General features: G+C 51.8%; 2 protein-coding genes across 6 annotated transcripts; both read right to left on the bottom strand.

Annotated features, from left to right (window-relative positions):
• Positions 1-11,967: 11,967 nt before the first annotated feature.
• On the bottom strand, positions 11,968-20,725 carry SSTR3 (somatostatin receptor 3). Of its 4 annotated transcripts, none has more exons than XM_081059969.1 (3): positions 20,051-20,725; positions 19,686-19,850; positions 11,968-15,559 (listed from the first exon to the last, which is right to left on the bottom strand). In XM_081059969.1, the coding sequence occupies exon 3, from the start codon at positions 15,521-15,523 to the stop codon at positions 14,252-14,254; it is 1,272 nt and encodes a 423-aa protein (XP_080916095.1). In that variant the 5' UTR covers positions 15,524-15,559; positions 19,686-19,850; positions 20,051-20,725; the 3' UTR covers positions 11,968-14,251. The 4 variants fall into 4 exon arrangements, with proteins under 4 accessions (XP_080916095.1, XP_080916094.1, XP_080916096.1 ...); XM_081059968.1 differs by having other exon boundaries at positions 19,686-19,834; XM_081059970.1 differs by lacking the exon at positions 19,686-19,850.
• An 8,028-nt stretch (positions 20,726-28,753) lies between these two features.
• On the bottom strand, positions 28,754-65,256 carry RAC2 (Rac family small GTPase 2). 2 transcript variants are annotated; one of them, XM_081059295.1, is made up of 7 exons: positions 64,927-65,256; positions 41,661-41,732; positions 35,179-35,296; positions 34,337-34,399; positions 33,677-33,836; positions 30,079-30,210; positions 28,754-29,509 (listed from the first exon to the last, which is right to left on the bottom strand). In XM_081059295.1, the coding sequence occupies exons 1-6, from the start codon at positions 65,076-65,078 to the stop codon at positions 30,080-30,082; spliced, it is 696 nt and encodes a 231-aa protein (XP_080915421.1). In that variant the 5' UTR covers positions 65,079-65,256; the 3' UTR covers positions 28,754-29,509; position 30,079. The 2 variants fall into 2 exon arrangements, with proteins under 2 accessions (XP_080915421.1, XP_080915422.1); XM_081059296.1 differs by lacking the exon at positions 64,927-65,256 and adding an exon at positions 43,873-44,011.
• Positions 65,257-70,330: the final 5,074 nt, after the last annotated feature.

Here is a 70,330-nt window from a genome sequence, read left to right as displayed (position 1 = left end):
TCCAAGAACAATTAAGAAACTAAACAAAAGAACCCGTGAGCGCCACCTACTGGGCAGAGCGATCGCGCCCGGAGGCCTGTGATGCCCGCATCCTAGCCGGCACCCTCCCCATCCCACCCATGGATTGTGATGCCCCCACCCGTCCCATCCCCTTCTTAGGAAACTAGGGGGAAGGAGAAAGAAGGGCCCACTGAGACGCGCTAGCGGCACCAATTCCTTCACTTCTTTCTCCAAATCTCACTCTCCGCAAAGTGGGCAGAGGCTCCAACTCCACCCTCCCTCTTGTGAGCAGCTCGGTCTTTCGGGCTTCGAGGTTGCACTGGGCCTCTCCTTTGACTAGCAAGGGGGATTTTGCTCCCTGGACTCAGTTTCTCCATCCTGTGCTTTCCACAACCCATAACCCAAAGTGTTAATCTGAGTTGGGGGATTTATCCCACTTTAAGGAGAAACTGAAGCCCCAAGAGGCCCAGAGAAGGAAACAGCCAGTGTCGTCCCAGGCCCTCTAGACCCTCTTGTTACACAAGGGGAAACAAAGGCTCAGGGAAACAGGTGAAGCAACTGGCTCCCTCTCCACAGCCAACTAGTGGCAGAGCCAGGATGATGGAGTCGCCAAGGCACGTGGGAGGCCAAAGCCAACCTTTCCTCCTCCCAACTCAATCGGCAAAATTAAGGGGAGCGACTCCTCCACCTAGGCCCGGGGAGACCCTCCAGCCCCACCCGCTCCAGCCTGCCTCAACTACTGGGAAAAGACTGCCACCGGTGGTGGCCACGTTCGGCACCAACCAGGGGTCAGCAAAACCTGAGCCCCGCTGCGGGAACACCAGCAGGCGTGACGGCACAAAGGCCACCCAGCTTCTTGTCCCGACCTGCAGGATCCCCAACGGAAGACCTGGGGGGAGAAATAGGGGCTCGGGGGAACAGGGGTACGCGAGAAATGGAGACAAGACAGGAGTCTGATCAAGTCTCTCTTTATTGAAGGTAACAGCTTGTATATATACGTTTAAACACAGCAAGGAAACGCCAGATCTCCCGCTATGGAGACCGACCAATCAGAGGGTGCTTCCTCAGGTCGGCATAGCGGGCGGAGTACAGGGGGCTGCGTCATTTCGGGGAAATGGCGGGCTGGCTGAGAATTCGAAACGTAAACTTAAAACAGAAGCGAAACCTAAGATTGGCCCAGGGGCAACCAGGTGCAAACCTGTCCGGGCAGGCCAGCCCCGGACAGCTCCTCCTTTTTTATTTTGTTTTGAGGAGTAGAGAGATGGCCCCTCGGGGACTGCGTCTGTCTTAGGTTGTCAGGATGTGGGGTGAGCAGTGAGTCAACCATGAATCTTAGCATTTATGTGACCCTGTCACCAGACATCACCGTGAACCCGACTCCTGGTCTTACCCGTCGTTGACTGTCCAGTCCATCTCACAGGGGAAGGGGGTCTTATCATACATCATCTAATGACAAATATGAGCCACCCTTGTCTCTCATTTCCAAACGGTGGTAATGGACCTGTATGGGTCTGGCCTGGATGGCTTCGATCTGTTGTTTAATGAAGGCTGTAAGTTTGTTAAATAAGAAAGGCCCAAGCGAGGCAATCAGCAATAGGGATAGTAACGGGCCCAAAAAGGGGAGGAGATATGGCAAGAGTCCATTCAATCCCGTCCATAGTGGATTGGCAGCCAATTCTTTTCTTCTTCGCTCTAGGTCATCTTGCAGCTGTCTGATCTTGTCTCTGACGATCCCGGATTTATTCGAGTAGAAACAGCATTTCTCCTGTAATGCTAAACAGATGCCTCCCTGTTCGGCAGTTAATAGATCTAAACCCCTTCTATTTTGTAAGGTTACTTCTGCCAAGGAATCTACCTGGTCTTGAAGGTCCTGAATCGTACTAGATAAGGTCTGGATATCTGAGATAAGTTGTCTAGATATTTTGGTGTACTGGGTTAAGGAGACCCCCAGGCCAGCAGTCCCGGAGGCTACAGCTGTACTAACTCCCAGGCCCACAAGCAAAGGGATAATTTGCACAGCCCATTTGGATCTCCCAAACATGTGATCTATGGCTGGAATCGGGACTGGCTCTTCCCCAGGGATGACGTCTATGTCAGGTAGAAGGGAGGCTAATACACATAATCCTGTCCAGTTGTGAGGTAGCTGCGTATAAGCTCTATTATTTCCACAGACAAAAACTGAACCATTAGGGGCACACAAGGACATAGATATATTGATTGTTTTTATGCAGTTAGTGAAAGCTACGAACCCTACATCAAGTGTAAAGGAATCATTGGGGGGGGGGAGCTAAGGCAAGTGGAGTTATAGAACTGGACTGGTTGGACTAAAAGAGGGGCAGTGAGCGGGCAACTGCCGTTTATGGAATAGTTTCCAGGGAGGCTGGGTATGGCAAGGGGAACAGGGTACCCCATTTGCATACAAAGCCAGCACTCCTGTGCAAGGGCCGAATTAGAGGTGTTAAGCAGATTGTAAGTGGCCTCAAGAATGTCAAAAGTTTGAACATCAAGGCCTATTTTCTCTCTGGCCCTGGGCAAGGCGAGGGGATGGTAGTTTAAGGTGGGATATAGGGTTAGTTGGATTTTTTTCAATCTTTTTCTGGACCCCGAAGTTTTTGACCTGGTCTTGAGGGCCTCCCCCATCAGAGATATGGAGGGGGGCGACAACTTGCCAACAGATATCTTTTCCTACCGTACCAGTGCACGGAGCCTGTAAGTTTTTACTGGAATCACCCTCAGTTGAGCCAGGAGCAGTTTGAGTTAAAATGGCAGTAAAATATGTCTTGTTATCATGAGTACATTGTTGGTAGGAGGAATAGCAAGCTCTATGGACCGAGGTCTGAAAGGTACTACAGGGGCAGGGTCCAGGATTTCCATTAACAGGGGGAATCGGGGCTTGTTTTTTATAACATTGCCACCCCGATTTGGGTGCAACCAAAACAGCGGTGTGGCTAGTGCAGTCCACGGTGGACAGAATGTGAGAAGGGTTTATGTTTGTAGCTACGAATCCCATTTTGCAATCACAGGGTTTACCTTGTACCTTTTCCAGGGTAACCCGGGCTTTACGCGGATCGTCAAAGCCGGCGAGTGCCTTTTGATTGTAGAGGGCAAGGATCCACAGGAGTATCATTACAGGATTCATCTTCGGAAAGGATAAAAAAATGGGGATGTCTTCAGGGAGGCACTTCTTCCCTGGGCTGTAATTTATAATCAAGCTGTTTCACCAGTCTCTCTGGTAGCCACCGGGTGGCGTTGTATTCTTGGGAGTAAACACAAACGGAACCTCTCCCCCAGATTAGAACTGGGTCTGGCCCATGCCAGGAGTTATCCAGGGGATCTCTCCATTTAACCATGGCGAATTGTTTTTGGGTTTCAGCATGCCGGAAGCGATCGGCCGCGGATTTTTCATGAGTATCCAATTTCAAAAAATTTAAAATAAAAAGAGCATGGTTAAGGATATTTCAGGGGGTTCCCTTGGTAGGATACCACTCCCCCTTTTTTATCTTTTCAAGGGTGGTTTTTAGAGAGAGATGGGCTCTTTCTACTATGCCCTGTCCCTGTGGGTTATAGGGAATACCAGTGATGTGTTTCATTTGGAGGGTGTGACAGAAATTTTGAAAAGCGCGGGCTGTATAGCCAGGGCCATTGTCAGTCTTGATTTGTTTAGGGACACCTAAAATAGAAAAGCAGTGTAACAGATGAGCTATAACATGTTTGGTGGCTTCTCCAGTGTGAAGGGTAGCCAGTAGGAAACCACTGTAAGTATCAATGCAAAAGTGGATGAATTTTAACTTGCCAAATTCTGAGTAGTGGGTGACATCCATTTGCCAAATCATATTGGGAACAAGCCCCTTAGGATTGACCCCCAGATGAGGAACAGGGAGATGTGTAACACAATCAGTACATTGTTTAACAATCTGTCTCGCCTGTTCGCAGGTGATTTTAAACAGAATTCTTAGAGAGTGGGAATTTAAATGATGGAGATTATGGGCTGTTTGGGCTTGTTGTAAGTTATCAGCCAGGACAGTGGCTACTGTCTTTGTAGCTGTATCGGCTAGTTCATTACCCCGAGTTAGGGGTCCTGGTAAACCAGAATGGGCACGGATGTGACCTGAGAAAAAGGGGGCAGTCCTCCGCTGGAGGAGCTGTTGACAGTGTAAGAATAACTTTGCTGTCTCTGACACATGTCTGATTTGTGCCACAGTTTCCAAAAGAGGTATTGAAGGAGCTAAATAGGCACTGTCTGTATCTACATTGAGCGGGCGATTAGGGAAGGCTGACAGAACTGCAGTGACAGCCTGTAGTTCTACTAGTTGGGCTGAGGAATACTGAGTGTTAAACTTAACAACTTTATCAGCAAAGGTATATGCAGCTATTCCCGTTGATGACCCATCAGTGAACACCAATAGCGCGTCATCTAAGGGTTCTTTACTAACGACGCGGGGAAACACGAAGGCGTGTAATTTGCAAAACTGGACGAGTTTGTCTGGTGGATAGTGATTATCCAACTCACCTGCGTAGGAGGCACAGGCAATTAGCCAGGAAGCTGTGTTTTGTAATAACCAATTGATTTGAGGCCGCGAATAGGGTTGAATAATTTTTGAGGGATCTTTTCCAAAATATTTGCGGCTATGTTCTCTTCCTAGTATGATTAGATCAGCTATTGCATCCTAGTAGGGAAGCAGGACCTTTTTAGGCGAGGAGGGTAAGTGGATCCATAATATCGGCTTATTTTGCCAAAAAAGGCCAGTAGGTGTCACTGTAGTTCTGAACATTAATAAAACTAGAGGTTGGGAATAATCTATGCTAGTGACAAACTGGGCAGCAATAGCCTCTTCCACCTTTAGGAGTGCATGTCGTGCAGCTGGGGTCAAAACTCGGGGGGATTTTGGGTGGGCATCGCCCTTTAGGATGTCAAATAGGGGTTTTAATTCTCCAGTGGTAAGCTTTAAATATGGCCGAAGCCAATTTATATCTCCTAAGAGTTTTTGGAAATCATTAAGGGTTTTAAGTTGATCCTTGCGAATGACTGCTCTTTGATTGATTTTTGGCCCGCTGATCTGAAAACCCAAATAAGTATAAGGGTCCTGTAACTGTACCTTGTTGGGGGCTATCTGGAACCCTGTAGCCACTAGCTGTTGTTTGAGCTGAGCAAGGCATTGTAAGACCTGATCTCCTTTTTGACCTGCTATGAGGATGTCATCCATATAATGTATGATGTACATCTCCTTCCATAGATCCCTAATTGATTGGATGGCAGAAGCCACATATTTTTGACATAAGGTAGGGCTGTTAGCCATGCCCTGAGGCAACACCGTTCACTGGTATCGCTTCATAGGTTCCTTAAAATTGATGGAAGGTACACGGAAAGCGAATCTTTTTTGATCAGCAGGGTGTAAAGGGATGGTAAAGAAGCAATCTTTGAGGTCGATGACGGCCTTAAAGTAACCCTGTGGGATACAGGGGAGGGGAGTCCTGGTTGTAGGGAACCCATGAGGACCATAGTAGCATTGACGGCGTGCAGATCTTGAAGTCGCCAGCTGCCAGACCTTTTCTTTATGACAAATATGGGGGTGTTCCATGGAGAAGAACTGTCTATGATATGTCCTGCCTCTAGTTGTTCCTGCACTAACTGTTGGGCGGCAGACAATTTTTCGGAGGTTAAAGGCCATGGATCAACCCAAACAGGTTCCTCCGACTTCCATGTGATAGGATCAGCACATCTTTGGGGTGCAGGCATGTCAACGGCCGAAATTAAAAATTTCCAATGCCCTTTTTATCTATCTGTCCTAGGGCCGGAATAGGCTGACGGATCCCATTTTCTTTTTTACCCAGCCCCTTACCAGGGCTAAACCCCTGTGCTAGCATTTGTGCAGTAACAACCTCATTGGGGCTGCACATCGTAACTTTCATTTGGGAAAGCAAGTCTCTACCCCAGAGATTGACGGGCAGTTGAGGAATGATGAAGGGCTTTATGAGGCCTGAATTGCCTTCTCTATCCTTCCAAAGGAGGTATTTGGAGCTTTGTCGAGGATTGCTACTTTGTCCAGTTCCTCTCAAATTAGTTAATGTCTCCGAGGTGGGCCAATGGGAGGGCCAATCCTCTGATCTAATAATAGTTACATCAGCCCCTGTGTCTATTAGACCAGTGAAGGGTTTATCAGCTAGCCATAATATCAAAGAGGGCTTTTGACTTGTAATTGGTGGTATCCAATAGACATCAGATGACCCAAAACTACTTGTTTCTCTTTTGGGCCGTTGGCTTTTGTGGGCAGTCTTGACCAAAGGCAACAAGACTAGCTGGGCAATTCTTTCCCCACGTGGGATAGAGAGAATATTACTGTCAGCTTTAGCCATGATCTTAATTTTCCCGGTATAATCATTATCAATAACTCCTGGGTAAATTTGGAGGCCTCTCATGGTAACACTGCTCCTTCCTAGAATTAATCCAAATGTTTCAGGTGGTAAGGGGCCATATAGGCCTGTGTTTAAGGCTTGTGTTCCCATTTCGGGGGTTAATACTGTGTGGGAGGTGGAACAGAGGTCCAGTCCTGCGCTCCCTGGGGTTGCTCTAAGTCCTGAAAAGGATTGTTGGGTGTTGCTGGAACAAAGCTGACCGCCCCATAAGCTTGTTTGGGGCCTGAGGCTGGCCACTCCTCCATCGTCTACAGTCAATGGTGCCTTCTTGAGGAAACCAAGGGCATGTCTCCTTAACAAAGTCAAAAAACTTAAAACGGTCCTGACTCTTAACCTTTACTCCCCGCGTCCTGAGCGCATCTTTTCACTGCTTAACACAGACCTCATGCTGACTTAATTCCTGTCCCATTTCGGACGCTTATCCTCTTACCTCCTTCTGTCTCGGTGCGGCAGCAGGTTCCCGCGGCGGCAGAACGGTTTACGATCGATGCGCCGGCCTTGATGAGGCGTCCTCTCCCTCTAGGGATTTTCTCGTACCCAGGCCCCACGTTGGGCGCCACGATGTCCACCTGCAGGATCGACAACGGAAGACCTGGGGGAGAAACAGGGGCTCGGGGGAACAGGGGTACGCGAGAAATGGAGACAAGACAGGAGTCTGATCAAGTCTCTCTTTACTGAAGGTAACAGCTTGTATATATACATTTAAGCACAGCAAGGAAACCGCCGGATCTCCCCATATGGGGACCGACCAATCAGAGGTGCTTCCTCAGGTCGGCGTAGCGGGCGGGGTCCAGGGGGCTGCATCATTTCGGGGGACATGGCGGGTTGGCTGAGAATTCAAACTTAAACTTAAAACAGAAGCGAAACCTAAGATTGGCCCAGGGGCAACCAGGTGCAAACCTGTCCGGGCAGGCCAGCCCCGGACAGGTCCTGCTCCAGCCCCCCGTCCTCCCTCCGGGAAGCCCAAAGCGGGGGTGGGAGGGAGAAGCCGCTGTGCCGCGGGGCGGGGCCTCTGCGCGGCCAGAGCCGAGTAGCCGAGCCGAACCGGATAAGGCCGATCTTGGCCAAGCAGAGCCGAGTGCCGCCGAGGAAGCCGAGCAGAGCCGAGTCTGGCCGAGCCCAGCGCGCCCACACGGACATAGCCGAGTCTGCCCGAAAGGGGCCGAATAGCGCTGAGTGCCGCCGAGCGACGCAGCGAGACCCGCGCCACGCGGCGAGGGGGAGGTTCCGGCGCCCCCTGCCGGGCACAGAGCGCACGCTGGCCTGGGCCGCGGCCACTCGGTGGCCAATCCGCCGCCTCCTGGTCCTGCAATAGTCCTGTGACATGGGGGTATAGAGCCCATTTTATGGTTGAGGAAACAGGCTCCAAAAGGTTCCAAGGCTGGCCCAAAGGCATGCAGAGCTAGGAAGTGCTGGCGCTGGGGTTTGAACCTGACTGCATGGCTAAGAGCTCCTGCCGCTGTAGTGGGCATTGTGTATTTATTTTGTCCTCCTCCTAATTGCTGCCATTTATTATGGCCAGAGAGGAAAGACTCGCCCTGTCTGATAAACAGAAAGAAGGCCAGAGCACAGAGACAACCCCTCCTCTTACAGGGGGAGAAACCAAACAGGCTCTGGGCGTGTTGACCAAGTGTGGCAGGGACAGCCGTTCTCATGTGCAAATATTGACATATTTCCTGGTCATTAAAGCAGATAGCAGGTCAGAGAGGCCATGTCTGACCATAGGCCTAATTTTCCCCAGCTTTAACAAGATGGCTCTAGAGCAGGGGTGTCCAAACTGCGGCCCGCGGGCCAACTGCAGCCTGCGATCCACTTTTAATTGGCCCGCGGCAAATTCCAAAAATATATTTAGTTTACTTAAATAAACCAGGTGAGGCAATACGACTTCACCTCTGGTGAGTGGCCCGGCTGTTTGTGTATTTTACCGCATATGGCCCTTGGTGAAAAACGTTGAAAAAAGTTTGGACACCCCTGCTCTAGGGCATATGAGCTCCTGGCTGCCTACAGGCTGTGTCCCCAAGTGCCCGAGCTAGGTCCTGAGGTATCTGGGACCCTTGAACATGCCAAGTGTGGCCTGGGCACTTTCTTTGAGCCAGTGAAAAAGTGAAGGCTGACCTAACTCTCCAAGCACACACATGCGCATGAGTGTGTGCCCGTCATTCACCCCTGTGTGCACACTGCCCTGGCCTGCCAAGGCTGCTGGAGGGTGGCTGGGCCTCTAAGAGGCAACCAAGGTCCCCAATGGGGCCTGGGCTGCCCCTCATGCCTGTTGGGTGTTGCCTGAGGGCATTGTCTGCCACTCCCCAGTACCCACTAAGGAACTGGCACCAGTGGCCTCAGAGCTCGCTCTACCCAGCGTCACTACTCACAACTCGGCCCTCATTTTTGTGGTTCTGAAAAACTACAGACCCTCTACTGGGGGCTAGGAAACTAGGGTTCTTGGTCCTGCCTCTGGTGCTGTGACCCTGGGCAAGTCACATGACTACCCCAGGCCTCCCTGTCTTCAGCTGCAAAATGAATATCACAGCTATTCTCAGTATGTTGAAAGTTTCCCATGCCTCCTTCCCTGTGCACAAACTCCAGTTCCCTCTTTACACTCAGCTGGGCTATAACCCCTCCTGGGGAGACTTCCACCCACACCCGTGGATGGGTTCTTGATTGTTAAAGCACTTCTCACATTTATTTAACACATGGCACTTACAATGTACTGGGCACTGTTCTAAGCTGTTTATAAATATTAACTAATGTAAACCTCCTAACAATAGAGACATCTGCTCTTATCCTCATCTTAGAGAGGAGGCGACTGAGGCATCGAAAATTTAATTAACTGGCTCAAGATCAAACAGGCAGTGAATGAATGAGCGGAGATTCAAACCCAGGCAATTCCAGAATCCAAGGGCCTAATCGCTGCCTCATTATCTCCTATCTTGGTTCCTGAAAGACAGGCTGTGTGCTTCTCTGCCTTCAGTTTGGTGGTGTTGGCAGCTGACCGATAAATACTGGTTGAATGAAAGAATGAGGAGTTAGTCCATCGTTCTTCTGAAGACCAGGAGAGGAGGGACCATCGTCTCTGTTTTGCAGGAGGGAACTTGTATGAGTTTGCTCAGGCTGGCATAACAAAGCACCACAGACTGGGTGGCTTAACCAACAGAAACTTATTGTCAGTTCTGGAGGCTGGAGGTTCAAGATCAAGGTGTCAGGTAGGGTTGCTACCTTCTGAGAGTGGAGAGAGGGATCCGTTCCAGGCTTCTCTCCCAGCTTCTGGTAGTTTGCAGGCAATCTTTGGCATTCTTTGGCTTGTAGAAGCATCGCCCCAGCATTTTCCCTATGTGTGAACCTGTGTCCAAATCTTTTCTTAAGCACATCGGTCCTATCGGATTAGGGGCCCACCCTACTCCAGTATGATCTCATCTTAACTACTTACATCTGCCACGACCCTGTTTCCAAATAAAGTCACATCCTCCAAGGCACTGGAGGTAAGGACTTCAACATATGAACTGTGAAGAGGGGTGTAGAGACCCAAGTCAACCCACAACAGTAATTAATCTCCTAGGGGTCCTGTCTGACACAATCTCTATCCTGCATTGGGCTCCACCTCTGCCTTTCTCGTTTTCATTCACTGTATTCCTTCAGCCTCCAGACCTTAGCACGCACAGGTCTTTGTGCTGGCACACTCGTGTTCCACCCTCTGCTCCCAGTGCAGCCCCCCCACTGATCCTCCCCAATTATGCTCCCCCAGAACAAACTTCATTTCCCTCCCCACTGGATGGTGACACATTTACTTGTATGGCTACCTGTGACGCCAAGAACACAGGAACCATGTCTGTTTTCCTCCACTGTATTCCAGCTCAGGGACTTGTATACAGTGAGCGTTTAGGAAAATCTTTATTAACTTAATAAACTATGCCCAGAGAGGTAAGGTAAATGGCCCAAAGCCACACAGCAGGTTCGTGGCAGAGTGGGCCTAGGGTCCAGGCCTCCTGACTTTGGGTCCCATGACTTTTAGGAGATGCAGTTCCTCCACAGCCTTCCAGTGGACTCACCAAGAGTCTCACCAGGGCCTTGCAGTGACAGGGGAGCACCCTGAGAACTTGAAGGGACAGTGGTCTTGCATAACTCCGGGTAGAGCTCTTCACACCACAGCCTGCCATGCTCACCACCTTTAGAGTGTTTTCTTCTGTGTCTGGAGTCCTGTGGCGACCAGACTGTCACCTCCCCGTGGGACAGTGGCCTCCTTGTAGATGAGGAGGGCTTGAGGACCTGGAGCGTTGGCCACCCCTACGCCAGGCCCTGCGGACTCCTAACTCCTCTCTCTGATGCTGACACTGATGCACGTCCTGGTCCAGAGCCTAGTGGCCATAGGCTGTTGCCTAGCAACTGCCTCTGAGAGACAAGTTCAAGGGAAGGTCTTGGGTCTGAGCAACTTGGATGTCTGGAGAGGAGGAGTCAGGCAGACAGGGTCATCACCACCCCTTCCTGCATGCTCAGCCTCACAACCCCAGAGCCTCCGCTCGCCCTACAGCCCCTAAGGTTCCCATAACCCCCAGATTCCAGCCCCAAACCCCCATCCAATGCCCTTCCATCCCGCTTGCTCTTCCCCCTGTTTATGCAGTCACCACATTGTGCAAATCCAAAGGAAGCTAGAGTCACAGTGTGCAAATTGCCCCCTAGAATTGTGAAATGGAATTCTCCTCATTCATTCATTTATTCCAAATACTCACGTGAAGGTCCCGTAGTGCTGCCAGACCTTGGAAACACAGATGCATCAGACACAGGCCCTGCCTGGAGGGACAGGCTATCAGGACTCCCCCACACATGCATACACACACATGCATACACATGAGCATGCACAGGCGGTGACACACTGCCTGTGCAGTGTGGTGGGGAAGCTTGGGGGCTGGGGATCAGCGGGGCGAGGGCGGGGGGACCCTGGCCCAGGACACTCCCATGCAGCCCTTAGCCCTCAGCAGTCCTCCGTTCCCACCCCATTCACACCTGCCACATGCACAGCAGGCCCTTGGGGTTAACGCACCAACATACATTTGCTCATGGATATGGCTTGAGATGTCCTGAGCACCTACTACGCATCCTGCACTGTGCTCACAATCCACCCCACCCCAATTCCAGTTTGTCGTGGTTACTGCCTTTCTCACCTCCCTTTGCCATTGGCGTCTGTCCCCCTCCCACCTCCTACCCGACTGTCCATCACAGTGTCTCACCTTCTCTCTGGCTGGAAGGATGGTCACATGACTCACACCTGGCCAATCATGGCACTCTATCACCTTGTCTTTGGTGATTGGCCCAAGGGGCTACCATGTGACCTAGTTGGAGCCAATCAACTTTCTTCCATGAAATTTGATGTTTGGACACGGGAGGAGAGTGTCCATATCTACTCCTTTGGGATCAAGACCTATGATTGTAGGCTGAGGCTTGTCAGGGCATCTTCCATGTCACGTGGAGGACTGGGACTCGGGGAGGCCTGGGCACGCAGAGCTGAGGGATGGACAGAGGGCGCATCCTGAGAAAGGTAGACACGCATACACACGCCCACTCATGCGCGCCGATCCAGACGTACAGCGCCTGGCGAAGGAATTGCCCCGGGCCATTGCCATTGTCACGTGTCACCGGCTTTATTGACAGGAGCTGGGGGTAGAAGCAGCAAAGGATTTCCCTAGGGGCCTCCCAGCCCCCCTTGCAGAGCCAGTTCCGCTGCCCCAGGGATCAGGCAGGCAGGGCTGCCCGGGGAGTGCAGGAACGCCAGGGCGCCCTCTTCCCTCGACCGCAGGTCCTGCTCAGGGGAACCCCAGACAGGGCTGGGCCTCCGGCCTCCAGCCTCCACGCGCCATCTGGTTTTGTGCCTTTCTTCCCCCTGAGGGGGCCACACACTCTGCCTCTCTTATCCTTGGCTTCCGACACCCCAGCTCCCCCTTTGTCGTGTCCTGAAGTGTCCTCATCCCCAAGGGCCGGACACAAAGAGGTCCCTGGTGAAGGAGAAGGGGCTGTAGGTCAAGCCTGGCAGGAGGACCACCTCTACACCCTATCCCCGCCCATTGCAGTGTGCGTGGCCGTTTACCCAGCATGACCCATCTTCCTCCTCCAGTCCCAGGAGGCAGGCAAGCTGGGACAACCACCTCCATTTTACGAGGGAAACTGAGGCCCAGAGAGACCAAGGCTAGCTTGTAGATCAAGATCTAGAAGTGAGTTGAAGATGTAGATTTCCCAGGTGTGGTTCATGTGGTTTCCCTGAGGACCCTCTGCCCTTGGTGGGGAGGAGGGTTGGGGGATTTAGCCAGAGGTACCACTCTCCCCAGGGCCCGTCTCACTGTTGCTCTAAGAGCTCGTCTGTGGGATGGAGTCCAGGCTAGCCCAGGCCGAGCCTGTGGTCCCCCTCCAGCCTCCTTTTGTCTTGTTTTCCCGGGGCCTTCCCAACCTATAGCCCTGGAGAGCTTAGAAGACGGGAGGCCTGCTCTGGACCTGTCAGACCCTGTTTCTCAGCTCTACCCTGAGGCTGCCATCAAGGCCAGGCGCTTCTGACCAACACCGGCAGGCCCTCCAGGGGGCTGGCCCTGTACCTTTTAGAGCATCTGCTTTTCTACCCTGATGTCATCCTTTCCTTGACACTGATTGGGCCTGGCATTGGCAACTTAGTTTCATCGATTCAGCTACTGAGCTCAGCCCAGAGGGGCCAAGGACAGCTCAATGTCAAGGAATAGAACTGTCTTCCATCTTCCTTCTCCTCCCTCCTCCTACTCCATCTTCTACCTCTTCTTTCTCCTCTTCCCCCTTCTCCTCTCAGCACTGTTTAGATCCTCTGCCTTTCCATGCCAGTCTGCCTGGGCCAGGTCCCTGCCTTGGTCACTGCGAAGGGAGGAACAGGGATGATTTCTCCTCTGAGGAGGTTTCCAGAGCTCTCAAAGACCCAGAGACACACTCCCCTCCACTCCACCCTTCCACCCCTACTCCACTCCAGCCACAGGACACCAAGTGAGCTGCTTTGGGGTCTGGTCGGCTGGCCTCCAAAGGGGCTGAGCTAGGCTTGGGGTGGCCTAAGCTTATGCAGTTTGGGGTCCCTCGTTAAGAAAAGCAATACAAAATTACAAGTACAAAATTTGACTCAAGCCTTGGAAAGGGCAGTAAGGGAACCTGCAGCTGGACTTAATAAACTTCCTGGAAAACCCACCTCCTCACCTCGTGTCCAGGAGCACAGGGGTCCTGGCCTGACTGTGCCAAGAGGGCTTGGAGGATATTGGGTTGCTCAGCAGGTGAGGCCTGTGGCCCAGAGAGAAGAGCTGGCTCAAGGCCTTGTAGCAAGTAAGGGAGAGTTGATAGGGGTGTCAGAAATCTCACACCCCTCTTCCCCATGGGGTAAGTCTTTCTTCTATTTGGGGCCCTGGTCCAGGTCCCTGTGAACCGGGCCCCAGTCCCTTTCCTATGAACCTGACTCTGAGCCCAGGACACCCCGGCTCGGTTTATCGCTCTGAGGGCCAAGATCCAGATCAATCCATGAGGATGTCTGTCTCTGAAGAGGATGGCCAGTCTGCACCTGGGCCTTAACCTGGGCCTGCTCAGGAAGGGCAGCCCCGCCAGGAAGTTCCTCCAGTCTTTTCATCCAGCAGAGCTCGTCTAGGCCAATTATTTCCATCCCTGAGTCCCAGAGGAGAACACGAGGCTCAGAGAAGGGAAACGGCGAAGGGAAATGGCCTCTCCGAGGTCACGCGGTGAGTTTCGGTAGCAATGGGATCGGAACATCCCATCACGGGCCCCTGGCACCTGGGGCACCTAGGCTCATCCACAGCTTCTGCCCTGTCCTCGAGCTACCCTGGCCCTCCACAGACCCCTACAGACAGCTGATGTGCAGTGTGCCCGACTTTTCCCCAGCTGAGGGCTCTTGGGGTAGGAACTGCTGCTCCTTGCCAGCCATGCGGCTGGGCGGCCGCTCCTGCCCACTGGTGCCAGGCTGTGTGATCTGGCTGACCCAGCCATTCATCTCCTTCCCCTCCCCCTGCTTCCCCGCCCCCTTCTCCCCACCCTCCTCCCCATCTTCCTCCTCCTCCTCCTCCTCTGTCTTCTCTGGAGGCCCCACCGGGGGCTCCTGGCTGCGCACACGGCGGGAAGGCCGCAGCAGGACCCGGCGGAAGCCCTGCTTGAAGCGGTAGGAGAGGAAGCCATACAGGATGGGGTTGGCACAGCTGTTGGCATAGGGCAGCGCCACCACCAGGAAGTAGAGGCCGAAGAAGGCGGGCTCCTCGGGCAGCGGGCATACCACGTTGATGATGTTGAGCACATAGAAAGGCATCCAGCAGAGGACGAAGAGCGCCACCACGGCCACCACCATGCGCGTGACCCTGCGCTCGGAGCGCCGCCGCCGCTGGCACGACGGTGCCCACACCCGCCTTCCTGCCGAGCGCACCTTGACCACAATGAGCAGGTAGCAGAGACAGATGACCAGCAGTGGCCCAAAGAAACCCAGCGCAGCCGTGTAGATGATGAAACCCGCTCGCCAGGCCGCCGCCGGCTCAGGCCACTGCATGTGACAGGTACTCATGCCCCGGGGCACACCCGAGAAGACCACCACGGGCAGGACCACCACTGCGGAGGCCACCCAGACAGCCGCGCTCACGGCGCGGGCCACCGGGGCCGTGCGCCAGCGGGCCGAGCGGCTGGGATGTACCACCGCCAGGTAGCGATCCACACTCATGACCGTGAGACAGAAGATGCTGGTGAACTGGTTGATGCCGTCCACGGCCATGACCAGGCGGCACATGAGGGAGCCGAAGGGCCAGTAGGACAGGGCATTCTGGGCCGCCAGGAAGGGCAGCCCCAGCATGAAGAGCTCATCGGCCAGCGCCAGGTTGAGGATATAGACGTTGGTGACGGACAAGCTGGCTGTGTGTCGCAAGACCACGTAGATAACCAGTGAGTTGCCCAGCAGACCCACCACGCACACCACCAAGTAGACCAGTGGGATCAGGACACCGCGGACGGCCAGCCCCGCCGTGCTTGGGGCCACGGACATGTTTCCCAAGGGGGCATCCAGGGGCCAGGCGGAAGAGGCATTCCCAGTTTGCAAGGTCGTGGGCACCAATGAAGGATAGCCGGGTGTGTCCATGGCTGAAGGGAGGGCAGTCAGCAGCCAGCTGTTAGCCTGGAGGAGGGAGGAGACAACGGGGTCATAACAGAGGATGGCTTTTCCTCAGCTGCCCCTCCCCCATCACACTGAACTTGGTGACTTATTGTGCATCATCCGGACAGACTTTGACATGCACCAGCTCATTCACTGTGCACAGGCCGGCAAGGTAGCCCCATTTCTCAGATGAGGGAACTGAGTCTCAGAGAGGTGGAGTGACCGCCCTGTATCCCATAGCTAGGGTGTAGTGTGGGAAATAAGCTTGTCTGGCTCCAAAGGGCAGGGACCAGCACTGGCCTGTGCCCCACTCTGTCCCTTTACCTGTGCACCATGCGAGTACTCCACAAATGTCCAGTAAAGGAATGAGTTGATCATTCAGTCAGCCGATGACATCATAAGCCCTTGTCTGTACACCAGTGTTTTTCAAATATTTTTGAGGCCAGTGCGTTTTACATGGCAACCCAATGAAGTCATAAGGTTTCACAAAATCACACTTGCCCTTTTTATATATGATGGCCCCAGCTGGCAGAGGCCTAAGTGAATCACCCACTGCTATAGACTGAATGTGTCCCCCCACCAAATTCGTATGTTGAAATCCTAACCTCCAGTGTGATGGTATTAGGAGGTAGGACTTTGGGAGGTAATTAGATCATGAGGTGGAGCCCTTGTGAATGGGATTAGTGCCCTTTTAAAGGAGACCCCCGGGAGCTCCCTTGCCCCTTCTGCCCTGTAGGGACACAATGAGAATATGGCCGTCTATGAACCAGGAAGTAGGCCCTCACCAGACACCAAAGGTGCCAGCACCTTGATCTTGGACTTCCAGCCTCCAGAACTGTGAGAAATAAATTTCTGTTGTTTTTACACCCCCTGGTCTGTGGTAATCTGTTATAACAGCCGGAACAGACTAAGACACCCAGCAACAGGTCTCAGCCCTCACATTTAAAAATACTGCTGCAGATTACAGGTCCTTAACCTTGAACCCAGGTCTCTATATGAACTTTAGCGCATCCGTGACCCCCTAAAACTCTGATGAAAGTTAACGAGTTCGTGTCTTTTCTGGGCAGAATCCACAGCTTTCATCAGATTAAGAACCACAGGTTCAGGGGTATCCCCTCCCCTGGGGGTCCAAGCCCTTGGGGACCTTCTCAGTCTGGCCCATCCACTGTGTGCCCACAAAGGCCCTGCCCAGGATGATTGGCTATGATCTGCTGGGGGTTGAGTGGCTGGGACCCCTTCTCCCCACAGAGCGAGACTTGTGGTGGAGAAATTCACAATACACTGGAGGAAGGCACAAGAATAGCCTCTTGCCCCTGCACCAGCAGGCCAGGCTTCCCTGAGAAGAGGGCATTTCAGATGGGTCTTGAAGTGTAAGAGCTGCTCGATGGTGCAGTGGGAAGCTGCATCTCCACTTACTTTGTTAGCACCTTTCGTGTCTCCCATACATGATGAGGACTCCTGCCTTCCCTGCTAGACTCGACTGTCCTGCGGTGTGGAGACGCTCTTATTCAACTTTGAACCTTTTCCCCATCCCCTACCTGTCCCTTTCACACAAGAATAAGCTCCACATCAGTGTTGGAGGCGTGAAATGAACCAGAGGAACCAGAGTGGACAAATCTTAATCCAAAGGGGGGATGAACTGCTGACAGTGGAAATTCAGGCCCTGCTGGGAAAGGGCCTCTACCTCAGGATTTGCTACCCTCCCTCCACAGCACTCCTGGCTCTCAGGAGGCCCAGTGACAGGCTACGGCTGAAATCTGGAGTCTCCTTTGGGCCTGGACCTCCCACTTCTAATAGTCTCCCCCCATGCCCAGTATCTTCCTGCCATCTCAACACTGGGCTTGAAATGCCTCCAGAGGGAACTGGGGACCACATTGCCCCATAAGGACATCACCTTTGAGATGCAAAGCTCCTGGAAAGGGGAGGCACCCCAACTCAGAGCAAACACCTCTGGGTGGGCAGGGGTGCCTGGGTGCCCCTGCCTAATGACCTGGGGCTTCCAAGGGCTCTGAACACCTGGCAAGCGATGCCAAGAATGGCCAAGAAACCCTTGGCTGTGGCTCATCCTAATGATACCCCAGGCTGGGTTCAGAGCACCCCTATTTCCTGTTCCTCTAAGCTTGGGGGGAGACCCCCCAGACTGGCCTCAAGCCATTCATCACCCAGACCCTCATCAGCTCTCCTGAGCTGGGGACAGTGGCACTAACAGAGAGGCTATCTGAACAGTGGGCTCATGGGATTGTAACAGTGCTGCCAGCTCCCTGTCACTGATCCTGATTGCCAGGTTCCAGACTAAGCTGGTGACATGCTGCATCTTATGAGGTCTTATGAGGAAGACACTAGTGTCTGTCATCGCCACTGCATATACAGAGAACAAAGGTGAGGCCACATGCTCTGGTCACATTAGGAAGGAACAGCGCTGGGAGGACCCTTTCCCTATCCACCTCCAATTCACAGGCCGGCAGAATGAGGCTAGGCCTGGGAATGCACTTGCCTAAGCGTCACAGCTGCTCAGGGCACCCAGCTGGCATCCAGCTCTCCCACCAGCCTATTCAGAGCTCTCCTTGCTTGAACTATTAGAGTCATGGACCCAAATCCCTAGACACTTGGGGGCCTAAAAATAGAATTTTAGCTTCTTAGAACTGAGGTATAGAGTCATAGATCTTTAGACTCTGTGTCCTTGAATCAGAGACTATTAGAGTTCCAAAATGCTGGAATTAGCCCTTTTTAGACCTGGGATTGCAGACTCTGGGACCTTAGCGTCCTGGCTTCCTCGACCAGGGAGCCCTAAGTCACCCATCCATCCACCTGTCTCCCTCTGCACAGATCCTCTTTATAACATCCCGACAGGGTGGCCAAATTCAACCCAGCGCTGGAGGAGGAAGGAGAGTGCTCCATCCCAAGAGAGGAGCAGTGAGCAAGCAAACCTGATTGCCAGGCGGTAGAGACAGATACCCTCCCCCACGGAAGCCTGGACATGAGCTCTGAGGACGGCCCCCCTCCTACCGGAGCCCATACATGTGCACCCCACACACACAAGCACACATAGCCCTGGTGGGAACACAGCAGACCCACCAGGCCCTGGCTTTGTCCCAGCCCGTCCAGGAGGCCCGGCACTCCCCCACAGATGCCCTGCCCCCACCCTTACCTGGGCCCATCTTCCCTGTTGAAGTTCAAAGGGCCGGGTTGCGCGAAAAGCAGGGAAATAACATTTTTCTGTAGGCGACAGCCAGACCTGCAATGTTGGTGCCACCTTTTCTTTAAGGAGCTGGCATATTGTGTATGATCTAGTTCATCCTGGGGGAGGAAGAACTCTTCCTCCCTGTCTGGTTTATCTTTGGCACAAGCTTGCCTGAAAGCTGGGGGCGGACTCCTCAGAGAATGGCTACGGAGGGGATGAGGCCCAGAGAGGGTGAGTGGCTGCTCTGAGCCCCACAGCAATTTAGGATGGCACCTCAGGGACACCAGACACCCCAGTGGTTCTCCATGTGTCTGCCCCCAGCCCCTCTAGAGTGCTAGCCTTCAGGTGCAGGGATCCTGAACTATTTATTTTTTTAACCCAAGCATCTAGCTCAATACCCAGAACATTGAGAATCATGGACAGACCAAGAAGTTTAGCGAGTAGAGCTCCAAGTGAGCTGAGGTGTTGCTCCTGGGTAGAGGCTTCAAACTCACATCCTGAAATCCTTACAGAGCCCATGAGGGAGGGTTTTTCGAGAGGAGGAAGTTGAAGCTCAGAGAGGTTCAGTAAGTTGCACAAGGTCACCCAGCTGGTGAGTGGGAGGCCAGCATTCAAACCCAGTTGTGCCTCCTTCTAAACCATCAGTACCTCCTGACCCTGCTAAGAGGAATCAGGAACTGGAACAGCCCTGGATAGTGCAGGCTGCTGGCCGACTGCACTCTGCTTGCCCTCTGCTCCCCTGGGCCTCCCCCCAAGAGGCCCAGATTGTGCTAGTGAGTGTCAACGGACTCCCTCCCATCCCAGGCCTGGGATCTGACCTCAAGGGACACACCCACAAGCCCAAGGTTGGGGGCTTGGGCTCTGCCACACAGCGATGGTGCCAAATTGTGTGTGACCTTGGGCAAGTTACTTCTCTCCTCTGGACCTCAAGTTTCCTCCTATTAAAATGAAGACCAGCGTACCCACCTCCCAGGTTTGCTGTCAAGATTACGTGGGAATGTGCTGAGCACAGTGCCCAGCACAGACAGGGAGCTCAGTCAGGAAGGCCGGCAGATGAGCCGAGAGGGCCAAGTGACACGATGCATCTGGCTTCTTCCAGCTCTGACACTGCCGTGCTGTGAATCCAAGATTCTAGAATCATGGCACCAAATTCCAAGATTGATGTCCCCCCAACCCCTGCAGCCCACCAAGAGGTCCCAGGAGGGCCTTTTTCCCTGAGCCTTCCCACCCTCTCCCAGCCCCCAGCTCCAGCCTCCCAAGTTCTTTCTGGGCAGAGGGGGGACTCCAGGACCCCACCCTCCGGGACCCCACCCTGGCCCCAGCCTCCTTACCTGCCCGTGGGGTGAGGGCTCCCTTTCTTGCTGCCAAGCTGGTTATCATTCTGCTGCCCCGTCTCCCTGCCCAGTCCCCAGGTGCCCCCAGAGCACCCCGTAGCTGGGATCCCCACGCAATGCCCACTTCTATACCGCTTGCGGCCCGGGCCCCCTCCTAGGCCTGTGGTAGCCACGTCTGCCCACAGCGCCTCTCCCATCTGGTCTCCGGCCGTGACTTCCCACCAGCGCCTGGTGCGTCACCCCCCATCTCCAGGACTCTTCCTGAAGGGTAGGGGCACAGATGGGGGTTCTGCAAGCAGGAGCCCGGGGTCAGGCTGGAGGAAGAAACCTCTCAAGGAAAGAAGAGAAATGGGGACCAGAGGACTATAAGGAGCCAATAGAGATACAGGGAAAAGGGGTGTCAGTCGGAGGTGGGGAGAGAGAGAGAGAGAGAGAGAGAGAGAGAGAGAGAGAGAGAGAGAGAGAGAGAGAGAGAACAGTGAGTGGGTGGAAAGCCAGAATGAGGGGGAGTGATGCGAAATGCGTGACAGGGAGAAGAGAAGGAGGAGGAAAGAGAGCGAGAGAAGGGGCGAGAGGGAGAGATGCGGAGAGAGGCAGGAATAGAGAGCGAGGAAGGAGAAGGAGGGGGTGGCAGGGAGAGTGACAGAGAAGGATTGTGCCACAGATGGTGACATGGAGAGCCAGGGAACGAGGGAGCAGGAATGGGGGTGAGGGAGGGGCTGGGAGGAGGGGCTGAGGGGCCGGAGAGCAGGTGCTGGGGTGAGGGAGGAGGGACAGCAGGGTAGGGGAGGAGGTTGGGGGTGGGGGGCAGGCCCTGTTACCGGGGAGATTTCAGCCACCCACGCTGGCCTTGGCTCCCACAGGGGGTTGAGAGAAGTGTGGTGCTCAGGGGAGCTAGGGGCTGAGAGCCAGGGGCCAGACGCAACCCCCCAGACCACCAAGGCACACATCCCCCAGGGTGACAGCTGGGTCCAGAGGCCAGGTGGGTGTGGGGTTGAGCAGTGTCACCAAGAGGCCTGGGAGTATGGGGTGAGCACTGGACTGGGAGTCCAAAGTCCTATTCGCCAGCCACAAGCTAGACACTAGCCACAGAGGAAGGCCAGGTGGGGGTCGTTAGTTCTGAGACTGGTTGAGTCTGAAGGCACCGGGCAGGGTGAGGCATGGAATGACAAGGTAAAGAATAAACACGGCAGGCTCTGAAGTCTAGGAGGCAAACTCAAAGACGTGATACAGGAGAAAACAAATGTCTATCCTTTGTAAATTGACAAAATTCAAAATAGAATAATAGTAATTGACAACAAGCTTTTGTAATACACGTCTACTGCTGAGAAGAATAGAATCCTTTTGCAGGGGATAACATTTGGCTTTCTTGGAGTTCAGAGTTCGTTTTTCCCCTCATCAAATCAGTTGCAAATGGTCATCTGTAAAAGCCGTTCTTAGCTGGCAGGCTGCCTACAAGCGGGCAGTGGCAGGTTTGGCCCCTGGGTTTAAGATACTCTGCCTGGGGCCTGAGCACAGGCCTGGCTGCTCCTGACACTGCGCCCCGGCTTGTGCTGACTGGCCACGGCACCTTGGGCACGGTGTCCCCACTCTAGGTCTCAGTTTCCTCATCCGGGTCACGGGTGGTTAGACTAAATCAATCCTAAGATCCTCTCTCAAGGGGAGCATTACAAACCCCTAACGGTCAATCAGTAATGAAGGCTCTTGTTGTTAATACTGTAGCTGCCGCTTCACGCACATTCTCAGCCACACCCACCGTGGTAAGCAGAGTTAGCGCATCCAGTGTACAGATAAGGAAGCTGGGGTCAGAGAGGGAGAGCAGTTTACTCAGATCACACAGCCAGGGAGTGGAGAAACCCAACAGCCTGTGCCAAAGGTGTCCTCTCAAGCACCTTGCCACCAAGCGGCCTGACCCCTTCTCAGGAGGGCAAGCGGGTAGCCGTCAGGCAAGGGCAGGAGGAAGGAAATGAGTCTATATTGAGCATCGGCTGTGTGCCAGGCACCGTCCAGGCCCCATTCCTCAGGACCAGGGCTGCACCTGCTTGGTCCCTAGGTCTCTATGGAGTAGGTCTTCAAAGAACCAGGAATCCAGTTTTTCCAGAAGTGCCTGCCATCCGGGCTGCTGCAGCGCACAGTGGGTCCCAGGACACATGTGCTTGCACCTGGAGTCCCCAGCGCCTCGACGCTGTCCTTCCAAGGCCCTTCTTCCAGGCCTCAGTCTTCTGTCTGTATAAGCTCATGAGGAGTATGCGAGCTCTGAGGCAGCTCCTGGGAGCGAGGGAGGGGTTCTGTGGCACTGCCCAAGGCGTCCTGTGGCTTCTCTTCACCCACCAGGCTTTATACCATTCCAGCCTTGCCACCTGTCCCTGTCTCCTCCTCTGCTGATTTCCCTTGCCTACCTGTGCTCCAGGCACACCCAGCCTCATTCATTCATTCATTCATTCATTTGTTCGTTCAGTCAGTCTTTCATTCACCATTGGATGGGTGAGCTCAGAAGGCCTCTCTGAAGCAGTGAAAGAGAATGAGCAAATGCCTGGGGAAGAGCCCCCAGGCAGAGGAAAGGGGAGGTGAGGACAAGCTTGTGTGTTTGAAGGACAGGGAGGAGACTGGTATGGCTAGAAAGGAGGGAGGTGGGGAGGCCACCATGTCAGACCATGTAGGGCCTGTTGTCTGAGTCTGGTTGGGTTGGGAGCCTCACAGGGTGTGAGCACAGGAGTTGGTGACCTGATTCATGTTTTTCAAAGGCTCACCAGTCAGGACCCAGTGAGTGTGTGTTCTCTTCAGGGCCTTTGCACAGGCTGTTCACACCCCCCACCCCACTCCCACACACACACACTCTGTCTCACACCAGCTCATCCCCACATATAAGTCCTCTATCCAGTGCTTCCTCCTGAGCCATCCCTGCCCTGGGTTAACTAGGCCCCTCCCTGAGACTTCCCAGAGCTCCCACCCCCACATGGCCTCTAATCTGAGCTCATCAAGACTCAGCTCAGGGACCTGTGTTCTCTGTGCTGGTCTGTGAGCTCTGGAGGGGAAGACTGTGGTTCCTCATTCTGTCCCCAGGCCTGGCATCGGCCTGGCACAGTAGGCATTTGCTGCATGTTTAATGAAGAAAAGAAGAGAGATGGGCGGTTAGCAGGCAGGATGGTGGGAGGAGGGGAGACTGTGCCCTGCTGAGCATCTGCTGGACGCCGGAGGGGTTCTGAGTACCAGGCTGGGGGCAGGTGTGACCTGAGTTAGACACCAACACAACTCCCACCCAGGAGCCATCCAAGAGCAGAAGTGACCCTGATCAGCCCCTCCTTCTGGGAGTGGCAGGGCAGAAAGAGGAAGTGCAACTTTATACCTGTGAGCTTTGGGGATCAGGGGATGCTGGGTGTCTGGGAACCGTGGGGTGGCCCAGCCCTGCTGGGCATTGAGTTCCTGGAGTGTGAGTGCCTCTAACCTCAGGCCTGAACCCAGCATTTCAGTGTTGTCATGTCTGCCTTGTAACCTGGAGGGGCTGCCTGGCCTGACTCCCCAAGATAGGACAATGCTATGTCTCTCCCATCACACCTTGGCTTCCTCAAAACTAGGGCCATGTCTCCACCCTCAGACTGGAAGGCACCCCAAGGGCAGAAAGTGGGCCTCCACTATCAGACAGGTGGTTTTCCAGGAGCTGGGGCTCAGGCTCCTCCCGTCCCTGAAGCCAGGACAGAGCCTCCTCTCCCCTGCAATGCTTAGGCCAGAGCCAACCACAGTGCAGGATGGAGGCCTCCACTACAGATGCTGTGGTCTGTCCTCTCAAATAAGATGAGATGAGCCAAAATACTTTCCCAGCCCAGCTCCTGGGGCTTTGTCACTGGAGACCCCTTTCAGGGTGTCCTCTGCTTCATCAGTCCCTGCTGGGTCCTACTGGGGTTGAACCTCAGCTTTGTCATTTATTGCTGTGTGACCTTGGATCTGTGACTTAACCTCTCTGAGCCTTAGTTCCTCCATTTTAAATACCTACTACATAGGGTTGCTGCAAGAATGGAATTAGTTAATTTCCTTCTACAGCAGCAGTTCCCAGGGGTACTACTTTTATACTCTCTGAGCCAGCAGGCTTATCAGGGCATGTACTTTTGTCAGCACAAGAGAGCATGCCCAAGGGCACAGACACACTCGGGTCTCTCCTTGTGATACATATGCTAACAACCCACTGGCCAAAAGCAAGTCACATGACCAAGGCCAGCATCGTTGGAGAACTGAAGTACGCTCCTCCCCAGGTGTGTGTTTATCGGGAGGGAGTAATACCTGCTAAGCATCATCAAATCTGCGACACCCCCAATAATCAGTCTACAGCCTCGCCCCCGCCCGCTCAGTAGCCAGTGGCCTTGGGTCCAGAGCTCTCTGGCTGGATTTTTCCTGCCCGCGTTGGGAAGGAATGGTCCCACAGCTTCAAAGTGCAGAGTGGAAGACCTGGAATCTAACAGCTCCTTAAACAGACTTCCAAACAACCCCCCTGCTTTCAGCCTCCTGCCTTGGCACCTGTGGTGTCTGGGTCCCCAACCCGGGAGCCTCCCTGGGGTTCTGCAAGGCCAGTTGATTTGCATCTCTTCCATCTCCAAACCTCCCCGCCCACCTCGTCACGGAACAGCAGGCAGTTCCGTTTGCCTTTCGGAGGTTCTGTTTAATCATTTACCACACCTCCATCTGCTCTTCTGCTTGGGTGCTGTGGTTTGGGCTCACAGGTGTCTCCTGGTTTCTTTAAAGATGCGAGTTTGTGTTTCTGTTTCACGTTCTCCTTATCGTCATGGCTGCTTTTCAGCAAGGTGGAGGGAGCGGAAACCTCTCTACCTCGGCACCGGCACCATGAGGCCAGAGTCTCTTCCTTTCTATACTAAATACACCTTCCGTGGTATGTAGATCACACCACATGGCGGGTATTGACTTACACGTCTGTCTCTCCCACTGGCCTCTGAGCCCCTGGGGAGCAGAGGGCTGGGTCTCACTCCTCTCTTTACCTCCAGCTCCTGGCACAGTTTCGACACAGAGCATGGTTAATACATGGGAACTGAGTTGAACTTCAGATTATACAGATGACTGCTCATTGTGTCACCTCCCTTGAGGCTTTCAGAAGTCTTCTAGAACCATCCTAGATCTCTATCTCCCTCCACTGAGCCTACCGTGCCCTGCTTCCCACAACCAATGAAGCCTGGCTGAAGTCAAATGACCCCACTGGTGAACATTTCTTGGGCAGTGTGGGAATAAAGAGGATAGGAAGGAGAGGTGAAAGATCAAAGGAAAAGGCAGCAGGAACTTAGGCCTCCCAAAGTCAGAAAAAACTTGTTGGAAAATTGCTTCAGTATATCATTTTATCATCTCTCATGACGGTGGGAGGCTGGGCTCAGCTGGGTGGCTCTTCGGCTCCACATGATGTTGGCTGGGGCTACATTCATTCTCGGACTCGACTGGGCTAGCACATCCAAGATGGCTCATGCCCATGACTGGTGCCTTGGCAAGGATGGCGGGAAGGTTGGGCTCAGCGGGGTCACTGGAAGGGTTGGTTCTCTCTCCATTAAAGTCCATTCTTTCACCTGCTTATTCATTGACATTAACAACAAACATTTATACAGCATGTATCAGGTACTTGCTAGGGTCATGGTGAGCCATCCAAGCAGAAGGGACATTTGGACATTTTTCGGGGCTCTTTGAAGATGTGGCAGCTCCCCATTGGGCTGTGAACTCCTAAGAGCAGGCCTATGCTCAACCCACCCTCAAACCCTGTGTTTGGCACATAGTCTCAATACCTGCTTGCTGAATGATTACACGATGGAATGAATCGATGCCGTTTAAGCATTTTTGAAGGCAACAGGAGTCCATTGAGACATCTGAGTGGCAAATGTGTTTGTTAATGAGGAAGATCCCGCAGTTGCCTGGTGGAGGCTGGAGTGTCAGCGGAGGGAGTGGAGGCAGGAGGCCAGAAAGGAGGCTGTAACTACTGTCCAGAGACGAAATGCAAGGCCTAGAGCAGGCAGCAGCAGTGGGCCAGGTGAGGAGATGGGTTTCACAGATTTGTAGAGGCAGACTTGTCCAGGTTTGGCGACGAGTGAATGCGGGCTTGAAGGAATGGGAGGAGCCGGGGGGACCCCCAGACCTCTGCTTTGGAAGAAGAAACAAGGAGAAGCCAGGCTCCGTGATGGAGAGCCCTAAATGAAGTAGTCTTATCTGGCCAGTGCTTTCCTGCCCGCCACGTGATGATTGCATAGCAAGGGGCCACGTTGGACTGGGTGGGTGGGTCCTTGAATCACCCTGTTGTCAGCTCCTGCCCGCAACCAACAGTTCTTCCTGTTTCAAAACAGGTTACTCTTTCCTATCGAAAGGGCCTCTGGTCCTCAGCCAATTTGCAGAGCAGAAACAAGTGACTCACCCCCTAACTGGTAACTGCTGGGCACAGTGATACGTTGGAAAGAGCACAAGGCTAGGAGTCCTAAGACCTGTGACAAATGCCGTCAGCTGACAGTAACAGAAATCCTGACCAACAGCGAGTAAACAAATAGGTATTAATAGTTTCGTTTTCATTTTGTTCCCATAATAAGGCAGCCATTGGCTTTGGTTCAGCTGCCCACCAATGTTGTCAAAGATCCAGGCTCCTTTTATCTTTCTGTTCCTCTATTCTTAGCATGTTAGCTTGTATCTTCATGCTTGTGCTTCAAGTTTGCAAGATGGCTGCTACAGCTCCAGACATCTTATTAGTGTTCAAGACAGGGAAAGGGACAAGACAAAGGGCAGCGCAGCTGGGTCGATCATTTTTTATAGAAGAAAACAAAAACTTTCACGGATGCCACCTCTCCAGCTGACTTTCACTTATGTCTTGTTGGCCAGAACTGTGCGATCTTGGAACCCCCAGCTGCAAAGCAGGCTGGGAAAACAAGTATTTTTGTCTGGGGCTAGATGCATTGCTGCTTTGCATGAAGCTAGGAGTCTATTCGCAAGGAGGATGGGTGTAGTGGTAGAGGGTGGAAAAACGGAGCGTTGCCTTAGTGGGTTGAGCTCTCTAACTCCTGTGCCCTCCTGTGTCTCCATTTCCTTCTCTGCAAAAAAAGAGCTGTTTGTACCTACCTTGGAAGGCTAGTAGGGGGATTAAATGAGATAATATGTGCTAGGTGAGACCCCCACAATGGTGAGAGAATGTATTTACGGACGTTATTATTGAAATAAAGCAAGGACTGTGTCCACTGGGGTAGGTTCGGGGGAAGAAGCCCACCCTTGGCGTGCAGGGAAGTTCAAGGAGCAGAGGAAGTTTTTCTAGGAAAGGAGACCAGAACAGCTGTGCAAAATCCTCAGAGTGCAAGAAGGGTGAATGTGGCTTTGAGGAAATGAGAGTTCAGTCTGACAGTGGGGATATGAGTGCAGGAGGAGAGAAGGGGGCGGGGTGTGGCCAGGTGTCTCAGGCCATGGGTTACAGGACCCAGGAAGAGCAGGGCGCAAAAAGAGACTCCCCTTGGACTCTAGTTGACCAGAGGGGACGCCTCAGGGCTTTTAAACATTGAATGGATTCAGGTGTGGGCTCTGACCCACCACATCTGTGTTTATGTCGTGTATGTGTTGGTTTTCATGTGTTTTTTATTTGTTTCATAGAAGTAACCTTTAAAACATAACAGACTCATCTGAGCTAAAAGTAATCAAGGCCGTAGGGTTCCACCCTCACCCCCTGACCCGGGCCCTTTCAAGAAGGTGAGGCTCCTGGGAGCCAGTGAGCTGGAAGGTCCTGCCTCAGAACTTCAGGACTTTGGGGGCAGCGGGGGTGGCCGGGACACTGGGAGAGCAGAAAACAGAGACCCAAAGCATTTCACTGGCTGGGCATTGGGGCACTTCTGAGCTGTCAGCGACAAGGGACAAGGTCTTATGTCTCTTTTTTTATTCCTTTATTTTAGCCTCTCTAGAGTGTCAGCCCACTAGGTAATGAACTGAATCCCCACACCTGGGTGCCACGTGCCCCCCACCTAGAACAGTATCTGACACAGACTGGGTGCTCAATAATTGTGTGTTGAATAAATGGATGAAGTTTAGAAAGAGATGCGTAATCGTCCACTGGATTTGCAAGTCTGGCATTGGGAAATTGAGAAACGCTAAGGAGACCAACTCCATACCAGGAACCGCTGTGCTTTATGGATGAACTTTTTAAATCTTTACAACGGCCCCACCTTTCATCTAAAGAAACTGACCTTTAGTTAGTACCTGCTGGAACTGGCAATGCTTCCTTACACTTTTGGGACACTCTCCTGTGACCTTTAGGAGTAGAGGTGGGGATTTCTGGATGCCCCACATCCGTATTCTCAAATTCCAGCAAGGCTCTGGGTCTCCATTGGGGACCAAGGCCTTTACCCTGCTGTAGTGATTTGTCAGGGTTGTCCCCACTCCTTGCTCTAGCTAACAAGTAGTCCAGGCCTGGCCAATGAGAGCACAGCATCTAGCTGCCAAATATGATTGGTTGAAAGGGTCCAATCAGACCCTGAGCTGGTCCAATCAGAGCAAACTTTAATTAGAACTTTGCCTGGGCAAACACTTGCTCTTTTTTTTGTTGAACTTGAACCTGGAAGGGTGAAGTCCTGAGAGTCACCTTCCTAAGAATGAACCAGACAGCAGAAAACAGAACAAAGAGGTGCAGGAAACCGAGCCCTGCTGACGTCATTTGAGCCCCCTGATTATGCTGTACCTAAAGTCATGATATTTCCAAACGTGAATCAATAAATTTATTTTCTGCTTAAGCAGGTTGAATTGGGTTTTTCGTTTGCAGTAGCCAAAGTCCTGACTGGCAGGGTCTGAAAGTTTAAGACTCTCACAGGTAAATGCAGCTCAGGATCCTGTGAGTGGAGAAGAAAGACTTGAGAGACGCAGGAGTCAGCTGGACCCAGGCTTTTGTCTGGCTGGGCAGATGCCCACAGAGATTGAGAAAATCTGGTTTGTTTTGATCTTGTCTCAAAAGAAGAACTAAGACCAGAGGGACAAACTTCTGAGACCCTCATTTTAGCTCAGCAGAACTTCCAGACAAGCTGGGCCATCAGTATTGGAGTAGACTGTCTCAGTAGGAGTAAGAGACCCGTTTCTGAAGTTATACAAATGGTGGCCAACAATCATCTGGACCAAGGTTTCTGGAGGGGATTCAGGCGTCAGGTGAGATATGAGTAAATGGGTAGACGCTGCCATGTGGCACTGACCACAGCAATGCAGGGGTGGCTTATTGAGTCCTGGGGCTCCCCTCTTGCCCCTGGGAAGGCAGTAGCATGAGGGCATCGGCACGCAGCACCTACAAATTCACACCTTTGGGCCCAAGGGGGCGTCCAGCACAGAGAAGATGATCAACCAAGCTCTGCAACCATTTGCTAAGAAACGCCACAGGGAGGGGACAGCATGGCCAGCCAGGGCACCGTCAGGCTTTGAGTGGGGGCCTTGGAGGGTCAGAACCATCTGGCTGGGAGGACTGGTTGCAACCTGGAAAGCAGACAGGCAGAGGGTGAGAATTTGGGGAAAAGCAAGATCTACAGCCAGCTTTGCTGGCAGACGGCTCATTCTCACCTCCCGGTTTTTGCTCAAGGTTGTCCCTCCCCCCAGGACTGCCCCCCTGCTAGTCCCGCCACACCAAGTACTCTCCACCCTTCTGCTCCAACAGTCTCACAGCTCAGTCTTTCCTGCCTCTGCCCCTGTATGCAGGTGTCAGGTCTCCCTCGCTGGACTGAGCTCTCCTAGGAATGGAGACTGAGGCATCATTCCATCCCTTCTCCTCCCACCTTCCTGCAGGGCCAGCAGAGTGGGAGCTCAGTAACCTGGCGTTTTCTCAGACCTTGACCTTTCTTCCGGGAACCGGGCTCACTGAGCTGGACTGGCTCAGGCAAATGGGGAAACTGAGGCCACTTCCCTTCCCATTCCTGCCCTAACTGCCACTCCCAGTGAAACCCAGCGCCACTGAGCAGTGGCTGGATGACGCCTGCCGGCGGGAGCCTACTGTGTGGTGGTGGTGTGGAGTGGACGGGGTCTTGAGGCCATGGGGGAGGGACTCTTACCCTAGAGGATGTTGCAGGGGCGCTTCTGCGGCCGCGTGGGCTGGGGACACAGGACGGCCCGGATCGCCTCGTCAAAGACGGTTTTGAGGCCTCTCTGGGTGAGGGCCGAGCACTCCAGGTACTTCACTGAGTCTGGGATGAGGGAGCAAAGGGTGGAGGCCTAGGTCAGGGGAGGGTCCTGGGAAAAACCCCTTTCAAAGCCACACAACTGCATCAGGCTGTGGGGGCCACCTGGGCTCTGTCACTCAGAGCGGGGAATTTACCTCTCTGTGCCTCAGTTGACTCATATCTGAAACGGGGAGCTTGAATTCAGTGGGAGGAGTTAAGACCCACAAGAGCAAGTCTGTGTTGTTGTTTTTGGACACATAAGCCCTTAATTTGTGGAAGGCAGGCAGGCAGTTTTATACTTTCCTGGGAAGAAAAGAGCTCTAGCTAGAGACTGAATCTCTGCATACCTTAGTGTCTTCTAGAAAATCGCCACATACCTGCCTCCATGCTTCCTGAGGCACTCGCAGCCCCCTCGCCAGGACCTTCCAAATGTCATCTGACCGTTCCTTAGCATCACCCCATTTTAGAGATGAGGAAACTGAGATTCCTAGAGGGGAGGCCGCCTGTCCAAGGTCACACACTGGACCTTTGTCCTCCACCTCTGGGCAGCTGGGGGCCCTCGGCAAGAGGAATGGGACTTGGAGACCTCCTCTTTCCCTCATAAGGAGCCGTGCCTCCTCCCATGTGACCACGCAGAGCTGGAGCCTGGGGCATAGACAGCGACGAGGGCAGGCCGAGCCCCCCCTTCCAGGGCCAGCGTTCCATAAGCTCTGAAAGGAACCTGTGTGAGTTCCGTGTTCACTACAACCCAGGTGCCCTGAAGGGAGGAACCGCCAACCTTTTCTTCAGGAGGCCTGAGGTCAATTTCAGAAACAAGAGGAAGGCGAGGACCAGGAAGGGGGAACTTTGCCTCCTCACTGGGGGAGTCTGATTTTCTGGGGAGAGGGAAGAACACAGACACTGATGGGCACCTGCTCCCTGCCAGGCACCAAGCTGGGCGCTTCCTATGAAGACTTACTGTGATTCCCCACTTCCCAGGTGAGGAAACAGGCCCAGAGAGGGGAAGCCACAGGCCCAGAAACATATAGCAGTGGGGAGGGGAGCCAGGATTTCAGGAGGGGCAGCCCCTAGAAAGAGGAAGCCCGCCGATGCCCAAGGCTGGGGAGAACAAAAGGGTGGGGCAGGGATGAAGAAACTGAGGCTCAGGGAGAATACCACTTGCCCAGAGTCACACACTAGATTTCCCCCCCACGTGGGAGCACTCTCCCTCCAGGGAGCCTAGGCAGTGGTCCCAGGACCTGGCTGGCAGGAACGGAGCACCCTGAGATAGGTCCAGGAGTCTTGTTACCATAACCTTCTGTGCCTAGAAGGGTGTCACTGGGCATTTGGCTACTGTTTCTCTGCCAGGGACCATAGCCAGTGTCTACCTTGTCTACACCTATCTCCTTGGCACCCACCACCCTCTTGCTTTTCTTGGCTCAGTGGTATCCAAAGCAAGGCTCCTGAGCTGGAGGGTCTGGGCTTGCTTCAGCTCTGCCTCTGGTCTGGTCTAGGACTTTTTGCCAGTCCTCTCTGTGCCTCAGTCTCCCACCGGTCCAGGCCATGTGACATGTGGTAGCTTATCAAGCTGAGGTAAGGGGCAGGGGAGCTGCAGAGAGGGCATGGAGGCAGGCCAGGGGACAGCTGGCGACCCTAATCTTCATGATCGAGGGAGCCAGGCATCCGACGTTAGAATCTGGTCTCTGCCATGTCCTAGCTGGGTGACCTTGAGCCAGTGGTTTCACTCCCGGGGCCTCAGTTTCCTCCTCTGTAAGGTGAGGGCAATGAGTCCCTCCATCGTTGCTCTAAGAATGAAGAGGGAAAATGCCTGGGCCCAGCACCCAGGAGGTACTCAATCCGTCAGCTGTGATTACCAGCTGGGATCAGAGCTGCCTCCACAGCTGCTCACCCCAGGGCCAGGGAGAGGCCCAGGTGGGCAGCAGCAGCTGCTATCTTCATCAGCTCTGCAGGCCTAGGGCCACCAGGCCTCCTCCTCCTTGACCTGGGCTGGTCCAAGACAAGCTCAAAGCCCCTGCCCCTGCCCCCACTACCGCCTGAGATCAGCCTCAGAAGGAATTGGCTAGAGGCCAAGACAGTACCCCCCAAGTCACCTCCTTATAGAGGAGAAAGGATGGTAAGGGACTGTGCAGCCTGGCTCGTGTGGATATGGAGACCAAGACTCAGAGAGGAGCCACTGGCTCAAGGTCACACAGACAGTCACTATCGGAGCCAAGACCAGACTCCAGAGTTTCAGACCCCTTCTTATCCCAAAACATGTGCTTTAAAAGGGACAGGGTCAGCTGCAGGCAGGAGCGTCCATGTTGGGTGGAAGGCGTCCAGGGGGACAGGCTGAGGTCAGCAAGAAGGGAAAGCAGGGGTGCAATCCCCGATATTTGTGAGGATAGCCCAGTGGGCCTGGGAGCATGGGACTCTCAGCTTAAGCAGCAGCCTGAGGTCCCCTGGGGAAGATGGCCCTGTCACTAGGCTAGTCACGGGAAGGGGGAGGTGGTAGCTGCGGTTTCTCTTCCTGTGAAGAGTTGTGAGTCCCCAGGGCCCTCCCAGTTCCGGGGGAAGGAAGAGTGGTGGGGCTGAGGCAGGGACAGGCTGGGAGGTCTGACAGACTCGGGGGCCAAACTTTGGGCTTGCAGGACCCTGGGGTGAGGCAGAACACAATGGGCAGCTGGGTCACTGTTCATAGTGGCCAAACCTGCTGGTAGTCCCGGGCTCTTGGGCAAGTGCACCGTCCCTGGGCTGCAGGCAGGTCAGGGCCTGACCAGGGACAGCAGGTCCCAATGCCACGGGAGAGGCCAGATCCATCAGTCATCACCTCCCCAGTGCAGGCAGGCCTGATGCACCACGAGGAGGCCCCCCAGCCAGCAATTTGCTGTTCTGTGTTCAAATCCCAGTTCTGCCACCTACTAGCTGTGTGACCTTGAGAAGTCACTTTACTTCTCTGGTGCAGTGATCAGGAGGCAAACAGAAGTTGGGCTGAGAAGCCTTGGGGGTGAGGGGAAGGAGGTGAAAACAGAAGCGAAGGCCTCACCCTTCAAACTCCAGGCAGAAGCACCTCCTCTAGGAAGCCTTCCTGGAAAATCTAAACTTGACTAGGCTTCTCATCTTGCAAGCAGCCACAGCACACCCCACGCTATCCCTGCTTCTGTCTGCAAAACACTTTATTTCAAGATCTGATTATGGATTCTACTACTACTACTAATAACTAACACAGACTGCTTCCCGGGTGCAGGTGCTGCTCTAAGAGCTTCATGTGTGTTAATTCACTTAATTCTCCCAACTGCCCAGAACGGTTACTGTTGCCAGGTTTTACTGATGAGGAAACAGGCACAAAGAGGCTTAGTCCTTGGTCTAGGGTCACACAGCTAGTACACAACACAGTCAGGGTTTGAACTGCACAGCCTGGCCCTGGAGCTCGTGTTTGCAATCACCATGAGGCTGAGTCAGGGCTCCCCCACCCCCCGCACCCAGCTCCCCTCTCTGAGCCCGAGCCCCGTACCTATCTCCTTGGCCAGTGCCAGGCCCTGTGGGTAGGTAATAGGCGCCAGCTTCTTCTCCTTCAGCTTCTCGATGGTGTCCTTGTCATCCCGCAGGTCCAGCTTTGTCCCCACCAGGATGATGGGTGTGCTGGGGCAGTGGTGTCGCACCTCGGGGAACCACTGGGCAGGTAGGCGGTGGGGGGCAGAGAGGTTGTGCCGGGAGGAGAGAGGACACGAGGTTGTGTGGGGAGCAGAGGGAGCATGACAGCGGGGAAGAAGAGGGGCACCGAGTTGTGAGAAAATAGGTGTGGGCATGAAGGTGTGAGGAGGAGAGACGTGAGGTTGTGCAGCGAGGAGAAGGCACATGGTTGCAGGAAAAGAGGAGGCATGATTTTGTACAGAGATAAGAGGTGGCATGAGGTTGTGCGGGGAGTTGAGAGAACAAGGTTAGAGAGGGCACAGAGGAAAATTGACACTCCCAGGCCCCCCTGAGACTCCCTTGAGTCTCATCCCGAGTCCCCCCAGCCCGGGTTGGCACTGGGGACCCTCTCTGCTCATACCCTCTGCTGCCCCCAGAGATAGGCTTCAAATTACGGGTCCTTCCTTCCCTCCCTACGTTTCTCAGGGTCACCTGCGCCCAGACTCCCCAGGCCCCTCAGGCCTGCCTCTGCCCAGCTCACCTTGGCACGGACGTTCTCATAGGAGGCTGGGCTGACAAGGGAGAAGCAGATGAGGAAGACATCCTGGGGAGAGAGCAGGCAAGTGCTACCCATGAGGGGAAGCCCAAGGGTGTCCCACCTGGGCCCCTCCCACACCAAGCAGCACTGAGCAGTGGGGCAGCCCAGGGTACACTGAGTTTAGGGTCTGTCAGAGCAGGGAGGCCCGCCTTCCCCTTCCACCAGACTGCTGTTAGTTTATCCAGCACTTCCCAGAGGCCAGGGTCTGTCCTTAGTGGTTCGTCCTCACACAGCACCCTACAACAGTGCTGCTGTCACCCCCATTCCACAGATGGGGAGACTGAGGCTACAAAGATAAAGGTTTGCCATCTGGAGCTCCAGAATCCATACACCTACCCAGGCACTCAATTGCTCCAATGTCTGGTTACCAGCCCCAGCCCTGGAGGGTGAGCCAAGGACCCGGGGGTGCCCAACAGCCCCAGTGCCACCTTGCAGGCTTACCCCATCTCTTCTCCCCTGACCCAGCACACCCAGGGCTCACTGGCCTAGGCTCCCTATTGAGGCTTCAGGTCTCCTTGCCCCACCCCCAGGGAGCCAGGTGGTGCCAGAGCCCATGAGGCGGGGGCCTGGGAAGACAGGCAGAGATAACTGGGGCCTGAGGGAGGGCTGCGGGCACGGGAGGAGTCCCTGGCTGTGCCCAGGGAGGAAGGACAAGGCAGAGTCCTCATGCTGGACCGGAAGGGGAGGGTCAGGGGGCACCAGGCCAAGCTGGCCCAAGGGCACCCGATGCAGAGGGAACAGGGCGAGCAGAGGCCAGGTCCACAAGGCAGGCGGGGGCTGCACACCGTCTGCGGGTAGGAGAGCGGCCGGAGGCGGTCGTAGTCTTCCTGCCCGGCCGTGTCCCACAGCCCCAGGTTCACCGGCTTGCTGTCCACCATCACGTTAGCTGAATAGTTGTCAAACCTATGGGAAGCAGGCAAGATGGAAGGGTCAGTCTCCAGACCCAGAGCTCGGGGCCCTCCAGGCCAGGCCTGAGTTGTTTCATGGCAGATGCTGAGACCCAGAGAGGGTCTGCAATGGAACCAAAGTCACACAGCACTATGCAAAATAAAAGGGTTTCCTTTTATTTTCTTTTTTCATTACTGATTCACCACACACAAAATTGTAAATGCAAGTAAGCATAAAAAGGAAACCATTGCCTCGATGATTAGGTTTCAGCCCTCACCTAGCCTTGGGAGAGGTGATTTTCCAAAGCAGTGTAACATTCCTTCCAAAGCTTGATCAAAATAGAGGTACCCACCTCCTGTGCAGGACACTGAGGCTGGTCACCCAGTATTTGCTGAACAAGTGTTTCTCCCCGTTTTAGGTTGGGTCCCCTCTGCGATGAGGAGGTTATACAAGTGGTTTATTGGGAAAGTGGGCCCTGACAGGCTACAGGAGGAGAGAGGGGACAGCAGCCAACATAAGGCATGCCAGTGAGCGTTTGCTACTGTCGGCAACTCGGGCTCCGGCCTGTGGGCCTCCTGGGAGACAGCGTGGGCTACGCTCAGGGTGCTCCCAAAAGAGGGCAGGAAGCTGGACTATTTCCCCATCTTCTACTGGCAGACGGACGTCCTGGGTGTTAATTCTCGTTTTCCAGCCCACCCCGAGTGCACACTGAAAGCCATCAGTCACAGGAGCTTTGGGAAATACCACCAGCACACAATAGGGACACACACGTGGAAGGAATAGGGTGGGATGTTAACAGTGACTGCTGAAACCTCCTTGCCCTCGGAGAGGCCTCCACAGCCATCAAATGAGCTTCCAGATTTTTAAAAAATTCAGCCCAATAGCATTTCTGACTACAGACATCCCGAGAGCAAGATGCTGGTTTCTCATGGGGTGGAAGAGAACACTGGGATCAGAGAGGTATAGTGACTTTCCCAAGGCCACACAGTCAATGGGTGACCAAACTAGGTGAGAAGCCATTTCTATCTGATTCCACATTGAGTGTTCACTGCCCCGTGCCATGGCTGTGCTTCCTCAGATGCCCCCACACCCTGTCCCTGGGGGCTGGGGAAACCACCTTGTCTCTCTTCATTGAGGTCACCCACTTAGGCCTTCATCCCCTGACCTGGCCCATTGAGACTTCAGGTTCTTCCAGCTTCTCCCTGTACTCTTTCCCATCACACGCCAGCCAGGCCGTTTCCTGGGCACACTGCCCACTCCCCTGCACCTGTTTACGCTGTGTCCCCCGCCTGGAATTCCCTCCGCACCTCTCCTTATTCAAATATCCTCCACACTCTCCTATCTGTGCCTCTCTCTGGAATACTCTTCCCTCCTCTTTTCACCCTTGTCTCCTAGTGATGCTTCAAAATCCTGCCCAGACAGTTCCTCCTTTGTGGGGAAGCCTCCGGGCCACCTCTGGGAGAGAGCTCATCATTCGGTCCCTCAGGCAACTGCCGTACCTTCACCATGAGCAGACACTTAGTGTGCTCCTGTCCCGCCATGTGGGTAGGGCCATGCCCGCGTCAGCTCTGCAGCCTGACTTTTTTTAACACACTGCTCTTGTTCAGCCCTGGAGCGTGTCTTTGTCACCTCTCCGTTCCATAGATGGCCCTGCTCCTTCCTGCCTGGAAAGCTCCTGCAAACACCCCTCCCTGTCTTTCCACCCTTCTTCCTCCCACTGCCAGACTGACTCTTCCTCAATCCTTCCTCCAGCCCCATCTCAAAGTCATCTCCTTTGGGAAGCCTTTCCAGCTTAGTCTCTGACGCCCAGCCAGGTTGGGTTCCCATCCCAGCGATCTGTGGTCAGTCCAGCACCCCAAAAGGTAGGCACCAAGTCTGGCTTGTTCTTCACTGCACCCTGAGGCCAGCACTGCATTTGGCATATAGTAGGTGTTCTGTATACCTACCCTGGGCACCACGCATACCACCGTAGGATTTCAGGTCTAGGGAGACACCACTGGGCATGATGGGCAAAGAAGGATCTGTGTTGTCTTTGACTTTGGCCAGAAACCCTCCTTTAGGATGAGCTTAGGGTGTTGGAATACTCTCTCCTCTAATGTCCAGTCTGAAACTCTGGTGCCAAAAAGCCTCTAAAATTCCTTGAGCCAAAGGTGACTATCTTCTCTGAGCCACTCCCAGGGCCTTATGGGCTGTGGCCATGGGGAAAAAGCTGTGTCCTGGGACTTATGGCAGCACCGAGCATCTACTCTGGGACCAGGCAGAGGCTAGGGTTCCTCATAAGTTAGGTCTTAAAGTCCCATGTGACCCAGGCAAAAGGGCCTTAAGTTACTCCCATTAGACAGATGAGAAAACCAAAGCCCCAAGAGGGTAAGTAACTTTTCCAAGACCAGCCAGCTCATAGGCAGAGGAGCTGGGATTTGAGCCCTGCTTCTTCCATGCCACCCATTAGTGAGCAAGTGAGTGGGAAAATGAGCCTGGCGACAGCCACCCAGAGTTGAGAGGGAACAGAGAGTTCCTGTGAAGACTCGTCCTGACTGTGTGACCCTGGGTAAGTCACCTAGCTTCCCTGAGCCTCACTTTCTTCACTGTGAAAAAAAGCCCTATTTCTAGGGGCCGCTAGAAGGATCCAAAGAGACAAAGACATTCACGCCACCCCCATAGGGAAATGCTGACAAGCTGAGCGATCTCATGTTTGATGTCCCCACACACCGCCCCCCCTCCAGAGGACCAGCTGCCAGAGCCCAAGGAATTGCTATAGAGACACCGTGCTCTGCAGCTCTCAGGGCTCCCCTTACTTCAGAGACCCACAGGCAGCCAGGACCAGAGGACCTTACACTACCACGGTGGCCAACCCTCATTCTAGATTCCAAATGAGAAAACTGAGGCTCACAAGCGGGAAGGGACTTGCCTAAGATCTCAGTCAGTTGGTGGCGGGGCCAGGATTAGACCCTCTTACCCAATCCTGAGCCCACGTGGTACGCATCACCATGATCTCATGGCTGGAGACTCAGTGGAGTTGGAGCCGGAGTGTGGGGCTGACCCTGAACTCTGGGGAGGACAGGGGGCTCACATTTGCTGAGCACCCGGGGTATGAAGTGCTATTTCAGGTCCTTCGATCTTAGAGCATTTCAGTGGGCCCAGGAAGTAGATTTTACCACTGTCCCCTTTTTACACACGAGGAAACTACAAATCAGAGACTAGGAGTGACCTACCCAAGGTCACACAGTTGGGGTGTTTTCACCCAGAGTCTGGGCGGCCTCTTTCTGCATTCCCCAGGGCTGCAAACCCAGCCCTGACCCTGGAATAAAGTGGAGGAGGAAAATGGGGGCCGGTGAAAGGTGTGCCCGAGTTCTAGCACCTTCTCGGGGCAGGTCAGAGCATCCCTTACCTGCAATATGCTTAGTTCTGTTCTAGAAGCTGGTGCAACAGCAGTGAACTCGACAGACTGGAGTCCTGTCCCCCCAGAGCTCCCATCCTGGCAGGGGAAGTCAGATCAGGACAGGCTGCCAAGTGTCAAGCAGAGTGGTGGGATGGAGGGGGCTGGGTGGAGGGAGGGGACCCTTTAGACAGGGTGTCAGGGGCGTAATACCTGAGCTGGGAACTGAATGATGGGAAAGGGGGAGGGCAGAGGCTTGGGGGAAGCTGGTGAGTCTGGGACGGTTGAGGAGAAGAGCGTGTCATTCAGGGCTTGGAACAAACGCCAGGCTAGGAGGTGGGATTTCAGTATGAAGAGGAAGCAGGGAAGGGATTGAGTCGGAATGTGGCTCCACCTCATTTTCGCATTTGAAAGCTCACCTAGGCTTCCGTTTGAAAATGGCTATAAGGAGGACTGGTGGAAGGGGGACACCCCTATGCCACAGGCACCTGAAGGCAAGGTCTTTCTGCCGTGTCTTTGTGTCGGCAATACCCATCATAGGACCATCCACACAGCAGGCTTTGGTCTCCCCATCTGTGAAATGGGGATTTGACCTTGAGCTGTTTACCCACCCCCATCTGCTGGCAGTAAGTGGAGCTCTGCCCTCTGCTTATCTGGTCCTGAGCTGGCAGCACGTACCTCCAAGGTTCAGCAAACCCTATCATGCCCAGCCCCAGAAGCTCTCCCGGGATATCTGGGCTGCCCCAACTCACTCTCCCCAGCTGCCCACACCGTCCAAAGTCAAGGACTGAGCGCAGCTTATCTTCCCCTCTGGGTCACAGAGGTGCAGGGATTGTAGCAGGAGCCACTCTGGGGCTTGTCCAGAGCTGAGCAGCCTTATACTAGAAGACAAGGGTGGCACGCAGGACTGGCCACATACTTCACAGGGTCCAATGCAAAATAATAACACAGGGCCCCTTGTTCAAAAATGAAGAATTTCCAGATGGGAATCTGAGAGCCTTAAACCTAGTGAATTTCAAGATGGGGCTATGAGAGCATTAAACCAAGTCCAGGACCCTTCTGAGCGCAGGTCCCTGTGCAGAGGCAAAGATGGCACACCCCTGAAGCCAGCTTAGTCTCTGATCCAACTCCTCAGAGCATCCTGGGAAGGCAGAGCTTGTCCGGTCCATTCTGTCTGTCCTCCTGCAAGGCTGTCCAGGATAGCCAAGTCTACCAGGGCCCGGTCTCTGCAAAGTGCTGAGAACTACTGGCTGTAGGTCCCGCCATCTTGCACCAGAGAACACACCTTCCCTCTCCTGCACAGGGGAGGCACCCAGGCAATGAGTTTGGGATCCCCCAGCCAACCCCCCCACCTCCTATAGAAAGGGAAACTGAGGCTCAGAGAGAGGAAGTGACTGGTCTGAGGTCCCTTAGCAAGTGGGCCTTCCAGCCCAACTGGGACAGGAAGATGCAGGCACACAGGCACACAGGGCCAGCACACTCCTGGTGACAAGGGCCTTCTGCAGGCGCTATCTTACCTGAGTCCGCACCTGCCTCACTGCTCAATCTAGAGCCAGCCTTCCCGCGGCACTAGGAAGTACTGATATTTGATGATTGATGGCAAACGGGCAGGTAAGAGGAGGTGTGGAGGGGGTGTGTATTGGCACCAAGCTAGATGGGAAATTAGGACCAAGGTGGGGTAGAAATAGGTTTTCCAGGTTTGCTCCCCAGGTTTGTCTGACCTCTCCTGGCTGCCTGGGCCAGGTCAGTGTCGCAGGAAATAAAATCGGTAGAGGTAGCACAGGGCATCAGTGAGCCTGGGGGCAGAACCTTTAGTGGCTATGAGCCCCCCAGCTTCCCGTGAGGATCAAGTGAGATGACACGTGCGTGACATTTCATGCAGGGGCCAGCACACAGCCCTCAAACGATGGTCGCTATGATCAGTCTTTGTAGGACCTCCCCAGGAAGTTCAATGCAGGTCAACTCAAAACACATGCTAGACCTGTGTCTAAGACAACTTGTGTCTAAGACAACCTGTGTCTAAGACAACCTGTAGATTTAACTGTGCATAGACACCGTGCTAAGCGCAGGAGGTGACCTGAAACGACAGGATGAGGCTCCCTGCCCTCCATAGGCCCATGGTCAAAGGTTAGATAACGTCACTCTGGAGAGTGAGAGACCCCTTCACACTAGATCAGAAAGGCTTCCTGGAGGAGGAGGCACTGGAGCTGGGCCTGGAGGTCTTAAACCTGTGGGTGTGGAAAAGGAAGGCACTCCAGGCAGAGGAAACAGTTTAAGCAAAGGCCCTGAGCTGGAAATGCTCCTGGAATGTTTGGTGAACAGAAGGTGGCCATGAAGCTAAAAGGGAAGGTTGAGAGAAGACCACGTACAGCCTTGAGTGCGACACTACAGACTTAGGGGTTTGTCCTGTGAGTCATGGGGGTCACTGGAGGCTGCTGGGGGAGGAGCTGGTGCTTCTCCCCTTACCTTTCCCTCCAGAGTGTGACAACTTTGCCTCCACATCTAACAAGAGGACAGGGCCTCCAATTGGTCTCCAGTTGGCACTGACCTCTCCCCCACAACACATATGTCTTGGTGTCTCTGCTCCTGTCACCAAGGCCTGAATTACCTCCTCCACCACCCACCCTGTCCCCCACCTCTACTTCTCTGACTCAGCCCCTCTTCCCACCCTGCTGTTCTTGCTCAGTGCAGCCTTCTCCATCTCCCTCTTCCTCGCGGCCCCCTTGAAGGCCACCTGCTCCCCTTCGGCACCACCCCACCCCGACACATTCTCTCTCCATTCTGGGAGCCCTCAGCCCTCATCCTGACATCTCATCTCGGCCTGCCTCCTTGGCCAGATCATCAGGCAGCTCTGCCAGGCAGACCAGCTGGGGCATCTCCTGGTTGCCCGACCCCCACGTGCCCACACACAGCCTGGCACACAGGAAGTGCCTGAAAAGGGGGTGGGCTTGGTGATGCATGTCTCCCCATCCTCCGAGCACCCCACCTGCCCATGATACTCACACAGTGGGGATGTACTCTCCCGGGAAGGCGTTGGTGGTGTAGCTGATGAGCAGACAGGTCTTGCCCACGGCTCTGAAAGATAAGACATTCCGAAGGACAGCTGTCACAGGCCCTGTCCAAGATACAGGAAAGTTTCGGAGCACCTGCCCCATTCCCTAGCCCAGACTTCAGGGAAGACCCAGGCCCACCCCTTTGGCCTCAGTTTCCCCATCTGAAGATCCCCATGTCAGTGTTTTCAAACCTGAGGGCCATCGAGTCATTTGGAGTGCTTGTTAAAGGGCAAACTCAAGGTCCTACCCCAGAGATGGTGATCCATGGGTGTGGGGCGAACTGGAAATCCGTTTTGAAAGAACTTTCCCAGGTGCCACTGATGTGGGACAGAGGGTAAAGGGCAGTCGGTACCCAGGAGACCTACTGAACTGGCCAATGCTGCAGGGCCCCTGGTACCTGACCGGGGTTCTGCCACCATAGCCTAGGCTTCAGACACCAGATTCACCTGCCAGTGGCACGATTTGGGGCAAATCAGTTAATTTCCCTTTGCCTCAATTTCCCCATCTAGAAGATAGGTATAAGGTGAGTCCATCCTCAGAGAGGTGTACTGAAAAGTAAATTAGATGAAGTCCATAAAAAAACTGGGCACAGCATAGCCCCCAGCAGATGTCAGGGAAAGCCTGTCCCTCCTCTACCATCCTGCCTCACCAGAGAGCATAGCAGTTAAGAGCTCGGAGCTCTGGAGCCCGAGAGATGGGGATTCTAAGCCCATAAGGTCTTGGGTAAATTACTTAACTGCTTTGAGCTTCAGTTTTCCCACCTGTAAAATGGTCCTAGTATTAATTGGTAGGAGGATAAAATAGAGAGGAGGACTAAGCCCATTGCCTGACACAGAGTAAGTGCTAAATAAATTGTGGTCACCTGCTGTTCGTGCTGTCGTCCCCTCAGCCTGCTGGGCTGGGATGGGGCCCAGGTGGGGGCCAAAGGGGCAGCCCTGGCCCTCCCCGCTTGCTGCACTCTTTCGTCACTTCCTGTTCTGAGGAGTTGGCCTGCCTCTCATCCCCACCCTGCCCTCCCCAGGGCCTGCCACCAAGGTAACTTTGAATGACTGGAACGTTGTTCTTGGCTTCCGCCCTCCCCAACTCAGATTAGATACAAAGCAGAAGTGGGCAGGCAGGCAGATAACAGCCAGCCATGCATCAGAATCAGCTGAGAGCGGCCTGATCAGCCGGCCCACCCCCACCGACCCATGAGAGCCAAAGTAAGCAGGGGCCGCCGGGACCCAGGCCAGGAAAGATCTGAGTCTCTGGAGGCCTCAGGCTACCCATCTATAGAACAGGAAAGGTGGACAAGAGGCCTGCCCAGCTAAAACATGCTGGGATGTCCTGGGTTGCGCATATGGAAAATCCCAGGACAGACCCGTGGGCTGGGCCCGGCAGTATCGTTGCTGGGAGGCATGAGAGATTGGCATTTAGACCTGTTATCTCCCAGATGAGGAAACTGAGGCCTCCAGGGTGACAGGATAACCTGGCAGCTGAGAAAGTGTGTCAGCCCCGCCGGTCCCACGTTGACCCCCACAGTCACCCCCATCTCTCCGTCCCCCCTCCTTTCTCTCATGTCCTCTACTTCTGCTCATCGCTCACACCCCCACACATCCTCCCCAACCAGGCAGCTGTGAGGGGGAGGGGAGACGGCGCCAACATTTATTGAGCACACACTATGTGCAGGACAGCCACTCAAAATGCCTGCAGTGACCCACATCAACCCTGAGGACGTGAGCCTTTTCCCAGAAGGCCAGGCTGAGGTTCAGAGATGTGCTGTGACTTGCCCAAGGCCACACATCAGAATAAACCAGTGACTAGAGTCCAGGTCAGCCTGGGGACAAAGGGCAGATTTTTGGCTCCCCACCCCCCACCTGCATCCACAGAGTTGAAGACTGAGGTCCCATGGGAGACCTGCCCCAGCTCTCAGAGTGCAGGTGAGGGACCCCAGGCATCGCCACCCACCGTCCTGTGCCCTCCACCCAGGAAGTTTCCAGAGTGAGGTGGGCAGAGAGAGTGAAGCTGTCCTCAGCCCACCCAGGGGCTCCCTCTGGTTCCTGGGAGAAGAAGGGACAGTTCCTCCTGGCTGCCTCCCAGGGACTCCTGCGGGGCAGGGGGCTTCCCCAGGGACACCAGGGCTCCTGGTAGGGGGCTGTGAGCAAGTTCAGCCAGGTACCTACCCATCTCCCACCACCACACACTTGATGGCCTGCATCGTGTCTGGGGCCTGGGGAGCGGCGGCGGTGACAGCTCAGGGTGTGGAGCGTTTCTGCAGGCACCGGGGGTGTGGAGAGCCTGGTGAGGGACCCAGAGCCCAGCAGCAGGGGGACAGGAGGCAGGAGGAAGCGGAAGCGGAACTTGCCTAAGCTGCTGCCCTCACAGCCGTTTGCAGAAGGCGGAGCATGCGGTCTGGCAGACCAGCAGGGGGGCGGGGGTGGGCCTCAGGTACCAGGCTGGGTCCTGGCCACCCCAGTGAGCATCCCTGCTCCGGGGCACCAGCTGGCAACCTAGGGACCCTCTCAGCTGGGGACTCGCTTCTATGGGCAGGGCCAGAGTTGTTCTCGAAGAACTGGAGGTTTCCAAGAATTCGGTTCACCTCAATTCTAAGCAATAAGCATTTAGTAAGCACCTACTGTGTGCCAGCCTGGGGAATCCATATCTTGTCCCTGGGGAAGATATGACCTCATCACAGTTGTCCATAAAACAAGACAGAAAGTGATGGAGTCACAGGGAATCTACAGGGAGGAGACCTAGAGTTACACAGAGGGAGAGTTGGGGCCTGTACAGTGGCATTCAAGCTGGCACTTAAATGTGCTGTCAGAGAGGTGGCACTCCGAGTGAGCAGACTGCGTGAGCACGATATAGACATTCCTCCAAACGGGGCAGAGTGGGACCCCCTGAGGGTGGAAAGATGAGAGATATGGGAGGAGGGAGAAGTGGAAGGAAGGAAGACGAGGGTCAGCTGATGGAGAAGGGGAAATAGAAGGGAAGTGACGGGCAGTGCCCCACGCCAGCCAGGCCCTGGGCTGGAGGGACAGTCCTGTGGGACCAGGCACCCTGGAACTAGGAACCATGGCCCATAGATGAAGATGCAGAAACAGAGGGTCTGAGAAGTCAGGTGACTCCAAACTCTCCTGGCGCCCCAGCTGCTGTCTGGGGAGACAATGGCTGAGTCCTGCAGCTCTTGGATGGAGTGCTCCCCGTAAGCCATGGAGGACTCAGATCTGAGTGCTGGGACTCCCCAATGGGCTCCAAGTTCACTTAATCCTTACCGTGATATTTATTGCCACATCTCCTCACACACAGCACCTTCCCGCTCCAGGCACAAGGGGTAGGGAGGAGATAGGCAGAGCCACTTGTTATCCAGCCTGGACTCACTTAGGACAAACCAGGAAACTGGGGGAGAGTGTGGAGCTGAGGGGGGCGGGGGTTCTGCTGGGCGACAGCTTCCCTCCTACTCCCTGCTGTAAGGACAGAGCCTAGGATTCCCCCAGGCACCCAGAGGCTGAATCCTTCCAGAACTATCCACACAAGCTACAGGGTTGACACAAATGGCTTTTGCAGAAAGGGAAATGCAGCTGCTCCCACACTTGGTCAGTCAGTTACCGTGTTTCCCCAAAAATGAGACCCAGCCAGACAATCAGCTCTAAGGCATCTTTTGGAGCAAAAATTAATATAAGACCCGGTATGATATTATATTATGTTATATTACATTATATTATATTATATTATATTATATTATATTATATTAAGACCCAGTCTTATAGTAAAATAAGACCATGTCTTACCGTGTCTCCCCGAAAATAAGACCTAGCCAGACAATCAGTTCTAATGCGTCTTATGGAGCAAAAATTAATATAAGACCCAATCTTATTTTACTATAAGACTGGGTCTTTAATATAATATTATAATATAATATAACATAATATAATATAATATAATATAATATAATATAATATAATATAATATAGTATAATACCGGGTCTTATATTAATTTTTGCTCCAAAAGACACATTAGAACTGATTGTCTGGCTAGGTCTTATTTTCGGGGAAACATAGTATTAAAACCAGCCAATGAACTTCAACGTCTTTGCTCTGTGCTTTGCACAGGCCGAGCTGAGTGGGTGGAAAGCACTTCATGGCACCCAGCCTGGCTCAGGAAGGCCCAGTGTCCCCTGCAGAACCCAACCTGGGCTCCGTCCCACCAAGGCCTCCTGAGGACTTTATTCTGGGTACTCCCCCATATCCACATTCTTTTCCCAACCACTGCTATCCTGTAGGGCAAACTCTGTGTTAATCTTAAAAACAAACAAACAAAAACCAGTATGCTAAATGCAATGTCTATCCTGGATTGGGTCCTGGGGTAGAAAAAGAACCTTTGTGGAAAAAGTAGTGAAATCCAAAACAAATCAAAATTCAGTGATCAGTATTGTACCAAAGTGAATTTCTCAGTTTTGACAAATGCACCACGGTTACGGAAATTATGTTAACATAGGGGAAACTGGGTGACAAATGTACATGAATTCTCTTACTATCTTTGCAACTTTTCTATAAATCTAAAATCATTCCAAAATAAAACGTTCATTTAATTTTTTTTTTAAGAAAAGATAAAAGAATGATCACCTCTTGGGAAGTCACAGCCAATGAGTACATGACTTGGAAAGGGAGTACAAACTGGGTTTTACCCCCATTCGCCCCCAGGGTGGGGCTCCCTTATACAGTAAACAACCTGCCCAACCACACCTGGCCATAGCAGCCCTAAAATTGCACCTGCCCTCTATCCTGAGACAATCACCTCTCCAAAAAAGCCCAAGCGAAATCGTCTCCCCGACGTAGGGCCATCTGACTCTCTCCTTCATTCCGCATGCATCGATTGGACACTGTTTGAATATCTAGCTCTGGGCTTGGTACTGCAGTGGATACAAAACCCGGAAGAATAGAACAGTGTACAATTCCATTCGTTTTGACAGAGATACACACCCATGAAACCTCAACCACAACCAAGATACAGAAGATCACAGGACATTTCCATCCCCGTGGAAAGTTTCCTCTCACCCCCCCATTCCGTGCAGTCCATTCCCCCACCCCCACCACATACAGAAGCTCTGACCTGCCTTCTGTCATGATAGATTACTTTGCATTTTCTAGAATTTTACATAAACGGAATCACATAGTATGTGGCTTCTTGCACATGGTTTCTTTCCCTCAATGTGTTTTTGAGATTCATCCATGTTGTTGCATGTGCCAGGCACACACATCCCTCTCATTAGTAAGCTGTGATCCATCAAGGGGAATGAGTCACAGCGTGCTTCTTCATTCAGTCCTGTCCTCTTTTAACCACACTTGGCCAACTCACTGAATCACAGAACCACGGGGCCCCTGGGCATGCGTAGAGGGACCATAAAGGCCATCTTGAACCAGCCTGCCCTGCGGCCACTGGAATCCAATGCTTGGTTCACTGCCCACGAAGTAGCCGCCCAGCCCCTGTTTACATAATGAGGAACTCATTCCCTTAGGAGACAGACCCTTCCATCCTTGGACAGTGAACTTGTTAGAAAACCCTTCCTCATCTCAGCCCAAATCCACCTCCCTAGACTGTCCCCACAGAGGTCCTAGTTCTTGTCCTAGGGCCACTCGGCTTCCTCCTCCCCACCTCAGGCCTTAGAATTCGGGAGGCACAACCTCCACCCAGCAACGTGCCGATAAATGTTTAACTTATATCTCTACCTTGTTTCCCCGAAAATAAGACCGGATCTTATATTAATTTTTGCTCCAAAAGATGCATTAGTTCAGGGGCTGTCATCCTGAAAAATCATGCTAGGGCTTATTTTCCAATTAGGTCTTATTTTCGGGGAAACACAGTAGTTTAGTGATTTTTGTTGGGGTGTAATATTCCATGATATGAATGTTATCAAAAATGTATTTATCTAATCTCCTGTTAATGGATATGTAGGAGGCTGGCCATCTTTGCTTTGCAAACAGTTCTGCCATGAACACTCGTGGCGTCCTGGAGCTGGTGTGTGAGGTTTCTCCAAAAGGGGGTTGGAAGAACCATCGGCAGTGGGGTTCTCCTGGTCCTCACCCTCGCCCACACTCGGTCGTGTGAGGGTTTATACTTTGGCCAACCTCATGGGTGTGAATTGACATCCCATTGTGGTTTTAATTTACATGACTGATTTCTAGTGATGTTGAGCGTCTTTGCAAGTATTTATTGGACATTTGGGTTTCCTGTTCCATAAAATGTCTTTTCATATCTTTTGTCCATTTCCCTGTTCTTTTATGTTTATTTGGGGAAGTTCTTTATATATTCTGATTTCCAAACTTAAATTGGTGCCTGCTCTGCAAATCTTTTTTCCAGTCTTTGGGATATCTTTTGATCATCTGTGACTTTTAATAAACAGCACTTTTATTTGAATGTCTAATTTAAATTTCTTCCCTAATGACTTGTGCTTTTGGAGTGAGTCTTGCCTAAGAAGTCCTTTCCTACTTCCAATTTCATAAAGATGTGCTCCTACATTTTCTTCCAAAGCTTTGCAAGTTTTGCTTTTCAGAATGAGATCTTAACATACTTCAGATGGATTTTAGGGTATGGGGAGATACAGACTTCTTTAAATGCTGTGGGATGTACATTTAATGACATCGTCTCCATAACCAATGGCTGTGGCATCATTTATTGAGGAGCTCTGCCTGCCCTTTCTCGAGCTGCCTGTCGCATGGCCAGGGTCTCTGTGTGTGAGTCTATTCCTAGCTTCTCTGTCTATTGGTCTGTTTGACTGCCCTGGAGCCAGAACAATACTGCCTTAATTACCAAAATTCTGTGTCAGGTCTTTATATCCAGCAGGGAAAAGTCTCCTCTCTCAAACGTTTTCAAAATTCTTACAGTTATCGCCGACCCTTTGCTCTTTCATATAAATTTTAGAATAAGCTTGTCAAGTTCCAAGAAAAACGATGCCAGGATTCTGATTAGAATTCTGTTCAATTTATAGAGGAATTTGAAGAGAACTGACATCTTTGTAAATTCAGTCTTCCTACCCATTAATATGTTCTATTTCTTCTTTATATCTTTCAATCAAGTTTTATAATTTCCCCCCAGGAAGGTCATGCACATTTTTTCATTAGATTTATTGTGTGATCCCATATTACATTCAGTGTCATTGTAACAAATGCTTTTTAAAATTGCATTTTCTGTTTGTTGCTTACATGTGGGAAAAATGTCAAATTTTGCATATTGGACTTACATACATATGGCAACTCAGGTGGAAATTATCATAATTTATCTAGAGATTTTGCTACTAACAAGTCTGAGACTGTCTTTGTCGACAGTCTGATCATTTGTGGAAAATGACAGTTTTATTTCCTCCTTCCTGATTTTTATAACTTCAATTTTTTGGATTGTCTGGAGCCTTTACTGCTGACTTGAATAGAATCAGTGATGGTAGGCATCTTAGTCTTATTACCGATTTTAAAAAGAGTGTGTCTGCACGGGGATATGAAATACAGTTTGGGGAACATAATCAATATAATCAATAATGTTGTAAAGACCATGTAGGGTGCCAGATGGGCACTGGATTTATTAGGGAGACCAATTCATACATAGACTGTGTAGATGCCTGACCACTGTGCTACACACCTGAAGCTGAATAATATGGGATGTCAAATACAGGATGTGGAGAACAGCATAGGGAATACAGTCAATGGAATTGTAACAGCTGTATTTAATGTCAGAGAGGTAGTAGATTGGGGGGGGGTATCACTTTGTGAGGGGTATAAATGTCGAACTATTACATTGTACACCTGAAACTAAAAAGATAAATTTTTTTTAAATGTAGCTTTCAAAGCTAAAAAAACATAAATAAAAAAGAGTGTGCCTGTATTCTAGCATTGAACACGACGTAGGCTTTGGCAGATATTATTATCAGTTAAAAAGTTTCCCCACTATTCTTAGTAACCACAGATTTGCTTTTATTTTTATCATAAGTGTTTGATTTTATAAGTTTTTCTATGTCCCTGGAAATGTTGTGAATAAGGTTAACACATTTTCTAATATCGTGCATTCCTGCAGAAACCTACCTTAGTCACTCCGCGCAATGCTACTGACTAACCCTCTGTAGCCATTCTCCGCTTCTTTTATAACAGAGCTCCGAGACTTGTAGCCAGCCAGCTCCTCCAACTAACCACCACATTTCTGTATCCCTTACAGCAGGGTGTGGCCATATGACTAAGTTTGGGAGAAAGGGGGTGAATGGAAGTGATATGTGCATATCATCTCCTTGAATGCGAAGCCATTTATCCTGTGCGTCATTTCCCCCTCTCCCTACTAGCCAGGAAATAGAAATCCTGGGTGTTGGGGAGGGGGTGGGGGGGTGGAAGGTCAGGACCACTCCCCTCTGGATGGTAGAGAGACATATACTTTGTCTTCTTGAAGACACTGTGTTAGGGGGTCTTTCTGTTATAACAACGTAGATTCTGCCCTAATGAATGCAGTCATCATGGTAGCTTTTCATATACTGCTGGCTTCAAATTGCCAAAATAGGGGGTGGGGTGGGGGTGGAGTTTCCCTGGTCATCGGTGAGACCGGCCAGTAATTTTCCTTTCTTTCTTTCCTTTTTTTCTTTCTTTTGGAGGGCGGGTAGGTATCAAGGTTATACTAGTTTCATTAAAAGACTTGGCAATATTATCTCTTGAATAATATAGAATTATCTCTTCCTTGAGTATTTTATAACATTTAAAAAGTCGTCTGGGCCTGGTTTTGGAATTATGTGAAAGGAGGGAGAGGTAGATTTTAAACTACTAGTTTAACTTCTTTAATGGATATATAACCCCCTGGAATTTCTATTACTTCTTAGCCATTATTTTTCTAGAAATATTTTATATTTTTTTCTATTTTGCTTGGGTTTTTTAATTCATTGATATAAAACTATTCATAGTATTATCATACATCTTTTTTAATTTCTCCTTTTTTAATTTGTTATATTCCTCCTTTTCATCCTATATTAATTATTTTTGCCTCCAACATTTGTTTTTAAATGTTTCCCAAACTTGTTAATTATAATAATCTTTTCAAAGAACCAACTTTTGGCCTTGTTAATCCTTTCTACTATACAGTTTTTTCCATTTATTTAAATTCTGTTCTTATCTTTATTATTTCCTGTTTTCTTTTTTCTTTGGGTTTCTTCTATTGTTCTTACTTTATTTCTCAGTTTTGAATACTTAAGCTTTATGAATTTTCAACCTTGTTTTAAGACTATTAATTTTCCTCAAATACTACTTTAGTTGTAACCTATAGCTTTTATAAAATTGTGGCAAAATATACATTACATAAAATTCACCACAACTTACAATTTTGATATGCAATATTTTATTATGTTTTCATTCTAAGTATTTTAAATTTTCATTATTATTTTTTTGATCAATGAGTTATTTGAAAGTGTGTTATTACTTTCAAATGTTGGGAAATGGGCTTGTTATCTTTTTACTGTTTTTTTAATGATATTGTGGTCAGAAAACTTGGCCTGATTCCTCTAAATTTGTTGAGACTTGTTTTATGTATGACCTAGTATGGGGTTCATTTTTTCATAAATGTGCAGATAGCCAGTGTTCCATAAATGTCTAATAAAATCAAAGATGTTAACTCTGCTCAAATTTTTTATATCATTACAAATGGTTTTCATTTGTCTCACTTGCTCTATAAGCTACTGAGAAAGGTTTGTTAACTCTCCCATTATGGTGGTGAATTTGTCAATTCTCCTTGTAATTCAGTCACTTCTAATTTTTGCTTTATAAATCTTTAAGCTCTATCATTAAAAGGGTACAACTTTAGAATTATTATAGCCTCCTAAAAATTTTAACGTTTTATTAAAACAGCAGCCAATGTTTTTTACGTCCTTTCTATATTCTAAGATTTGGCAAAGAGCTGACACTTAATAAATTGTTATAGAAACAAGAGGTTTTTGAAAAAAAAAAAAAGTCCCTGGGTGTGGGGGTGCTCTCAGGGTCTCTGGCAGGCCCCTGGGAAGGTGGATTGGGAGCCAGTTTGGGCAGAGTTTCACTCTGCTTTGGGTCAGTCCCATGCTCAGTGTCACAACCAAGAGAGGTATCAGAAGAGGAGTGGTCAGTTCCAGGCACTCCTCAGTGGCTGCAGTCTGGTCCCCAGCCTGGCAGGGTCTTCCCAGAGTGACTAGGCTCTGGGGACAAATTCCTGGGGGGCTGATTCAGACAGCCCTTGATGATTATTCCCTACCCTGGACTGATGGCCTCAGGCCACACTTCATTTCAGTCACCTCCCTCATTCCTGCAAGAGGAGCAAACTCGGGCCCAAAAGCTCCATGGGGCAAATTCAGGGCTCAGGGAGGGGATTTTCCCCTTGGAGATCCCCAGGGAGCCCTGGATGTAGAGTGCCCATCCCTGTCTTCATCAGGGGCTCTCCTTCTGTCCCTGGATCAGCTTCTGTGCCCCAGACCTACCCAGAAACCAAGCACAACAAGGCACCCATTGCCCCCACTTTCAGACCTCAGGGAGCTCTCCTCGCAGCCCCCACAGGCCACCCTCTGAATGACAGGTTGACAAGAGCTGCTCCTCCCGATCCCCACGCAGGCACACCTTCTTCTTCCTCTCCTTCATACACCTGCTCCTCGGACACGGTCTTGGCCTTTCCCTTTACACGCTCGGGGGCCATCTCAGCCAACCGTGGCTCCCATCGCTATCCCTGAGTCCTGCTAGAGATGCCCCTACCCCACCCCGAACACCCATTGGCCCCTTGAAACCAACTGTCTTCCCCACCTCCCATCCTAATACGATACAACCATCCCACTCCTCTAAACGGGGATCTAGACAGCAAACATTTTTTAAGAGTTTTTTGTTACATTTTAGTATTTTCGTATTACCTTGGAACGAAGAATACATTCACATGGTCCAAAATTCAAAACATACAAAAGAGCCTGTCATGACAAGTCCGCCTACCAGCCCATCTCCCAGCCACCCAGGCCCCTCCTACGAGGCCATCTCCTTTGCCAGTTTCTTGAGTCCCTTCATAGATATTCCAGCAGAAGAAAGAATTCTTTGTTTCCTTTCTCTCACCCCAAAAGGGAGCACACAATGCCAGGTGACCTGCCCGGCACTGGTTTTCATTTACTATTTACCTTGAAGTTTACTCATTCAAACAGAGCTTCCTTATTCATCTTTGCTGCTGAGCAGAAATCCATTGTCTGGGCCTTTGAGAATTCATCTGATTAGTTCCTACTGAAGAAAAGGTTAGGTGCTCCCCCACCTTTGCTACTCCAACTGCACAGCCATGAGTAACGGGGTACACACACTGTTTTTCCCAGGGGTGAGTATCTGAAGGCTGCCTCCCTTTGGGAGGGTTTCTGGGTAATAGGGTGAGACATTTGTGCCCAAAACCCTCCATGGCGGCTGCACCATTTATCCTCCCACCAACAATGCATGAAAGCTCATGTCCCACCTTTTTACCAACACAGTCTTTTAGACAACTTTTTTATTTTTGATATTCCAGTAAGCAAAAAAGTGATACGGCAATGGAGTTTTGATTTGCATTTCTTTTAGTATGAGTGAGCACTTTTTTTCAGAGAGCTAAAAGCCATCTGAATTTCCCTTTTCTGTGAATTGTGTTTTCACCCTTTGCCCATTTTCTTATTTGGTGCTGCTCTTGTTCATTGATTTCCATATTAGGGAAATAAGCTTTTTGAATGTCACGCAAGTTACAAACACGGTTCCCCAGATTGTCAATGGCTTGACTAAGAGTGGCCTGAGCCATGCAGACTTTTTCATATTTATGTCGTTTAGTTCATGTCTTTTCTTTTATGGTTACGAGCCTCTTTGTGATTCTTAGGCCTCCGCCACTCTGAAATCACATTTTTAAAGCATTCTTCTATGTTTTCTCCTTGTAGTGTTATGGTGTAATTTTTTACATTTGATATATGATACCTCTCATCTGACCCCCTTTGCACAAGGTGAGGTACAGGTCTTACTTTATTATTTTCCAAATGGCGACCCAGCGACTAACACCATTTGCCCTAATACTGTATTCTCTCCCCCCTGGCTGAGAAGCTACCTTTATTTCATACTAAATGCACAACTGTATTGAAAGTTACTCCTGGATGGGGCAGCATTCCAGGCATTTTCCCTGTTCAGTCCCAGCATGCAGTTACCCCCCAGGCACCATGGTTTCTCCCTCATTATTTCTCGAGCTTACCTCCTTCTCTCACTTTCCACCTCACAGTTTTGGTTCAGAACTCACCATTTCTCCCCCAGAATGTACAGTATGCAAGTGTCAGTGCTGGGGAAGGAGGGCTGTGAGCTTTTCCAAGTGTGAGTGGGATCCTGTTTACCCTGGGATAAGGCCCCCTCTCATTCAGGGCTCTTCCCTCTCCACCCTCCCCACTGCATCTCTTGCTTCCTTCTCCCACCTCTGGGCCAGAGCCCTGGAAGGTCTTCAAAAGCCACACTTAATATGTTCTTGTATCTGCCATTCCCTCAACACAGAAGTCGCCATCCTCCCTACTGCCTGACCAGATCCCATTTTTCCTCCAAGATTGAGTATTGGGTGTTCCCCCTGGAGCCCCAGAACTCTCCGCTCACCTTCCCACTTGTTATTCCAGCCCTATCCTTATCATGGAAGGGAAGGAGCAGAGATCCAACCACAGCCTGCCCATCAGCCTTCAGGCACGCACACGAACTGCACAGAACAAGCCAAGGTGTGTACATGCCTTTGCTCTAGCCAGACAGGTGGGGAGCACAGGGCAGCTTCCCCACTCCACCCAGTGCATTCCCCCATCTTCTCCACTGGGTGGATCTTGTGTTTTGACTCTCAACATCCCCTCCCTCTTCCATAACCCCACCCGACTCCAGGCCATTTAACCCCTTCGCTCCTGCCTTTCTCCTTGTGCCCTGGCCATGGGTGTCCGTCCTCTGGCTCTGCCTTCTCCAGTGTTGGCTGGGCCAGGGGCTTCTGATGCTGAGCAGGGGAAGACACCTTCAGTGGGGCTTGGCTGGGGTATGGGGAGGATGGCCTCCTACCTGAAAATCCCTTATGCCGTGTTAGGCTGGCATGCACTATTCATCACTCAACACATATTTAATAAGCTGGTCCTGGGCGCTCGGCCCTGGGGAAATGACAGTGGACCAAGTGGTGGACCAAGCGAAGTTCCTGCCCCCAGAGAGCTCACATCCGTTTCAACAAGGACACAGACAATAAACAAGATAATAAATAGAATGATAATACAGGTGGTGCAAAGTACCACAAAAAAATAACAAAGGAGGTTGAGGACAAGAGAATGATGGAGAATGATGGAGAATGTTGATTTAGAAACCAGACTGCCTCTGCAAAGACGAGAAGAGCACTGCAGGTGGAGGGACCCCCCAAGGGCAAAGGTGGGAAGGAGCTCAGAGTGCTTTCAGGGGCAGCAAGAGGCCCATGGGGCTTGAATGACGTGCCCAAGGCAGAGTGGCTGGGAGGGCCTGGGGGCACCAGTAAGACTTTGCATCATCTGTGAGCAGGGAAACTACAAGATCCAAATCTAGAAGGTGCCCTCTGATGGCCATGCAAGGAATAATAGGCAGTAGTGGGACAAAGGCAGAGTCTGGGAACCCTGCTGTCACTGAGGTGTCCAGGGGAAAGGGACAGAGGTTTAGACCAGAGAGGTGATGGTGGAGGATGTGAGAAGTGGCTGGATCCAGGATCTACTTTGTAGTTTCTGCAGGATTTGCTAATGGAGTCAAATATAGGGCCAGTTTCATTCCTAACAACTTGGGAGATGGCAGGAAGTGGGTGACTGCAGGAGAGGGTTTACACAGTTGGAAACTGAGGCTTCGGTTCTGGACATTTCCATTGAGAAGCCTTTTGGACATAGGGATGTCAAGTGTTTGGTTAGATGGTGAGTGTGGAGGAAAGGGAAGGACCTAGGGTAGAGACATAAGCATGGAGTTGTCCAGATGTAGACGAGATTTAAAGTGGCAGGAGGTCACCGGGTAAGGACTGCCTCAGGAACTGGGAGGAGGGACAGGGGACAGGGAAACCCCTTCCTACCGCATATCTGGGGTCATATCTGTTCCCTTTCCAGGTTTTCCTGGCCCTGCTCTCAGCCCCACCCCTTACCCAGCTTCATTGCACTCGCTTTGGCCCTGTGCTCAGGCACCCCCATCCCCTCCCTCCCTCTGCACCCCCAACCAGCAGCACATTCTCAGATCACTCTTCCTGCACAGGTTAATCAAAGCACTCTTAATTCCTTTCTTCTTTGGGACCTAGACTTCCAGCCCCACCCTGTCCATTTCTGTGAATTCCACCTTCTGCTCAGCAAGGCCTGAGATCTCAGCCATCCCCTTGCTGACCCCTAGAGGGCGCTTTTTCAACACTCTCCTTCCCGCTGCCATCACCATTCTGGAACCACCAACCCTGTCCTTCAAAAGATGACCTCAGCTTCCCTTCCACCCAGACCTGTCTAGAGATGGCTCAGGTCCTCTTCCAACTTCCTTCCTCTCCCACTCATGAACCCTGTAGTCAACTGTGTGCTCACACCGTGCCTCCTCCACTAGCTGGCCATGTGGCCTCGGCAAGCAGCTTTACCTTCTCACTGGAGAGCGGTGAGCACCAAGTGATGTGTGTAACGGACCAGGAATATGACCGGAAAGAGGCAAACACTCGGTAATGTCGGGGTTACTGTGGTCATGGGGCTGGCTTTTCCCTTTACCTCTTCTATCCTGCTCCCCTTCTCTAGCACTTTGTTCTGCTTTCTCAGGTATCTTCTTTCTCACATCGACTCCTTCCCACATTGAGTCTCGCACATCTTGCAAAGAAACAGCCCAGGACTTGGTCTCTGTGTTACCCCAGTGCCACTCACCCATCCTCCCCTCCCAGCCCGTGCCCTCGCCTCACCCTTGCCTCCCAGGAAACCCCTTACCTGCTGCAATCTGGTTTCCTTCATGGCAAGACCAGAGCCAGACATCAATACACAAAGATGGGTCATCCAGAGACTGATCCAAGAAGGGCTGGGGACCGGGGACCCCAGAGAGCTAAAGATACATTTGGGAGCTAAATCTGTATAATCTAGTTCTGGCACTCAGCCCACTTCTATGAGTGAATTAGGTCAAGTTCTTAGAGGGAGAGGGTGCCAATAAGGCTCCAAAATCGATGGGCCCTCCCCACCACTCCACTGAAACAACTCTCTCAAAGGTCACTTGTGACTTCCAGATCCCCAAATCCAAAGGCCATCTTGATCCTGTGTCAGGCATGCTTCCGTGTAGGAAGTAATACCCTCTCTAGGTACCTTAAGCAGAAAGGGATTTAACATGGGGAATTCGGCGCTTACAAAATCCTAGGAAGTACATGCTGAGTGACTGAGACCCCAGAACGCCGCAGAACTGACCGAAGGAACTGCTGCTAAGGCTACAGTCAGGACCGTGAAGACGCAGAGGCCAGCCCCAAACACACCTCTGTGGCTGCCACCAGGGCTCAGAAAGCCATAGCCACCACTGCAACTGTCCCTCGCCCCTTAGAAAGCAGGTGCCTGGATTCTATGACACAGAGTCCAGCCACTGCTTCCCCTGCTGCAGCTAGCTGCTCTTAACACCCACCCCCCCACCCCCCCGGAGCAGCAAGAAGAGAGCCACCTTCCAAACCTCACATGAGCAGTTCTCACAGGCAGAATCCAATTTGCATCCAGAACCAGATCTGGGAGAAATGGTATTTTTAGCTTTCCAGGCTCCAGTGTCCAAGGAAGCACAGCAGAGGGAGGATGGAATGGAAGCTAAGTGAGCTGACCCGTGGCTCCATCACAGGCCCATTCTCCCAGTCTCTCCGCATCACTTACCTGGTGGCCTCTCCCTCCCATTTCAAGCACCTCTTAAACACGCCTCTTGCATTGGTTTGGGCTCTTTTGCCTGGCTCTGTGTGTCAGTGGACTCCACTTCACTGCAGGTAGGAGAAACCCAGCAGCAGGGGCTTCAACAGGCAGGGGTTTGCTGCCTCGTTCAGCAAGGTGTCGGGAGGAGGCAGCCCAGGCCAACGTCACTTCACCCTGTGGAAAGGCAGTGATGTGGAAAGATGGACATGGCCGGCCTTGTGACTCACCGGGCCTCACATCCCTACCACTCATAGACCTTGGGACCCTGGACAAAACACTTTACCCTCTGGGCCTTAGTTCTTCAGATCTATGTCGCTGAATGTGTGGAGATTAGAGATCAGTAAATATTTTCTAAACAATGTGTTCAAGTATTATATGAATAACTTTAAAATGTGGAAGCGTACCAAATGGAAAGTATGGATGCTGAGTGGACGTCATCGGTCACCCAGGATGGGCAGCCAGGATGCAAACTCAGGCTATCCAAGTGCAGAATGCAAGTCCATAACACTATGGGCAGATGGGCTCGTGGTAGGGAGGATAGATGGAAGAATGGAGAGTGGAAGATGGAGGCAGGTTGGGAGGATGGACAAATGAACAGTCACTGGGTGGAGTCAGGAGGGTTCCTTGAGGGGCTTTCCATGTACTCCAGCTGTAGCCCAGCTACTCCCTACCTACTTCCCAAACAGGGCTGGGCTAGGGTGAGGCAAGTGAGGCACTTACCTCGCCGCAGGCACAGAATCTAAGGGGAGGCCCAAAATTCACTAATCAAGACACCTAATACTTTATGTGATATCTTTATAAGTCAAAATTAATGCAAAACACCACGATGAACGAAATATCAAAAAGTTAGATTTACTTATTTAAATTTAAATGAAGCTCAGATCTAATCCAACACTTGCATGATCTCATCCGCCTCACCCTGGTCCAGGCCCCACCTACCACCCCAGCACCTCCCTACCAACCCACCCATTGCACCCACCCCACCGTTCATCACCACCCCACCCCAACCTGAGAGTCAGGAAGGACGTGATAGAATAAGAAAGAAGACAGGGAGGCAGAGCTGCCAAGCTCTTCCCAGCATCCGGCCCTGTCCCCGGCTACAATCACCACCCACAGATCCCTCAGTGTCCTGGTGAAGGGCCCTTTGAGGACCCCAGTACACAGGGGAGCCTTAAGTTGTGGCTTCTATAAGCAGCGTCCCCTCAGGCCACCACAGGGCGGAGCCCGCGGGCTGCTTTGGTCTCTGGAAACGCTGGAAGGGGGTGAGGAAAGGGGCCAAGCCATCCTGGGCCTCCCTGTCTTCCCCGATGGAGCCCTCCTCCTCAGCCAGAGGGATTCTGAGCCTTGACTGTGGCCGAGGTCTGTGCCAGCTGCTTTACATGGATTTGATCAGGAAACCCCTCACATCCGTCATTATCCCATTTTTTGCAGAAAAGGAAACCAAGGCCCAGAAAGGGAAAGTCCCTGTGGGCAGCAGCTGGCTGCGAGAGGAAGCAACTCTCTAAAGGTCTGCACTTCTATTTCTGTCTCCATGGTCCCTGGGCCTCACAGAGAGCATTCTAGGCAGGTCTCAGGAAGAAATGAGCCTCCAGTCCCCTTTTGTAAAGTTGGAGACCAAGGCCCAGAGTGGCTGAGTACTTGAGCTCCGTCACACAACAGGGAGGGACAGAGGCAGTGGGGGAAGCCGGAGCCTGCCTGAGCCCAAGCCCCAGGCTCTCTGTACCTTCCATGTTCTTAGCCCACCCCATGTGACTCCCACCTGAGGCCCCTTGGTCTGACAGACTCAGTCAGGCCCGGAGAGGAAACTCTAGCAGGTGGGAGTCAGGAGCCCTTTGTCCCTCCCCCCTAATGCTGACTTGGGGCAAACTGCACCCCTGTCTGTGCCAGGTCTATTTCAGGGCTTTGCGGGCCTGGGGTTGGGCAGAGAACCAGATGTGGCCTCCTCCCCAGCATGCTGACAGCCTGGCATGGGCAGAATGGCAAAGCCTCAGGGCGAGTGGAAGAATAGAAAGGACAGTAGGAAAAGAGAATGAGGGGTGGCCAGATGGCTCAGTTGGTTAGAGCACAAGCTCTCAACAACGAGGTTGCCAGTTCAATTCCCACATGGGATGGTGGGCTGTGCCCCCTGCAACTAAAGATTGAAAATGGCGACTGGACTTGGAGCTGAGCTGCGCCCTCCACAACCAGATTGAAGGACAACTACTTGGAGCTGATGGGCCCTGGAACACACTGTTCCCCAATATTCCCTAATAAAATTTATTTCAAAACAAAAAAGAGAGGGAGAGAATGAAAACCAGGACTCGGGGTGCTTGGGAACACCTCCCTACCCCCATCCCACCCTGGTTTTCTCTCCTGTAACCATAAGGGGAGAGATCTCGGACACTCTATGAGCCCTTCCAGAAGAACGCTCCAGGGTTCGGGGACTGCAAGCTCATTGCAGTGACAAGCTGGTCTCTTTCGCCATCCCTGGACACGACTCCATGGAGCAGGCTGGCCAAGGAACCCAGCTTTTGGATAACAGAAGGTTCTGGTTAACAGAGTTGCCATGTGCTCTGTGTATGGGGATGACCAATCTCAGAGTAAGGGTGAGAAACCTGAGCTTAACACTAGAAAATGGGTAACAGTGGCTGATGGCCTCAGCTCTCATTTTATCCCAGGTCAGGTTGGGAATGTTACCACCTCCGAAACTGGTTACTGGGTGGGGAAGAGATGCCAAATTCTGAACCTGCTGGTTATCTGCCTTTTGGTTAGACAGAACTTTACTGTTGTAGGGCATAGAAAGTCTGGGGTCAAAAGGTCCTCAGAGCCAGTTTGGTCAAACCCTGTCCCCCACCCCAGCCATTTATTTATTCAACAAATACTTACTTAGCATCACCATGTGCCTGAGGCTAACCAAATAGACCTGGCCCCATCCTTCATAGAGTTTATCATCCAAAAACATGAAAACAAATATTCAATAAGCAATGAAGGTGATCTAGGATTCTGGTAAGGTATACCGAGTACGTGGGTTAGGAAAAACTGCCCAGAGAAAACAGATTAAGCCAAGACCTGAAGCCTGAACAGGAGTTGGCTAGAGATGAAAAGGAGAAAGAGCACTTCAGGTAGAAGGAGTGGCATGTGCAAAGGCCCTGGGGCATGAGAGAACATGGTCTGATCAACATAAAGAAAGACGGCCCATAGAGCTGTAACATAGAGTGGGAGGGAGAAAAGGGCTAGAGCAGCAGTCAGCAGGCAGGTTCCAGAGGGCCGCGTGAGTCATGTTACGGAATCTCAATGCCTTCCTGAAGGCAATGGGGAGCCACTGAAGGTTTTTAAGCAGAAGAGTAGAGTGATCAGATTCACTTCTTAGAAAAATCTGTCTGGACTATGAGGGGAAAGAGTCTGAGTGGAAAGGGAGCAAAGCTGAAGGTCAAAGGACCAACAGGGGCTGTCACAAGAGGAAAGATGATGGTGGCCCAAATAGGGAGGTGGCAGCAAGGGTGCCTGAGGATTCCATGGTTTGGAGAGTCATTTGAAACATCACACACTAGGAGACAGTAATTATCTAGGCAGGGAGGAGAGAGGAGTCCACATTGGTCCCCAGGGCCCCTCTTGGGTGATTGGGGAGACAGGGCTGCATTTGCTGAGCTGGAGGACACAGGAGAGAAATGAGAGGCCAGTTTGGAACCCACTGAGCTGAGAGCTACAGAGACATTCACGTGCTCTCAGTAGGAAACTGTAAATGTAGGTCAGGAGTCAGCAGAGAACACGGGGCAGAAGAAGGATGTGGGGGCATCAGTGTGGGGATGTAGGCCTCTGAATGATAAAGAAAGAGGTTCCGTGATAGCCCCTGAGGGAACCCGTGTCCTACACACCACTATGTCCGTGTCCCCGGGGCCTGGCACGTTCCTTGGCATTGAGGGACAGAGGCAGGAGGTATTTTCCAAAGATGGCAGCATCAACATCTGCCATCCCACATGCTCTTCTTACAGTGTGACCTGTGACTGTGGGAGAAGTGACACTGAGAGACTTCTGAGGCCAAGTCACAAAAGGTGACACAGTTTCCACCTGGATCTCTCTCAGGACGTGTACCTTGGTTTCCAAGGCTAGCCGCTACCCTGGAGCCACCATGCTGGAAGAACCAGGTAGAGAGGTCACACAGAGCAAGAGCGAGCTGCCTGAGGAGCCCCAGCTGTTAGAGTCCTCCCAGACCGGCCACCAGCCATGTGAGAGAGTGAGCCTGCAGATATTCCAGGCCCTGCCTTGAGCCACCCCAGTTGACACCAAGTGGAGCAGAGGCCAGCTGTCCCCACTGAGCCTTGCCTGGATTTCAGATCTGTGAGCAAAATACATGTTGTTTAATCCACTAAGAAGTTTTTGGAACAGCAGAACAGGGAGGCGCCTCATAAGTATGTATTGAATGAACATTTCAGGACAGAAGAGAAAGGGGAGCTCGCAGAGGAGACCGAGGAGTGGTCAGGAGGTTGGAGGGAATCAGAGAGTGAGAGTGAGTGGTCCAAGGGCACACAGCAGGCTGGTGGCCAAAACTTTAAGTCTGGTCTCCCCTGTCCACTGCACTCATACTTTGCCTCAGATTTTTATTTTTCCTTCCTTCCTTCCTTCCTTCCTTCCTTCCTTCCTTCCTTCCTTCTTTCCTTCCTTTTTTCTTTGCTTCTTTCCTTTCTTCCTTCCTTCTTTCCTTTTGTTGAGAAATTTTGTATCTCCCAGATCAGCACACAGACACACAAAAAGCTAGGAATATGAAAGTAGAAGATCAGGATCAAGGAGAAAAGAAAGCAAAGATGCCAAATGATAGGCTGCAATCATTAAGCTTCAAATTTGCCTAAGTTTTCTGGCATCGGAAGTAAAAAGAGAAACAAGGCAAGTGATTCAGTTCTCCTTACTAGGAAAGTGCAGCCTTGCCAGTTCCCTGGTGAGTTGGATTTCGCTGCCACCAAGCTAGAAGAAAGCTCTGCGTGCCCTTGGTGTAAGGGGTGCTGAGTGACCTCATGCTTCTAACAGCAAGCAAGTACTGATGTCGTTTCCTTGTTTCTTGTACTAACTTCTTTGCTAAAGGCTGATCCCAGAGCTCTGAAGCCCAGAGCGTATCCTGACATTTTTATGGAGAAAACAGGACAACATCTCCCTTACTCAGGGCACAGGCATCTAAGAACATGTTTAAAATAATGATTTCAGGCCCCTCCATCAGCGAACGGACTCGGGAGTCGGCAGTCTAACAGTTTGTCTCTTAACAGTCACCCTGGGTGATGAGGGTGCACATCCAGGTTTGGGGTCCCCTGCCTAAGACCATCTTTCTTAAATCTCAGGAAAACAGACAATAAAGCAAGGCCCTACTGTCCACCGGGGCCCTGGAGCACGTTGAAAGCCAGAAAAGCAGTGGAGGGACTGACAGGGGAGCAGTGGCTGGCTCCACTGAGGCCCTCTCCAGGCCAGACGCTTCATCACCACGCCCTCTGATCTTCACAAGCTGGTGAGACACATCGCGGTATCCCATTGTACAGATGAGAATGCGGAGTCCGGGAGGATGCTGGCATGGCTCATGGGTGTAGGCACTGAGGTTCAAAGCTAGGGTGACCCACCAGGATCCACTAAGCTACACGCTGACACCAAGAAGAGCCCGGTGCCCCTGGCTGTGACACACATCAGCCTTTCACAAACAGCCCAAGTCTCACATGTGACAGTGTAATATTTACTTCTTCAAGAAGCATGTATTGAGCACCTACTGTGTGCCAATCTCTTCCAGCCGCCGGGGATACGACAGGGAACCATACCAACCCAGCGTATTAACTATATTTAACCATATATTAACGATATTTCCTTATTTTCTGTATTCTTGATGCTCAGGCATCAGGCGCCTCACTGCTGGGGAGTGGCTGCCCCTCGCAGGGCAAGCTAATTTCTAGAGGTGGCCAATGACTGGCCTGCCAGCACACCTTTCACATGCAAACCAACCGACTCTGGGTCCGTACCCCCATCTTGCCTCTTCTGTCTGGCTTTACACTCCAGGAAGCAATATTCCTCTGCCCTAGTCATCCCAGGGCCACATACCAGGCAACTGGGGACCACCCCCATGGCCCAGAGCTCCCGCCTCAAATTATTCCAACGAGCCAATCAGAAAGCTGCTCAGCTGCTTACCCTGCCTCGCCTCTTCGTTCCCTGGAAAACCACAGTAAAGGCTCTTGTCCACACTTTACCCTCACTCTTCTGCCTCTTGACAGACCCTAGTGCTCCCCTGTGTGGCCCTGCGTGACGTGTCATGTCCTCTCCTCTCGCGAACTGTGAGGAACAGACTATCTTTTCCGTGGTACTTATCTGCTCAGTTGGCCTCTCCACACCTGAATAAAACCGCAATCTCGGGGAACATTTAAAAAGGCCCAGCCCTGCCCTCTTAGCCCACAGACATGGTTCTAACCAGTTGATTTCCAAAACAGGAAGTCCCAGGGAGCCCCAGCATGGCCCTGGGATGGGGGTGATCCCGGATGGCATGGCAACCCCAGCACATGCAGCTGGTAGCCCTCATCTTCCCACACACCGCAGGGCCCATCAATGTGGACATGGGAGCTGAAGAGATGAGACCAAAATAACAGAAAAGGGGCCAGAGGTATCCAAGACAACACGTAGAAAAAGATTATTTTGTTCAAACTCTGTAATGACACTTTTGAGCGAAAAATGAAATTCCACCGTAGACCAAAGCTGACACAAGTTTAAATACTGAAGCATCAGATTTCAGTCTTTGGAAGGACTGACAAAACTCTAGAGGAGTGGCCTCCGAAATAACAAGCACTCATGTCCCAGAAAGATGAGTCAGCCTGAACCACAATAATGCGAAACTCAGAACCAAGCTCCAGGCCGGAATCCCTGCCTGTGGGCAGCCCTCTGAGTCTTGGTTTCCTGGTCTGTGAAGTGGGGAGCAGACATGCCCTTGGGCCTTTCTCCCAGGCTGCCCCTCCACTCTGGGCCCTCCTCTCCTTCTCCCAGCGACCCTCTCTGGTCACAAATTCCCTGGGTCTCCGATGCTTTGACTCAAGTCGCTCTCTTTTTTAAGACACCCTCCTCAGCCTGCCCCTCCACTCAGATGGACCCCACCTCTGCTCTCTTCTTGCCATACTGCTTCCCCACTGCTTCCACTTCCTCATTCCCCCTGCCTGATGCCCCTGCCTCACCAACTCCCACCCCCAGGCGCCCGGCTGCTAATGCACTGGAAGCTCAGAGACCTCCGCCTCCCCCACAGAGGGGACCTGCTGACCACCTCTCGCAGGACCCTCGCCCAGGGTCTCTGACCACTCCTGGATTCCTCCTGTACCTCTGGCTGTTCCCCCTCAGCCCCTGGGGGGGGGAATCTGCCTTCAGGGCCCCATAGGCCTGTGCCTCGGTTCCTACCTGCAGCTTCCTTCATTCCACCTCCCACTTAGATGCTGCAAAGACCAGGTGCATCGTTTCCCGGGATCCCTTCCATCCAGGTGTATGTGGTCAAGTAGGTATGAGACTCCTCCTGGAATTGCGCAGATATCTGGTGACCACGAGGGAGGCATTGCCTCTGGCTTGTCTCAGACCTTAGCCCTGCCCCACCCCCTGACTGAGCCACACGGGCCCCCTGGAGACCTTCTGCTTCCCCCAGACCCCTACTCCAGTGAGCTTGGGAGAGAGGGGGAGCCCGGGGCCACCTCCTCGTGCATGTGATATGTACACATGCCCTCGATGTGCCAGTGTGTATTCCTGTTCCCAGCAGAAACTGCTGTTCCGAAATTACTGCCGCCTGGGTTGGAAAGGGGAAGTGGGAGTCAGGGAACAGCAGAGTACAGGGTGGAGACCCAGGAAGAGGTGGAGGGGCAGAGGAGGGAGAACTAGATCCAGGCCTGGATTCATCCCAAGTCCCAGCCTGCATTGCATCTCAAGCCTCTGAGCCTTTGCTCAGGCTGTTCCTTGAACCTGGAACACCCTCCCCCTCCCCTTCTCCAAAGCACAGACTCCTGCTTGACCTTCAACAGGATTCTTTCCTTCCTTGTGCAAATATCCAAGACCCCGGGTAGTCACCCTGCTCTGCGAAGCCCTCGCTGAATGGGTGAAGAGACCCTCTGCCCCCTCGGGTTTATCACTGAGTGTTGTCAGTGGCTGTTTAGTTTTCTGTCCCCAGCACCCAGCACCTGGCTTGGCACAAAGTTTGCGCTCAAGAACTCCTGGCTGCCCACGCAGCATGAAATGACAGCTCTCACTTAAAATCTCCCCTCCCCTTGAAATTCCACCACGCAAGTCCCATGCTCAGGTAAAAGCACTCGTGATCTGGAGAGCACACACGTCTCCAGCACAAAAGGGCAAATTCTCAGAAGGGAGACATTCTCAGATGTGGGCGGCACATCTGTGACCCTGGCTACTGGACTCCGGCACTCACAGGTGTGCTTTGGTACCCTCACCCACAGAGGAAAGAAGGAGGTATTCTTGCTTCTTTTTGCAGGTAAAGAAGCAGATTCACAGGATAAGGTCACATGTCCCAGGCCACACAGGTAAGACTGAAATTTGAGCCCATGTCCAGGGCTCCTCAAGTAAGAGAAGACTTCACCGGCCTGGGCCACCATTATTGAGAATACAGCTTTGGGCCTCCCCTGCTCCGTCACTGCACTGTCATGATGAAGGCGGGTTCCCATTAGGAGGAGAGACCCTTCCTGGGCTGCACCAAGCACAACTATCTGGCCGTTACCGTTTTTACCTTCTCTTCCCACGTGCTCGTCGTCCAGCCTCCTACAGCTCCTGCCAGCTCTTCTGTTGTTGATGTTGTTGAATAAAACATTCAAATACAAGGAAAGTTCAAGTCACCTTAAATCCCACAGCACAGAGACGAGGTCTGTTGTGTTGGTGACCGTTCTTCCATTGTGTGTTTACCTCCCAAGCATCAAATGGGTGAGCCAGAAGCCGATCCACCGATCCACCCATTTTGTTAGTTTTCACCTTGTTCTCCAGCTCAGCATTTTACAATAAAAAAACAAACAAAATGAATTGATTATTAATATCATACAAAAATTTATAAATCCAGCTATTCTTGGAAAACAGACCTCTGGCCATTCTGGGCTCCTGTGTCTTCATGGCAATAGTCGGCTAAAGCTGAGGACCAGTTGCCCACTTCATATGGGACAAGCCTCTCTGTTTTGCCACAGTCCCCACCATTCCCTGTTTGTCTCCACTTCCCTCATTTACTTACCTGCCTGACCCCTGTGAGAATTCAGGTTGATAACTTCTGCTGTAGGCATCTATAATTGCTAACATTTATCAAAAAGCCACTCCATGCCAAACACCATCCAAACATGTTTGATATGGGTTAACTTGTTTAATTCTCACAGCAACGCTATGAGGGAGGCACTGTTATTATGCCCATTTTACAGATGAGGAAACTGAGGCTCCAGGAGATTATGTCAATTGCCCAAGACCATGATAAGAAAGTGGCAATGTTGGGATTATAACCCAGGCAGTCTAGCTCCAGAGTCTGCCTCTGACCCCTATGCTATAGACACATACACTCAGCTCGATGTTGAGAATAATTTTTCATATCAATCAATGTAGTCTAGGGTCATCTGTATAATAAAAACAGAAGAAATAGAAAAGACAAAAGCTTACCCCAAAATAATAAGAGTGAACATCTGTTTTTATCTGCTCAGTTTTTCTTCCTTCAAGGAACTGCCCTTTTCCTGGTGGTTCTGGTGGGGTGGTCTATCCCCTCACCTCCCTTCTGACCACTGGGGCTGGGCATGGGACCCACGCCTGACCAATTATGGTGTTCCTCCCATACTGTTGCAGTGATTGGTCCAGAGATGGGCACATGACCCAGGCCTAGTCAATCAAAATCTTTCCCTGAGAATTTTTTTGGTCGGCCCACTTTCTGAAGTCAAAGGTAATTTGATGTGAGCCTGGAGCTACCTGTGGACAGGCTAGCTGCACTATAGAGAAAACCCATCTAAAGCCACACGAAGAAACAGCTAAGACAGACTGAGAGAATGAGAGTGAGATAGAGACAGAGAGAGAGAACAAGAACATCTCCGAGGCCAACCCCAGCCCCATCCCTGACTCTCCAGGAACGGAGCCAGTTTAAGTTAGACTGAGTTATGTTTACTTAAAACCAAAGAATTTGAATTCTATATCTTCATTATTCTCTTTAATGACTCACATTGTCCCATAGTCTGTATGCAGCATAATTTATTAACCGTTCAGTCGCTGATGAGCATTTTGACTTTCCCAATTCCCAGTTATCAGTGATGCTGGGATGAGCCTCCGTGTGCAAATATCTCATTGGGGCAACTTCTAGATGTGAACTTGAACATCACTGTAGGCTCCATTGCCCTGGACACCCATCCCTGCCTTTGGCTTCCTGAATCATGGACCCTCCCTGGGCCCTGCTTCCTTCTGTCCCTCTGTGCTCCCAGGAAGTCTGTGGCCAGGCCTGGATGAGGAGTGACAGGTCTGGGGGAACCCCTGGGCTTCTGAAGCCCCACTTACAGCTCGGGTCTCACAGTCCAGAGCCCCAGCAGTGCCAAGTTGCACAAATGTTCCATCTGCCAGACTGGAGGCTGTCTCCAGTTCCAAGTCATGAGGAAAAATGAGAAATCAGAGAAAATTATGGAGGGAACGGACCTCAGGGATGAATCATTCCACACGCACACCCTGCCCGCCACCTGCTGTGTCCCACCCAGCTCAGCTGATTCACCCATGCGCCCCACGAGCGCTGGGATTATTGTCAATCTTGCGCCAGTGCCAAGAACAGCACATGGCACATAGTACACTTCTAATAATCATCAACTGAACAGATGGATAGATGGATGGATTACTCTAACCATGCAGCTCAAATGGGCTCAAGGTCAGGTTTTTCCCCTTACTCTAAGTCCTCTCTCTCTCCAAGTCTCAGTTCCCCCATGTGTAAGCAAGGTCATTGCATTAGACCACATCTAAGATCCTTCTAGCTGTTTTGCCCTCAAGCCAACTGTGGCCAGGTGAGGAAGGCTGAGTTTGGGGGCAGGTAGGAAGCACTACCTGTGTGATCTTACTATGGTTAGATTCTAGAGCTGGACATTTCCTATCTCTCCCCTGGGGGTGGGCAGGCCGCTGAACTTCTGAAATGTTTGATGCTTGCACAAGTTCAAAGTGGGAATGAAGGCAGAGAGTGGAGGGCTTGAATCTGAGCTTTGCCTCTTCCTGGCTGTGTGAACCTAGGTAAGTGACTTAACCTCTCTGAATTCAATTACCACATGTATAAAACAGGGATTATAATACACTTCATCGGGTTGTGTAAATGATTAAATGAGATGATGTACAAGCACTTAACACAGTGCCTGACATGTAGTGAGCACATGTAGTGATGTTAGTTTAGGGACCACCCAGACCCCATATTTTGTGACTGCTGTGTATTGTCCCATCACCAACTGCAGACCTCAATATAGTGTGCATGGAGGAAGCAGAGCCCCATTTCGGGAAGAAGGGCTGACTTCAAGCCAGAAAGAGCCTCGGGAAGATCCCTTTAAGGGGAGCTCTTCCCATCTTCATCCTTCTTCCTATCTGAAATTCAGGCACAATGGCTGGAGATCAGGCAGCCACTTTGGACCATGAGGAGAACTTGAGACTAGAAACAGAAAGTTAGAAGAAGCCAGGATCCCTGATTACTAGGCTTCTATGAAGGCACTCCTGTATTTCCTACTTTCTTTCTTGTAAGACAAATATAGGTCTAATTTCTATAAACCATTATTTGAGTTTTCTGTTCCGTGTAAGCAAACCTAATCTTATGTGTCCCCATTTTGCAGATGACAAAAAACAAGGCTTAAAGGGGAGAAGTTCACGCAACTAGCAAATGCTGAGTCTGGATTTGAACACAGATCCTTATGGCTTCTCTGCCATTGATGCTACCAAACCCTTTCCTACCCACAATGAGACGATCCCTCCCTCCCAGGCTACCTGCATACAAGCTGTTAAATATGACCAGGGCTGCAGAGGCAGAGGGAAAGGAGGTGAAACCACAGGCTTCACAGAGGAGATGATATTTGCATTGGGTCCTAGAGAATGAGATAGCAATGATAACTGAACCATTCAACCAGCCCTTCAGACAAAGGAAAGTCCCAGATGCCAAACTGTGGCCCTGGGCAAGTTACATCATTGGGCCTGGCTGCAGCATTAGGGCCTGTGTCAGGGGTCCCAAGACCATCCCCAGGTTCAATGATTCACCAGGAGGATTCGCAGAACTCAGCATACAGTCTTACCTATAGCTATGACCTATTACAGCCAAAGAATACAAAGCAAAATCAGCAGAAAACACCTGGGATGAAGGCCAGAGAAAACCAGGCATGAGCTTGGTCCTCCCGAGTGAAGTCACATGGCAGGCACTCCATTCCTCCAACAACAAATTGTGAAAACACATGCAAGGTGTCGTCAACCAGGGAGCTCAGTAGAGATTCAGTGCCCACAGTTTTTACTGGGGGCTGGTCATGTAGGCACCCTCTGCCTAGCACATACGAAAATTCCAGAGTCCCAGAAGGAAAGCAAGTGTTCAGCATAAACCACACTGTTTGCACAAACAGTTTAAGCTCAGCGAGCCACTCTTATCGGGGTGGTAGGGACGCTCCCAAAATCCAAGTTCCCAGACGCCAGCTAAGGGCCGAACTTGCAAACAAGCCTTTCTAGGGAGAGCAGTCTCAGACTTGCTATGCTAACACTTTTCTGCCCAGGAAATCACACCTTTCTCCCCATTTTTCTTTTTAAAATGACCCAGGAAATGGTTTTTTTGTGCCTCGGGCCTGGATTTGTTGAGAAAAAT

This window comes from Rhinolophus hipposideros (assembly GCF_964194185.1).
Source record: "Rhinolophus hipposideros genome assembly, chromosome: 9".
In the NCBI taxonomy this organism is placed as follows: Eukaryota; Metazoa; Chordata; class Mammalia; order Chiroptera; family Rhinolophidae; genus Rhinolophus; species Rhinolophus hipposideros.
This window is presented reverse-complemented; position numbering and strand designations above follow the sequence as displayed.

Coding starts and splice junctions, on each gene's coding strand:
- RAC2 (XM_081059295.1), bottom strand. CDS start 65,078: ATGCCTCCCTCGTGGTCACCAGATATCTGCGCAATTCCAGGAGGAGTC. Junction 35,297..41,660: donor GGAGAGTACATCCCCACTGT/GTGAGTATCATG, acceptor TGCTTCCCATAG/GTTTGACAACTATTCAGCTA. Junction 33,837..34,336: donor ATGAGAACGTCCGTGCCAAG/GTGAGCTGGGCA, acceptor CTACCTGCCCAG/TGGTTCCCCGAGGTGCGACA.
- SSTR3 (XM_081059969.1), bottom strand. CDS start 15,523: ATGGACACACCCGGCTATCCTTCATTGGTGCCCACGACCTTGCAAACT.